The sequence below is a fragment of the Puntigrus tetrazona genome, chromosome 5, assembly GCF_018831695.1.
Source record: "Puntigrus tetrazona isolate hp1 chromosome 5, ASM1883169v1, whole genome shotgun sequence".
NCBI lineage: Eukaryota > Metazoa > Chordata > Actinopteri > Cypriniformes > Cyprinidae > Puntigrus > Puntigrus tetrazona.
This window is the reverse complement of record NC_056703.1, coordinates 1135201-1207289: the sequence shown is the minus strand read 5'-3', so window position 1 is coordinate 1207289 and position 72089 is coordinate 1135201. Positions and strand designations below refer to the sequence as shown.

General features: G+C 36.2%; 1 protein-coding gene across 1 annotated transcript; it reads left to right on the top strand.

Moving 5' to 3' along the window:
- The first annotated feature begins 32015 nt into the window (after window positions 1-32015).
- On the top strand, window positions 32016-61761 carry LOC122344672 (calcium-binding protein 7). Its single transcript, XM_043238201.1, has 5 exons — window positions 32016-33002; window positions 54029-54172; window positions 56335-56447; window positions 57283-57433; window positions 58664-61761. Exons 1-5 carry the CDS (start codon window positions 32894-32896, stop codon window positions 58792-58794), a joined length of 648 nt encoding a protein of 215 aa, XP_043094136.1. The 5' UTR covers window positions 32016-32893; the 3' UTR covers window positions 58795-61761.
- The last annotated feature ends 10328 nt before the right edge of the window (window positions 61762-72089 follow it).

The following is a 72089-nucleotide window of genomic DNA, read 5'->3' as shown; positions in this document are numbered from 1 at the left end:
TAATTTTGTCTTCCCTGTATATGCTTTTTTTGATTCTCAAGTGCTGTTAGCCATTGACTTGCATTTTATGAATAACCACAAACCATGCTTTCAGCAAAAAAAAAAATTTTAATAGTTATTTTAAAGAAAAAAGTTACTTTGAATGGCTCGAGGGTGAGTGAATTAACAAAATTTCCATTTGGGGCTAAATTGTGAGAATAAATAAATAAACCGTGCATTTCTATCGTGTCAAAATATTTGAAGGGGGTTGGATGAGAATAAACGGGATGGACCTGAGACGTGACAGACACTGCGGCACAATCACACGGACAACTAAATAAACATCAGGCCCCGGCCGTTTCTGGCAATTAAACACCAGGTTAAAGATGAAATCTGCAGCAGCGCCGCTAAAGGAACACTCACTGAATCTTAACGAGAGAACAGCGCAAGATCTGCTGGCGTATCACGTAACCGGTGGGCTTCGCTGATACGGGTTTGCTGAACTACCCGTTCGTAAATGTTAAATGCAAATGAACGCCGTCGGTTTGGGAAATCGTGTTTTTAATATGGATGTTAATTGGAAGGCTTTTTTGAAACCCAATGGCAACGTGATAAAGACTTTGGGGCGTGGATGTGATTGAAGTGATTGATGCGTGACAGGTTTGTGGTGTGGAGACCGAGAGGCCAGGTCTTAAACCGTGGTCACCCTTCACACTCGTTCTCGCTCATCACGTTGACGCGGGGAACCGGAAGGCCGCGTTGCTTCGCAGGGTCGCGTGGTCTGAAGTCGTTTAGCATGCTCGAATCCTCGCGTGACCGCAGCTTAAACCTTCTGCCACGAATCCGAGTCCAGGCCCAAATCCATTTTAGTGATGGTTTTCTTCATCCGCGGTCAGCAAAGAAGGTACTAGTAAAGACATTTATTTTGAAAGGCGATAATATTTCACAATTTTACTGTATTTGTGATCAAATACAGTCTCACAGCAGCTAAACTTTTGATGTAAGTTGGCATGGATAGGTGCGTTTTTATTGTTGTTCCGGTTAGTGTTGAGTGCTGTTTTTAAATTATCACAAGATAATAAGCTGCCGTCGATATAAAAGGCTTCACTCTTGTCTGTTTCCCATTTATTAGTGTTCTCGATAAAATAAAATAACAGTTGGATGATGAATAAATTACGACAGGTGGATTTTCCCTCAAACGTCTGGAAAGAAATGATAGAAGTCAGAAATATAATAAGCGCTGATTTCCTCGGAGACTTTAATATTTTACAAGACATTCTGAAGGTTAATGGAGGTCTCGCTCATGTTTTGCAAATTCTTCCCAAACGGTCCATACGCCCTTGAGAAATGCCATGGGTTGCAGTTCTCCAGCAAGTTATAAGACTCTTCAGTGAGATGTCTAGCGATTCTTCTTCTCGCCTCTGCGGAAGCACGCTGTTCAGACTGTCCCAAACAATGTGCTCGGGAGCCCTGGACCGCATTAAACGTGAGGCGGCTAAATTGTCTCGGTGCTACAGCAGTGCAGACTGTCAAAGCGATTCGGTGGGTGGATTTTGCAGGGTTGGCTTCAAAAATATTACTATTCAAATCACACTCCCCGGAGTCCCCCGTCGGAATATGGCTATGACTTGCGCTTTAAATTGAATTTCGCTTTCGTAGAAGCGCTTCCTCGGCACGGCCGGTGTGATTAGAAGCTTTAAGAATGAGACTGATAGGCCTATTGGGTATGAGACACTGAATTCATGCTTGTGGTCTTCAAATCAGGCTGCGCATGCATTGGTGGTGTGTGGTGTGATCTTGGTGGTAAATTGCTTTAGTGAGACGCTTTGATTTTAAAGCCAGTGACAGGCACAATTTCTCCATTGACAATTTTAAAATTGCAGCTCTCATTGTCCTCTCTCTCTCTCTCTCTCTCTCTCTGTCGCTAGATCTCTCTCTAGCTCATTTCCATCTAGATTTGGATGTTGATTCTCTCTGGCACACTGATAAATCGGGATATTTTGCCCTTTTATTATTTATTGTAGGTATCTTTAATGGCTTCCTTTTTAATGGGTCATATTTTTACACTTTTAGAATCCTTTCCAAAACTTAAGTTATATATGTTGTATGTATGTATATATATGTTTATGCCTGTGCTGCCCATAAGGCTATCAGTGCCAAATTGAGCTGATTCCCTTGAGTAAATCAAAACAGTATTGTTAATAGAGTAGTGTAGTCATTTCTAGTGAATAAACAACACATAAATCAATGTAGTTAATGACCGACACTTCTTAGTAAAAAAAAAAAGTGTGGTTAAAGATATTTTAGGATTCTTCTCATTTATATTTAGTATTGTTTGTGAATGGTAGTTCGTAATATGATCGTGATCATTTACGCACCTGTTTGTTTTCTCTTGGAACACAAAAGACAAAAAAAATATGTTGAAGGTAAGTACGCACAGTTTTGGAATGACATGAGGGTGAGGAAATGAAAGAACGTTCTTTTAATGGCCCTTTTAAGGCCAATTATCAAATTGAATCTATGCCACTTTTAAAGACTGGGATTCTTTAAATTAATGTAATTATTCGGCACTGGTATTATTTTATTTCATTTTATATATATATATATATATATATATATATATATATATATATATATATATATATAATTAAATCCTGACTTATGACCTCACAGTTTAAGTACTTATGACCTAAAGTTTAAGTTAAAATAAAGATAAGCAAAAATCATGCATACTTATTTTAAAAATTTGTCCACTAAAATTATCTTTTAGTTTTTTTTTTTTATGCCATCACTGCAAATAAATAACAACATTAAAAAAAGCTTTTAGAAAAAGATAATTTTTATTGACCATTTTCCCAGTTTAATTGCCATAATTAGTATGGACGTACTGTTTATGTCTTCTATTTTTAAACCGGCAAGTGCAATCTTTTTTATTTATTTTAATGACCTTTTTAAAGCAGCCTGGCCTCAGTGTCCATACAGTATCCTAATTACGCCTCTCTGTCTTCTCAAAGTCGCTGGGCATGAGCGTGTGAGCAGCTGTTAATGAGCACGCGCCGCACCTGTTGGGGGGCGTCACCGCATCACCCCGACACGGCTCTCATCAGGAGCGACACTGCGGCTGGCCTGTGAAGTGTCTCATTAGCGGCGGGTCAAAATGCCGTCTGTCGTTCGACCCGTCTCACCTGGCGATGCCCAATCCAATGCCCTCGTTGGCACGGTGCCTCTTCCCATGCAGCATCTGTCGCCCTCGGCTAATAAATACAGCTGCAGGCTTTGATGGGCTTTGTATCAGGCATCATGAAGATAACGGATCTGACTACACCTGGACAGCTGGGATTGCGTGACACCCTCGTTTCGCCCTTACGGGCAACCTGTTTGATAAGTCTATCTGGGCTCTCCGCGCTCAATGTGAAGGGTTTAGCAGACGGTTTGAGATCGAGCGAAGTGCTCATTCCTCTCTGAAGTCTCTTTATATTCCAGCTGTGTTCTGGAAAGGATAAAGACAGTCTTTTAATGAGGAATCCAGGTTGATGCATCAGGATTCTCCGCCGCTTACTGAAGAAAAAAGGCGGAGCTGATTACCGGTCACGCTAGAAAGCGAAGCTGAGAATTGCACCGTCTATATTCGATATCTTCTCATTACAGCGCTATAGGATTATGAAATAGCGTGGAAATGTTGAGCTGCAGTCTATAGATAGACGATCAAATGCGGCACACGCAGGTACAGTTCCCAAATTAACTACAGTCGAGCTCTTCTCTGTGTGTGCCCATAAGCTATTGATTTCAGATGGAAAGTGAAGGTTATGAGGGACGCTTTGCACTGGGGTCCAAACAAGTTGTGACATTCGCTTCAGAGAAAATAAGATGTTTGTGTCTTTTGTCCTTTAGTTCATAAATCAGAGTGGCCCCAGGTATATCTGGATTTGAAAGGATAGTTTAGCCACTCGATATTTGGATTCAGCATTCAGTGTCGTCTAATGCTACTTCATCAAACATACACCTTTGTTGCCTCGACTGTTTGAACGTCGGTGATAAGAGTTTTATTTTTTTTCAAACTGACTCCAATTGAAATCCTTCACCTGCTGTTAGTCAAACACACTCGAAGATATTTGGATGCTGGAGCATTCAAATAGATGATGAGATTTCGAGAGAATGTGTTGAGGAACAGCTTTTGTCGTACGAGACAGACCCGTGTGGTTTAAATAAGCCATTTATATACACTGCTGTTCAGAACCGTTGACTCAGGTTGTAAGAAATTAATATTCTTTTGTACAGGAACGCAATTTCTTTTGAACTGCATATTTATCAAAACATTCTAAGGGATAAGGATCACATTTTCTACAAAAATAATAAGCATTACAACTGTTTTGGAACTAAAGTGATGTTTAGTGCGACACTTAAGATTGGAGTAATGCTGAAAATTCAGCTTTGCATGACAGGAATGAATTATGTTTCAAAATATATTGCAACAGAAAGCAGTTATTTTTAATTGAAATAATATTATTGATGTTTATCTGATCAAACAAATTTAAGCCTTGGTTAACGCTAGAGACACGTGTGACCCTGGACCAAAAAAACCCAAAAAAACGTTAGGGTTTATTTTTCGAAATTGAGATTTATGATTTATTGAATAAATAAGCTTTCCATTCATGCATGGTTTGTTAAGACAGGAAAGTTCTTAGCAATGCATATTACTAATCAAAAATTAAGTTTTAATATATTTAATAATATGTAATAATATTTTATCACTGCTATATTTTATCATGTAATACGAAATGTACAAAATGTCTTCCTGGAACGCGCTCTTTACTTTACTTTTCAGATTTTTGGCATGAAAGAAAAACCCACGCGACTTAAGCAAACCAGGCTCATCAAAACCATTACTAGAGAAAATAGCACTGTTGTGACATTCAGTGCCACGTTATTTTTTATATTTCTAGAGGACAGCAGATTTAGCTTTCAATTATCTACACTCGGACGCTCGTGTTTTTGTGTGTCTGTGAGAGAAAATGGCACGTCAAAGGTTCTCCTTTGATGGTTTATTTTCTGCGCTTTTCTCCTTTTACAGTTCTCTCTAAACACAGTCATGACACCTTTACAAATTAACACAGCACTTTTGTTCCGGCTCCGGCTCCCTCTTCTATCTCCTTTAGCTCTGTTAGATGGATGTTTTTGCAGTCTTGCCGTTCTTTTCCCCCGTATATCGAGAACGAGGGGAAAAATAACCCGCAAAAGTTTCGAGACTTCCAAGAAACTCCAAGACAAGGTAACAGCTGAAGTGTTTGTCATACTGCTGTCTCTTTGGACCACGGTGGAATACAAAATACAGAATGTCCTGACCTCGGGGTCAAACATTCACGTTTACTGACTTCAAACGGGCTCGGAGGTACAGTAGTAGTATTGAATTATGTGGCTCTTCATTCCCACATGAATCTTTTGGTTTAAAACTAACACTAGCTCAGCATTATTTGATTTACGTTCATTTTTTCGGGTCACTGTGGTGTCGACAGAAACTAAAAGGGTTACAGTAGCATTGTGGATATGTTGTATAAATGTCTCGAACTTTTATCAGATGCAACTGCAAATTAATTGTAAATTTAAAAGCGCTTTCAAACGACTAATCGCACCCAATATACGTTTGTACTGTGTCTATTTATTATGTTTGTATAAATACACACACATGCATGTATATAAATTAAATATATCAAACTATTTTCGTAATGGATACTTTATGTGTTTGAATATATATTATGTGAACAAAAACTTTGACTTTGGTAACTGTGGCGTTTTATCTCACGTTTCATATCTCGCAAAACTGATACAATTTACATATGAAATGAAGATATGAAAGCAGAATCATCTTTTTTCACAATTGCTGTTCGGAAGGGAAAAAATGACAGTCGTGAGGTGTAAAATCAGAACCGCGAGGGAAGTCAACGAAAGTCATGTGGCAGATAAAAAACAAACTGAACAAACAAAATAATATGGCATTTTCTTAGGATGTGCTTTCAATCTTGATTAGCGACAGTAAAGGTTTTAGTCTGAATTGTCAGTTCCATCAAGAGGTTTAGCGCTTTTCCTTTCTTAGAGTGTTGCGTAACACAGATTGAGGTTGTTGAGTTAAGATTATTCATTAGCAATTTGTTCTGGAGAAATGAGACCATTACAAATTACATCTACAGATCTACAGTCACTCCGTATACGAGGATTAGAGTATCAGTGAATTTCTTTGTGGGTGTAACGACAGAGCCTTTTACCTTTGATAGGATCTCGCAGTGGGCGTTCAACTGCTAAGACATCAGTGAAAACGAGATGAGAGTTTTCCCTTTAAACGGTCATTGTTCCATTAGAAAACGTGTACGGCGGCAAACCTAAACATTTAGAGTCATTTATAGTAACAATTATATCTTTACGATACTGCTGGGAGAAAACTGTTGCCTAAAAATGAGGCTTTGCTCTCTCAGTTCAAGTTTTGGTGTGCTATCGTTGAAGTTTGGGGTTGGGAAAACGTTTTGAAAGAAGGCTCTCGCGACTCGCGACTTCGCTTTTACAGCTTAAATGTCAGGTTTGAGGGTTTTGTTAACATTTTGGATTGACCAAGAGCGCTGTAGTCGTACGCTAACAAAACGAATCCTCAAAAATACAACTGGCCTGATAATTGTGCACGCGTAGGATAAGCTCTGAAACAGAGGGAAACTGTGACACGAACTCAAATTAAATCAAATGAAACCCCAAAACTGAATTTCTCTTGTCAATAGCAGTAAAAAATCCATTAGACACTGACAAGAAAAGGTTACCTTGAGTCGGCTCTGAATGTGTGTCGCGGAGACAATCAATTGGCGTTAACCACGGAACACAGTGATCAATGTGAACGCAAACAAAGCCTGTGTCACCGCTTTGAAAAAGAGATCAAATTACGACAAATGCGCATCTGATCACGGTTCGGATAGCTCATTTGTTAACAAACCTGTTCGATGCATGCCGTTATTTGAATGCAATACAGTGCAGAGGAGTGAATAAGTGCTGGTGCTGTTGATGAAGCCACGGACGCTGTCTTCACTCGGCCCTCTTTAGACCCCAGATAACAATATTCCCTGTGTCTTGCATGCACATAGTTGCTCTCACTCTTTTCAGTAAATTTGTAAAAGTACAGTACCTGCTTTTGGGTTGAAGAGAGAGATCTTTCGACAATCTTGCTAGTTGACTTAATGGATGTGCAGTTAAGCATTCTGACCCACTGCAAGCCTCTGCCTGATGTCTGGTCTGATGATATCCATAACCAGTGACTTCTGTATCTAGTGAAACTGGGCGGAGGGCAGCTATCAGTGGCTGAAAAGCTTTTAGTTGCATGCGGTTGAAGAGGTCTTGCTGTTCTGATGCCACTGAGAGGTTGCTTAACGCCAGGACTGGAGTCTGTGCTATATGTCTTTCGACAGGCCAGACGAGTAAAGTTGCTGAGCTGTAATTGGCCGAGCGACTTTTCTGATAGCTTTCGTGCATCCTTCAGACATGTCCCTGTTGCCATGGGATTTTTGACGCCGAGATGCCTTCACCTGTTGCTTGCATTGTTGAGATGCAATAGACATTTTGAAATAACAAAAATAAAAAAAGGTAAAAAAATATATTTTTCTATATCTTATATAATGCTATTAAATGGAATTAAAATAAAAATAATTTTCTTCATTTGCTAGTTGAGTTGAATGGTTTATGCATGGATTGACTGATTATTTAATAAAGAAAAATATTTGTCAAATTGTGAAATTAGTCAAATTTGTCAATTATTAATTGATGCTAATTCATAAGTAATAATGCAAATAAATAAATCACTATTGAAGTAGAAAAACGAAATTGTTATAAATAAATAAATACTAATTTATTTTGTTTAATTTAATTTTACAAATTTTGGAATTATAAAAAAGGTAAAAATATGCATTTATTTATATCTTGTTTTATTGATTCATTTTTATTATTTGTTAGTTTGTTTAATGCTAACTGTGAAAAAAAAATGTAATTGTCAATTTAGTCTTAAATTCTTTTTTTTTTTTTTTTTTTTAGCAATTTAACCATTCCTTCTGCTTCAACAAACATAAAAAAATTCATAAAATGATCATCTTAAAATATGCCTATGCAATTTAAAATGTAATAATTGATTTACACATTAAGGCTTAAATTAACGCTTATTTTTCACTTTTGGCTTATTTTGATTCATATATTCACTGACCTACAAAAACGGACTATTGCAGACATTTAAGATAAAGCTTCAATTTTAAATAGAAATAATGTTTATTAGAACACGTCATTTAGTTGACAAGAATGGTTCCCCTTCGAACCACTTTTAAACAAAGAACGTCCTTATCCTAAAAATAGCCGTAATATACTTTACTGAGCCTTCTGGAAACATGATGATGTTTATGCACGCTTTCAAATGAACAGCAAATGACGATATTCGCCCAAATAATCAAATCCAGCAGGATGGTGAAATTATGATTCCTGCCTTCACGGTTCATGAAACATTTAAAGCTCATAAGACAACCTCAAACCATTACAGCATCATTAGTATCGTCAAACACAATACAGTGTCCGCCTTCAACTTTTGAGGTGATTAACAGAGCGTTTATGAGGTCAGCTGGAATTCTGAGCAGTAAATAAGTTAGTGAGACGGATTGCCGCTCGCTTTGGCTCGCTACCAAAGGCACTTCACGGCTCTTGAATCTGTGGCTCTCAGCCAGAGGCGGTGACTTTTGTCAGACAGGAGATGCCAGTCAGTTGTCAGGATTTTACTGCATTATCCATTCCTAGGGTTATTTATTTAGAAGCCAAAAAGGAGACGTAGCATAATACAAAAACTGAATATTACATCCGACTTGACACTAATCCACAATGCATTTTCAGCTTTCAACAAGTTCCTCTGGGTTAAATACGCATTTATCACACTTTAACACATTTATTCGTATGTACTGCTAATGGGTTACTTTTTTTGCTGTTCGTGGTGCTGATTGACAAAGAGTACAAGGAGAGTTCACCCAAAACAAAAAAAAGGCTGCCTTTATTTGCCCTCGTTTCATTCCAAATCCCTGTGCTGTTATTTTTCATGTGGAAAACAAAAATCATCACTCAGAGCTATTGAATGGCTTCAGAAGATTAGCCCACAAATCATATGGACTATACTTTTTTTTTGGAGGTGTTTTTGGATGGTTTGGGCTTTTTTAAAGCTTGACAGCCTGTGGTTGCTTTTTAAAGTTTTATTCCTAATCATTAGCAAAACCTTTAGTAGACCAGTGCTATCTTTTAGGTTGTTCTCTGCAGCACTATTACTGTAGTAGTATTTTCTATGCTATGACTTTGTTTTCATTTTAATTTTTTATTTGGCTGTGCTTTCTGTGTTATTGTCAGTTTGTTTGCTTGTGTCATTTTGTTTTTAAGTTGTAAATTAAATTGAGGACATTTTACAAAAAAGTACTATTTCTATATTGATTTATTTTGCTATTTAACAATTGCTTGTTAAAATAAATCTAGAACCTGCTGTTTGTTCGAAATTGTGAATTTATTAGCAATTTCAGAGTAAAACATTTTTCTATTCCATATTTTTTTTCCCCAGTGTATTTGCAAATAATAAGTACTTTCAAAATTTTTTTTATTGCCTTTTTTATTTCAGCTTTGTTTGAGGTATAGGTTTATTTTTCTCTTTTGTTTTTGGTTTTATACATTTTATATATATACAATTTTATTTCAGCTGTTAGGATTTTGTTCATTTTATTTTCCAATTCATCTTAGTTTACAGTAATATCCCCAAATATTTTTGTATCATTGCTACATAAAAGCAACAGTGTATTATTCCGAATCTTCTGAAATCATTTATGATGTTTATACAAATAAAGTAAAATATTCAGTATAAAACATGAGGGAAAATATTATTACATAGGGAGTGCCAAAAAACATTACAATTAAACTACATTTAGTCTCTTGATTGCTATTTTCACAAAATCATTCATATTACCGAAGCAATTGAATTGTTCATCATATCAAATAGGTAGTGGGAATAAGTTGTTATTGCAAAAACCCTTCTGGAATAGAACGATAACATTAGAAGATGCAGCAATTATTTCCCAGATTAGCAGACCCAAACACATTAACACCTTCATCAGATGCCTGTTGAGACAGGAGCCTGAATCTGTCCATCATGTAGTAACCTTGATTCTATCGGCTCGACTGTCTTCCTCTTATCTGCTGAGCTGAAGCAAAGCGGGCGAAGATAAGGCTCGGACTACAAGGACAACTTAACCCCGCTCCTCCATCTGAGACCGAGCAACTCTGAGTGTCTGTCCGACTGACAGCCGGCTCTTCCATCCATCACAGAGATCAACAGAGCAGATAAACTCCAGAGAGCATTCAAATCAGCCAAAGAGAGAGATCTAAAGGGAGCTTGGACAAGACTCTGAGCAGCACTTATGTTCTCTGCTTTCAGATTAATTCACTGTATTCTTCAAACACACATCTGGAACTGATCCTGCTGCAGATCTTATTGTTCAACATTTCATTGAAGAAAGGTATCTATCTATCTATCTATCTATCTATCTATCTGTCTGTCTGTCTGTCTGTCTGTCTATCTATCTATCTATCTATCTATCTATCTATCTATCTATCTATCTATCTGTCTGTCTGTCTGTCTGTCTGTCTATCTATCTATCTATGTATCTATCTATCTATCTATCTATCTGTCTGTCTGTCTGTCTGTCTGTCTGTCTGTCTATCTATCTATCTATCTATCTATGTATTTATCTATCTATCTATCTATCTATCTATCTGTCTGTCTGTCTGTCTGTCTGTCTGTCTATCTATCTGTCTGTCTGTCTGTCTGTCTGTCTATCTATCTATCTATCTATCTATCTATCTATCTATCTATCTATGTATCTATCTATCTATCTATCTATCTATGTATCTATCTATCTATCTGTCTGTCTGTCTGTCTGTCTGTCTATCTATCTATCTATCTATCTATCTATCTATCTATCTATCTATCTATCTATCTATCTATCTATCTATCTATCTATCTATCTATCTATCTATCTATCTGTCTGTCTGTCTGTCTGTCTGTCTGTTATTCTATCTACACTTTGTAGAAAATCCATCCATCCATTTTAATTTTAGTTCAGGTATTTTTAGTAATTCTCTTACGTGTTTGTCATTTTTATTTATTTCAATTTAAGTTCAATTTATTGTTTTAAATTTGAACTTTAACTTAAAAACATTTATTTTAGTTAGCTGACGATGCAACAAAAAAGTCTGTGTCAATATTAACTGTGTTCACAGAAAAAAATGTGAACGATAAACAATTTGAATGCTAAAAAACCCCCTGAAGTAAATAAAATAAGGTATGAAAATCTTGAAAAATAAGCTGTCCACTGGGGGCGTGTCCGCTCGAGGTGCTGAAACCACACCCACTAACGCCAAAGCTGCAGTCTCTCTCAGCCGGCTTTCTCAAACGTCTTGATTTAAATAAGGAAACTAAGCTCAGGCGTCACCGAGCTCCGATTTAGACCCGCCCCCAAAAAATCATGCTCACGTAAACGTAAAAAACTGCACTGAAAAATGTTTTTCAAGCAGCACTTCATCCAATTAATGATTTGTCTTTTGATTCAATTTACAGTTATTTGTTTTATTTTTCAAGTATTATTTGTTTGAGAATAGTCGTTTGTCTAAATTTTATAGCGGCGTACCCCCTGGAGCATTGAACCTTCTTCTGAGTACATCTATTTAGACCGCACTCGCACCTTTGCCATTAAGGGACAATATTTTCCACCTTAAACTGATTTAAAGGTGCATTTTTTTACATTAGGCAAAAGTTTGTCATGTAAAATTAATGATACTAGCAATAATTTTTCTTGACCAACATTTGCTAATTAAAAAATCAATTTCATATTATTTGAATTCCATTTCTACTTTCACACATTGAAATTTGAATTATAATTATGTGCCTTGTTTGGTACCTATATACAAATACTAATTACCATACAAACTCAAAAATTGTCATTAAATACACATCCTCAATTCTATATTAAATTCAGTACTGGGTAACCCAGGTGTGTGTTGTTTTTACCGTACATTCAGCCACGGTATTTCAGCTCTGATCTCTGATCCTTAAAAGTTTTATTTTTTAAGCATTGCAGCATATAGAGGTCAAATCAAAGTCAAAGACGCTCACTCAACCTCCAAAGCCTTTGGAATCAGCTGTATTGCTGTATTTTGTGCAGACATAAGGTTTGGTAATGCCCATGAAGGCATTTCTTCAGTAAACTATCTGCACCCCCCTGGGACCTCCGGCGGCTCAAGAGAAGGCTACCTGCAATTTGCTCATCCAGCCTGAAACACGGCCTGCTGTATTTCTTAGGATACTTGACCTGAGCCTGGTATCGCATCAAATCAAACCCAAGATCCCGGAGACGGAACATCATGTTTTTTTTCCCCGGCTCTGTCCTCCCTGAAGGCTCAGAACGGATCCGCTAAAAAACTTTACTGGGTCAAAAAAAAAAAAATGCCAGCAGGCAGGTCGGTTTAATGCATTAGAGAGAGAAACAGCAAGATCACGGCTCTTATTAATCAATGAATTTATGAGATAGCACCATCTGAGGGTGGAGAACCTGAAGAAGGAAGATGGAGCTGACGGCTGCAGATTGCAGCAGTCCTGTGACACCTGCGTACCCTTCACACACTCTTACTTCACTGCTTCCGTACACACACACACACACAGATTCATTTCCATCAAAAGTCAGTCAGTGGTTTGTCTCCTTTTATGACTTTCAGACTGTAAATTTCTCTGAGTTCATGCTGCAGTGCGTCTTGGACACCCTCCTTTTCATTTATCACATTTATTATCATATCATGTCTTTACTTTACTACTAAGCGTTTAATTTAGCATCTTAAAATTACTTTATATAATGAGTAGCAAAGAAAGCCAAATTTTAAATAAGCTTCTTTAAAACTGGTTTAATTCAACTCGGAAGCATCAAATTACAGGATGTCATGCTTAAAAAACCAAAAAGCGGTTTATGCCGTTTACAGTGTGGTAAAAGATCCCTGCCGATCAGAATACATCTAAATAAAACAAAGATAAAATACCCTACCGTTCAAATGTTTTATGTTTTTGAAGGAACTCAAAAAGGCCTCTTTTATTTGATTCAAAATATAGTAAAAGCAGAAATATTGTGAAATGTTATTGCAATTCTAAATAGCTGTGTTCTATATGAATATATATATATTTAAATAGAATTTATTTGTGTTACACTAAGCTAATTTTTCAGCATCATTACTCCAGTCTTCAGTGCCACATGATCCTTCAGAAATGGTGTTGATTTGCTGCTCAAACTACATTTATTATTATGGTCAATGTTGAATGCAGCTGTACTGCTTTTATTGTTATTTATATATCTATATTTTAAGAAAAACTGAGATACATTTTGTTTCAAAGGACTCTGATAAATCAGAAGTTCAGAAGAACAGAGTTTATTTGACATGCATTACTAGAATATTAGCCATTTATTAAGCACAATGCCTTATTCTACATCCCTAATTCTATCCAATACCTAAACCTAAACCTTACCATTAAAAAGTGGCAAATTAAGAATTAAAAGTCGTAGTTAATAGTTGTGTTACCTATTCTTAAAGTGTTACTGTTTTTGTTTGTAAAGCAGATGACATACCTCGGAAAACTTGACCATAAGTCATTTATTCGCGTTGGTCTGAATGAAAATGCAAATTAATACTTCTAATTAATGCTTTTGGAGCAGTAAAATAGCTGTTTCCCCGGTAACGTTGTAAACAAAGCAGCACTGCGCTCACAAACGCTGCTTTTATTTTGAAGTGGAATGAAACTGAATAATCTGACCAATCACCACAGATCACACAAAGGAGGAGTTTGAAAAAATGAACGGAGCGAACCGTTTTGGGAGTCGTTGAGCAAATATGCTGAAAATACATGCGTATTATAAGACAATGAAAGTATTTTTTGATCTTCCATGCATGTCAGCTTCTTGTTGGGGAATCCCAAAAACCAAAATATGTTTCTTTCATACAGCTTTGGATGGAATGCATCATTATCCTTCTTGACGTGAGTGACAGATTGTTTCTGATTTCAGTTCCTCATGGGAAGTTTCTGCTTAAGTCATAATTCAAATGATATGTCATTTTGGTTGTGAATAAGATGTATTAGAATATATTTGTATTTGTCTTTTCACCTGCAGACTAAGCCTAAGCAATAAAGTAAAGAACGAATCAAGCACATTAGGTGCTTTATTAATGTTTATTTTATTTGTTTTTTAATTTTAAGGTTGCTATTAAAATTTTTTGGTTTTCACATTAGACTGCCGTCTCATATTTTCTGCCAAGCTTTAGTGATATTTGTTGCAAATCAGCTCATTTATATACATTAAAATAATTTCTATAAATAATTACAATTAATTATGATTAATTACAATTATTTATATCAGTTGCCAAAAGTAACTGTAGCAGAATTACGTTGCCATCAGCGAATCTGTTTGTTCAGCAAACATTTAGCGTAAGTTCATATAAACTCTAAGAAAATATATTTTCGTGGCCATAGAACATATCTTCTTACAGTATCAATGCATTAGAGCATGTAGCAAGGGTCAAAATCGTAAAGGGACATTAAATTGCAGGGCAAAACCAGAAACTAATGTGATTTGTGCACAGATGTTTAATTAACTATATGCTAACTGAACACATAAGAATACACTCATACATGGGGAAAGTGCCGAGAAGGCTTGATGGTAAACCATCAGGAAAAGCAGAGAGTGAAGCTCTGTTATGAAAAGAGTCACTTATCCACCTGTAAACCATACTAAACCTCGGTTTTATGAAGTTAATGTATGATACTTGCATTGCCTCGTTGGTGAGGGTCCAGATGCAGTCTCAGATGAAAGTCTTGATGGTTCCAAGGTTTTGGACTTGCAATTAGGTTCTTCCAAGTTTAAAGAGTTTCTTCCCAGGCATAGAGTGAAAAGAGAGATCTGCTGAGATCTGTGGATCTTTGGCAGAATGGAAAGTCAAGGTTGCAACACATTTCTCAAGACTTAAGGGTTGCCTTATCTTTTCATTGTCTCTTAGAACCACAGACTGCACTGTTGCTGGAGATGCTGTTGACGAGGGACCAGTGTCCTGACAAAACGCTAGGCAGGTCATTGAAGTCCCTTTTGAGCTCTGTGGAGGTCACACCTTTTGATGCCAAGAGTGTTTTGAACTTTGGAGGGAAAGCTTTATGACTCTTTGTCTCTAGCATGGTAATTTGCGTATGCTCTGGATTGGAGGTTGATATGCAAATTCTTAGAACACTAAGAAAAGATCACATGACGATGAATTGATAGAGACCAAAAATGGGGCAAATGAGGTGATATTTATCATAGGCATGTATAGCACAATAAACAATACTCACGAACAGTAAGAACATGACCTGAAGATATACATTATAGGAAATTCATGGACAAATTGTGTAAGACTTAACAAAATGAGTAATTTCCTATTGCAGAATATGTCTGTTTTATAGAGAATTACGTAGGAAGGGAGATACATACTTTTAGGTCATAAAGTTTATCTGATCCGGCAGAGGTGTCTGGTTACCGTGGTAACTGGTGGCCTGGGTTCATCCACAGACATACTGGCTCCCAGTTCGTGTATTGGGTGAGGGGTCTGTGATTGTGTCTGATTGGTTCACATATTCTTCAGAATGCAGCTAAACCGGGCAGTCAATATTCACAATTACAGCTCAGTTATGATTAATACCAATTAACTTCTGCCATGATTTTGAAAGCGCGGGCTCAATAAAACTGTCTTGTATCCCACTTGTAATTTTGACATTGTTGTGCATTCATCTCTTAAATACCATCATTCTGACTTGCCTTGAATGCAGCATTAGTTCGAGAAGGGGAAAGTAATCTTGGATGTGTTTTTTTTCTCCTTACCATAAATCTTTCATACATAGATCATCATCTCCCACGCCGTCTCCCTCCCATCTGCTGGTGAATAACTATAAATCATATCCACAACTGCTTGGCTGCGTTGACTGCGTTTTACCTTCATTTAATGTACATCTCCATCCCACTGCCGTATCTCGGCTCGTGATAGATTAGCACCATTCACAGCACTCTTTTGCTGCAGATGCGGCATCAGCTGACTGCATTGAAAGCTGTGCTGACAGACACCTGTGCAATGTAGTTATGGAGTTATTACAGGAAGATGATGCTTTGAAAACTGCGGCAGTATCTTCTTGTATTAATATGATTTAATCATTAATATTTGTGATGAATTATAAATAGGAATATATAGGTAATCTAAATAATTAAATTAAATATCAGCCTTGGCTCAAGCACATTTGTACTTTTTCTTTTAATGTTTCAGTTTTATTAATTTTTAAAATTTTTGTCATTGACTTTGATCATAAAAATATTAACTACATAATTTCCTTAAATTAAGGACCAAAATGTATTAATAATTATTATTATTAATTGTGACAGTTATGTTTTTAAATATTATTAATAATATACTTTTAAATAAAATAAAATGTGATTATAAATACATCATCTTTTTAATATCAATCTCAAGTCAGAAAATGTTTAAATAAGTATTTTTTTTCATGTATCGACCTTTCAGTGCAATAGTTGAAAAGTAGAAACTTTTCCAATGTAATACTGACTTTCAGTCATAAGAGAATCCATTATAAAAATATTAATTAAATAATTTTCTTAAATTGAGCAATACATACATAAACACATTAATACATTTTTATTCAATTTAATAGATTTTTTGATATATATAATTTTTTTTATTTATAAATGTTGTGAAACTATTAATAATGATTAATTGCATCCAAAATATTTTTATACGTATAAATAAATAACATATGTATATGTATGTATGTGCTGTGTATTTTTATATATAAACACACACACACATGCATGTATATATTTCATATAAAAATAAACACATTACTGCTGCTTTTCAAATACCTTTTATGTATTGATTTTAGTGGTTTATTTGTTTTTACTTTCTTTAGATTGAACATTGAAACTTCATGTTATTTAGCAATTAAAGCTATTTGTATTAAACTGCATAATCTTAAATGATTAAATACGTACAAATCTCAGCAGTCAATTATTCACAGCAGAAAAATATCGAGGTCCTTGTTGCAGCAAGATTTGATTCATAATTCATGTTGTCTTAGTGCAGTTTTCTTGTACTTTTTGTGTGGTTCATGGTTTTTCAGGACGAGGGTGTATGTTGCATCAGTCCATCTAGAAATCTGTCAGTGTTTGATTTGATCGCAGTATTTGACATCAGTCAAATGTCAGTTTGAGTACAGTAAGTGGATGTACTGATGAAATGTTGAAGGAGCTACGACAGGCCGCTTTTACGGTGCTTCTGTGGCTCTTACTTCTTGATATAAGTCCGTATATTTTCATTTTATGCATCATGGTAATTTTTTATGTAGAACTGTAGAAAGGCACGGCTGCAAAAAGAGCCTTTTTAATTCAGGGTGTGTGAAATATCCCGAATTTGGTGGAATGCGAATTGGTAGAATATGATTCCTTTAATGCTTTGCAGTTTGAATGTTTATACTGACAAGTAATTCTTATTTGCGCATATAGTCTGGGCCGTCATAAATCACATGTTTAATATTCTTCAGCTTGCTCTTTCTTACAAGAAAACGAAACATTATAATTCACGCTTGAGTTTGAGAACTCTTTATAATGATGTCAATCTGCACAGACAATGATTTTATGATTAGTTTTCCACTTAAGTGCTTCTACACTTCAGGCAAATTTAAAATTGAAGTCTTCATCTCAAAAGTAATTCAAAAGTGGGTGTGCGTGCAAACGCGTACGCGCTTTTCAAAATGTGTGTGTGTGTGTGTACAGACAAATGTATTGTTACACATACCCACAGCCGGTAGAGAACATGGTGTGTTTAGGTCTATTTCCATGCAGCCACAGGCTGAGGCGTAAAGACTGTGGGTCTCTCTCTCTCTCTCTCTCTCTCTCTCTTTCAGCGATGCACGTCTTTCCTCTCTCTTTTCATGCTTCACTGATCTTAATTCAAGCCAAACTGCGCCCAAAAGCACAGCCACATCCTTTCGAGGGTGTTCCAGTGTGATGGGCAACTGATTGAAGAGCAAACCGAGTTGTGTATATACATGCATCATTTTCTGAAAACATCCCACCGCACTGCTGGAAAGGTGTAGAGGAGAGACGCACCGCAAAACACAAGCCTAATTAGAATATTTTTTGGAAAAAAGAAGAAAAAAAAATTATTTATAGTAAAAAATATAAAAAATATATAATCAAAGGAAAATATATAGATGGATATATATATATATATATATATATATATATATATATATATATATATATATATATATATATATATATATATATATAATAAAATGACATTGTTTAGATAACCATAACTCTAATTTTGATGGTTTTTCATGCTAAAATAATATTGATCTCAGGTGTCAATAAATCAGCATTGTTGGCGCAAACATTGTTTATATTTACTGCATATTGCTGACCCTTATTTAACATTGCCTTGGTGCTGTATTTTTGCCATATTTTTTTAGGCCATCTAAAATATGACATTGTTTGAATGGATCACAGCATTTGACAAATACCATTAAACAGACTACCGCAAATCTTAGTACATTATGTTGCAGAATTGGTTGAAATACTCTCCTCCCATAAATTTTGCGTCAAAAAAGTAAACTCTTGCAAATGCGTATATAATCAGATAATGCACAAATATACATGTCTATTTTTCACTGTCTTGATGATAGTTTCTTAAGCGCTGATGCAAGCTGGTAATAAATCTGTTTTGTAATTTATGTGATGAAGACGTATATTTTTTGGCAACGTCAGGCCGGATTGATGCAGAGAACGACAGCAGGTTCTCTGCAGCTGGCTGCATCATAGATCACTGGCTGAGGTCAGGGCCCAAAGGACTTCACATGCAAGCATAAACAGAGCATTGATAAGACAAACAAAGTCTCATCACATTCACTGAACACAAGTAAGAATGCTAATTAGACACAAACTCCAGTCTACACCACTTTAACCAGAACGTTTTTTTTATTAAAACAACAGACAGCTTTTTTTTGTTATATGAAAGTAGCTTTCTTTTTTGGGAACTCTTACCATGTCATAATCATTGATTGCTGATTTTCAGTTTTAGGTAAAATCTTTTCGTATCACTTTTAATGTTCTGCTCTTATGTTGACTTTCAACTAAAATAGTATGCCTTTACATTATAGTATTTCACAGTTTTGCTGTTTTTAACCAAATAAACACATCCTTGCTGAGCATAAGAGACTTTATTCAAAAACATTAATAAATGTTACTGACCCCAAACTTAATAACAGAGTAATAGCAATTAGTTTTGTTGCAGTTGTGTTAAGTTGTGTTTTGTTTTAAAGGGTTAGTTCACTTAGTTAGTTAGCCCATTTTATTCAACCTCGAGACATAGGTATATATGAATTTCTTCTTTCAGACGAATTCAATCAGATTCGTATTCAAAATTATCCTTGCTCTCCTACCTAAGATACCTTGGGGTGAGTAAATCATGGGCCAATTTAAATTTTTGGGTGATCTAACCCTTTAAGATGCCGCATTCCTCTGCTGAACCTGTTAAAATCCTCGTAAATATAGTAAATCATACAGTTTTTTTGTTTTGTGAAGAAGTGAAGAATAATATTAAGTTCCCGACCTGATTCCAGATATGATTCCCCTTACAGTGTATCATCATGTGCTATCATGTAATTATAGTTTATTTAAAAAAAAAAAAAAATTATATATATATTACATTTAGATTGAATTTGGAGCTAGTTATCTTTACGGTTAAGATCAGTGTTTGGAAGACCAGTTTAAAAGAACTTCATGGCAGTTAATTAAGTTTGGTAGAACGTTTTTATTTAATTTATTATGGTTTACATTGCCGTTGTTGATGCTGCTGATGAGCTCCATTCAAACCCTATTAAACCGAATCGTTCTTATCGCAATTCCAGACGTCCAGTTTCAGAGGATTTCGTTCCCTGATAATTCTTACTTAGAGCCGCTTGCTCCCTGTAGTGACAAATACGTCAAAAACCAAATGGATCTTGACCTGAAAATACTATTATGTGTTTTCCTCTGCTAGTTCCTGTAGTACACCTCATACTTATCACCATCAGGAGCACCAGCACACATCCCTGCCTGAACAGACATTCTTCAGATGTGAGTGTCCGGATGTGGCACAATAGGAGTCCATCACACTCTGTCATTGGCAGAGTGATGTGATATTAGATGGCATCGTGTCCTGGTGATTGAATGGTCTGGCTATATCCTAAAAACCCTTGCGGGTATAAACCTGAAACCAGCGGTGTGAATGTAAGGACCATACATGAGCTGCTTTAAAGGAGTAGTTCATCCCAAAAAGTCCGTTTGCTGAGAATGTATTCACCCTCGGGCCATCCAAGACGCAGACGTGTTTGTTTCTTCATGGAAACAGATTCGAGATAATTTACATTACATGACTTGCTCACCAATGGATCCTCTGCAGTGAATGGGTGCCGTAAGAATGAGAGTTCTAAGAACATCTAAATATTCTACAAGTCTTCTACATGGTCCTGTGAAAAGCTGTGTGCTTGTAATAAAGAAGTAATACATGCTTTATAGCCGTAGTGTTGCTTTCTCCAGCAAAAATGTTATTTCATCTAAATCAAATATGTACCGATCAAGCGCTGTTTACAAAGACTGAAAACAGTTAAAGCCAGGGGCATAAGACGGCGTAATATCATTGATATTAATAGAACGGCTGTTATTAGGTTGGTACAGTTTTATACTAAAAAAGCGCTGTTACCGTGGCTGAAAAAACAGGCCGAAGTATCTTCCTCTTGCTTTAATGAGACACCTGAGCTTGTTTGTCTGTCACACATCTTGACAGTTCTGGGTGCAATCATAGAGAAACTTTCTCTGAGAAAGGCCTAATGGTGAATTTATTCACAAATGAAATCCAGATGGGATTTGGTTAACAAAAGTAAAGTCATTTTCATTCTTTGTATGGCGGAATATAAATAAAGCAAACCCAACAAGCATGAAATGAGCCACGAACAACTTACGAAGAAGAAGTCACGAATTTAAGACACAAAGACTTACAGGTTGAACAGTAAATCAGAATCTAAAGCTAAGGAAAACATTGCCAGATACTTTCATAACCGGCCAATTGTAGAAATGCATTTGATCATGAGCTCCGCTGAATGAAAGAAGATTATTGGTTTTGTGTGTAGTTCAGTATTGTTTAATTTGTAATGAACTTCTATTATTTATCACGTTCGCGATGCTTATTGCAATGCTTAATCAAGGACGCAATGCTAGATCATATTTTCTTTATGAAACCATTGGGCACTGCTGTGCGATGCAACAGAATTGATCTTCTTACAGATGTTTGTCCGGAGCACACTAACTTTAACCTCTATGCGTAGATTGAAAGAAGGTCCAGTTATAACAGATTTGAATCAATGCAAGTTGCAAGGGTATGCAAGGCTCAAGTGATAAAAATGAAAAAACTGTTTTGTAGAGTTTTGTCTTTAGCAATAAAAGGTGCATTGTATTGATATTTTCATGGAAGCTATCATTTTTTCCCAAGAAAACCAGTTCTCAACACATGGCCTTTGATAGAATACAGTCATTTTATATTGGGTTCAGGTGGACTTAGCTCTTTATGGTATAACAACTTTTAACAACGTATGTTATATACACAAATGAAGACAAATGTGACCCTGGACCACAAAATCAGTCTTAAGTCACTGGAGTATGTTCATAGCAATAGTCAAAAACACATTGCATGGGTTAGGACATTCAGTAAAGATGTTCCATTAAGATATTTTGTAAATTTTCTACAAAATATAGATATATAGATATATCAAAACTTTTTTGATTAGTAATATGCTTGTTGTATTTTCAACCTTAAATTTTGGATATTCAAATATTAACAAATACCAACAAACCACATATCAATAGAAAGCTTATTTATTCAGCTTTCAGACAATATATAATCTCAACTTTGAAAAATTGACCCTTATGACTGGTTTTGTGGTCTAGGGTCTCAAATGTTTTTTTTTTTTTTTATACAAAATCAGTATATATTACAGTATCAGCTTAACAAAAATAAATAAATTAATTAAAAATGAGGAAAGAAGATAATTTTGCAGTTCCAAATAATCACATTCACTGACTAAAGGCTGAATCCTATACTGTAGTTTCCATTTTTTCATTAAAAGAGTCTATAAATAGTATTTCGCTCGAGTTGTTATGCTGATAATAACATTTCTGATGATGAATGCTAAATAAAGAAGGCAAATAGAAGCGTTTGCGCTGGCGCTCTCAGACTTTCTAACCCTACTGTACCTTGCATCCGTTTTTAAATAAAGACTTACTAAATAAATAAACAAATATAATGAATTTTATTTTCATTTCAGTGTACCGCTTGCCTTTACTTTTCCTGGATAAGAAAAAAATCGGTTTCCAAATTCGATGTGTCATAAGTGCTCGCACTAAAAACATCCAAAAACAGACCGAAGCGGGTGGATGGATGAAAGCCGAGATGCAGTGAGATGGAGAGAGAGTGAGGGTGTATGAGTGCATGACACAGCCATCCCGTCTTGTCCTTTTTTCTCCCACTTTGAAGTGAAGGAAGCCTTATTTTTTTTTTGTTCCTCGCTCGATTAATATTCTGGAACAAGTGCAGCTTTCTGCTGTCGATGCCCGGGAGTGCAGATACACAGGTTATATTTACAAACACACAGATTGCTCCGTGTTCGACGCTCTCTTGATCTTTCTCTACCCCTGTTGTATCTAAACAGCCGTCCTATTAATGCAGCCTGGCTCTCCATCCGAGCCTCGTGAGCCAGCTGCCGCGCATAACGGTCATTCTGATGTTCCCTGCCGGAGGGGTGAGATCCCCGGGGCAGATGGTTAATATATTTTTAAAAGCGCACAGCTTGTCTACATCATTACGCTGCGAGAACGCGGACGAACGTGAGGCGCGTATCATCTCGACGGTGGGCTGATAGATGCAGAGGCAGGGCTGGAAATGGCCCGCAGGTGAGAGGAGAGCGGAGAGCAGACACTTACCGCATTCCAAATGCGGGAAGATGAGCATTAATGAGCTGTGGGAAGAGAGAGAGATTGATCTCTAGTATCAGAATCCCATTAGAGCCGCAAAGCCTTGAGTTCGCTCTCAATTATTGGTCATTGGCTCGGTGACAAGTTTACGGCTTGATGGACTGTGCACAGATTTATGATGAGGATAAAATTCGGATTCAAAGCCAGTTGTTGCTAATGACGGTACTGCAAAGCATCGCATTCGCCCTGATTATTTGCTGCAAGTTTTAGAAGCACTTCACGGAGCCGTAAAAGTTATTATTTAGAACCGGAATTGGCTTGTATTTTTGTAATTTTTTCAGCGGATTATGTTGAAGGTTTGACTGATATAGTTAGTCACACCTTTAGGAGGTAAGGTTTTGTAGTTATTCATTATTAGTGTTGACATTAGTTGACCTAAAGTACAAAAAAAAAAAAATAAATAAATAAATAAATAAATATATATATATATATATATATATATATATATATATATATATATATATATATATATATATATATATATACATATTTGTCCAACATGTAGTAAAACGATAATAATAACAGAAACAATATTACATATATTATGTAAAATATGTTAAATAATAATTAATTCATATATATATTATGTAATACAATTTTATGTGATCTGATGTATAAATATAAATATTTTGAAAATATTATAAATGTGTTTACTGTCACTTTTATTAATTTAATGTGGCTTTCCTGAAGAAAAATATAAAAAAAGAAACTTATAAAAACTCCAAATGTAAATATAATTTTATAAACATTTTTTCCTGTGTTGTTTGACGAAAATAGTTCCATTAAATTCATTTTAATTTTAGTAATAGATTTTTGTATTTTTGTGTAACTTAGTATTTTTAGGTATATCGCTCATATAATACTGAATAGAATATTCAAATCTGTGTTTTTGAGTAAATGGAAAGACTTCTTAACTAAGAAATCTTTCCTTTTACAAAAAATCTGCGTAAAATAACGAATGTGTAGCAACTGTGTTGCTTTAACTCATTTTAATTAAATAGATTGTCCATAAAATCACTTTGCTGTATCTTAATACAGGTTTCATGAATCCCACTTTAAGGTTAACTTTTTTTTCAGAATGGCATTAATAGCTCACATGATTTGCTCAAAACATTCTGGTCCCATTAGCAAAGGTCCTGCCCCTGCCAAGCAACTGCCAGCGAGATAAATGCGAATGCTAATGCTTTCTCCAGGTATTATAGACCTCCTCGGTCGGCCCCCAGGAGGCCACCTACACCATGTAGGATAAAACCGCTTTTTCTAGGCCATTGATATGACTGGAATCATGTCTCAAGCGAGCTGACATCATATTAAACACACTTTTTACTATTAAAAAAACCATTCATTGCTTGTCTGAAACACGTTTAATGAGATAAACATTACTGAGAGCTTCTTTAATAATGTGTCAGTGACGTATAAGGATTTTCGACACGCAAATTTTAAAATACAAAAAATAGTAATATTTTTTGTAGTTGTTCAAACATTAAGAATGTTGTGTACACATAAATTCACATTTAAATTTAATATTAAGTGATTTTAGTGTTTTTCCATCTAGATTACTTGGTTGTAGCTTTAAAAATGTCATGTGGTGCGACCAGGATTTATATTAAAATTAATAAAAAAATGTATGATGTTCACAGTAATTCAATTGTTTTGAAACAAAATATTTCTTTTGAGTTTTCTTGTAAATAATGATCTCATATTTTTGTTCTATAATTTCAAAGTTGCCTTCTGAATAGTTATTTTTCCGTACATTGCATAAAACTGAATTACTGAAGCAGTGATTTATATTTAGGCCACAAAATTAGTTATTTATTTAAAATTTAATACAGTTTTTATTAATATTATTGGTTGCACCACGTGATGATTGGTCGCTCCAACTGACACACAAATATTATATAATTAAAAATCTATTTAAAGATTTATTTAATTTGCTTGGCAGTTGAATCTAGTAAAATAGATTACAATAGACATTAATAAATTACTAATAAATGCATAATTAGCTAACAAAAATTACATGCTCTAAACTACGGATATTTGCATTTTTCTCATATTGTACAAAGATTAAACTGTCTGAAATTACCCAAACTGCATAAAAAATGAATTCCAAATGATACTAAAATAAACCAGTGTTTGTAAAACAGTGGCCGTTAAACAATAGGAACAGATTTTATGTTAGTCTTAGTCTCTGTTTTATGGACTAAGCTGTGAAGAAGGACAAAACTGGCACACGGATTCCTGTTTGCTAAACGTAAATATCTCAAAGGTAGCTTTATCTTAGATGAGCAGCTGAAGTTTTCTTCATCAGGGAATATGCTTTTGATCATCGCCGTTTCTGTTCGTCTTACATCCTGAAAAGAGGCCATTCTGCTTCCGCACCAAGCCTCTCTCGTTTGTACGACCTTCTGCTCCCTTCCTCCCGTCTCTTACTTTCTTCCTCTCTCTGCGGAGGTCCCACAACAGCCGAGCAACACTTCAAAAAGAGCTTAACGCCAGCCAACAGCACACTCGTTCTCTCTGAGACAGGAGGACCGCGTTAAGATAAAAAAAGCGAAAGTTTGGAAGTGTTTGGGAGAAGATGCGTGGATGCCAGTGGATTGTGCAGGCTCTTTGGGTAGATTGGGCAGTTTGGCAGCTCCATGCGTCTTCGATAGGCTGTGCTTTCATGTGTTTTATCTCGCCGCGTCCCTCCCGAGCGCACAGGCCGTGTCGGCTGGTGGCGAGGCCGGGATGTAGGAAGCCGAGATGCTTACGAACAAGCTCGGCTGTTTTCAGAAAGTTTGCAAAGAAAGCCTCAAGGACACAGCCTCGACCCTGGACGTGCCTTGTTCTACTGGCTATTGATCTCAAAAAATAAAAAAGTCTGTTTCTTTCTCTCTGTAACACACACCGAGGGTACTTCTCTGAGTGCTTTGGCGCCGTAGTCTGAATCTTGTTGAGTAGGTCACTGCTGTCGGACCTCTGTCCGTTCAAACACATACATTTCTAAAAAAAAAGTTTTTGTAAATGATGCCTTTTTGTTGTTTTAAGAGATAGAATCTATCTATCTATCTATCTATCTATCTATCTATCTATCTATCTATCTATCTATCTATCTATCTATCTATCTATCTATCTATCTATCTATCTATCTATCTATCTATCTATCTATCTATCTATCTATCTAAATATATTGCAGAGAATAATCTGTCAGCTTCTGCTGAGATAAAGCCCTTTAACTTTTACTACTTTAGTGTGTTCATATACTGTATATAGAATATAAAGAATAACAGCTTTACGCTCCAAATTCTCCTATGTTTTTCCCAATTAATTGATGATGTCTACAAGGGCAGGACGCACGTAAACAAGACGGCAGCTTTGCCATTTAGTCCGTTCTCGTTCATCCAGTCCATTAGAAGAGCGGCCGGCAAACGCAGGAGAGGTTTTTTATTTACAGAGACATCAGTGATATTATTGACTTTGAACATTCCCTGGATCCCGCATGCAGCCTGCAGGCAGAAACAGCCCAGAGCATCACACCATCATCCGAGCGCAGCACTTCAAACAACCTTCTTACGTTTCTGAAGAAAATACGAGTGCTTCTTGCCTGTACTGCCTGGGTGCTAAGATGTGTTTTTTAGCCCGTTGCTATGTGGTTGCTAGGGCATTCCTAGACGATTGCAAAGATATGCTGCAATTCCAGATATTAAGGCCTAAGTTTAAAATGGATATATTTGAAATGCATATTACATTTTCATAGTTTTAACATAAACAAGCATATACACTTAATGCAATGCATCTTTGTCAGTCATACAGTATGTTAATGAAACAGATATGATTTCTGTATTAGTACAAACTGAAGGTGTTTTAAATGCACAATAACCAGGTGTTTATATTTGTTATCATAATGTAATGTGATTTCTGTTACTAGACGTATTTCAACCACGTTCATGCATTTTAATGAAATACATTTTATTGTTTTTTAATGAATACATTTATGCTGATTTTATGCAGTCTGAATAAATACATTTTAAAAATGTTGGCCAAAATAATCAGAAAAATAGTATTTGTGTAAAAATGCTGTAAAATGAGGATGCTGTCAAAAAAAGTATTTTCTGTATTAATTAACTAGTTAAACTGAATTAAATTAACATCTGGTGTAAGCATACTTTGTTTTTAAAGCAGCTTTGGGTAGATTTGCAGTTTCTTAAAGCATCTTGGAGACATTCTTCTGGATGTAGTCTGTAGTTTCTTTTTTCCCACCACTTGAATTTTTTAAGAATTATTTTTCTGTTAAGAATAATCGAGCAATAGACAAAGACACGATATTACACGTAAACATTTGTTATTATATTATTAATAATAAAAACAATATAAGAAGAAAATTATAATACCAAATAAAGAAAATTCTCGTTATAATTTTTTGTAATTATTATTAATACAATTTTTACAGTTCATGTACGGAGCGCAACCTAGAATACAATAAAATAAAACAATGGTGAGGAATCTGGTGAGCTCTCAAGTCAAGTATAAAAAAAAAAAATTCAGAGCTCACAATCTTTATTACTTTGAAGCGTTTTGGAAATCATTAGCATCGCGGTTGCCTCCGAGGAACTGACGGTGTCACTCACGCCGGCTTCTGACGAAAACCATCCACTAAATACGCTCTTTAACTAACTTGAGGTAATGAATAAAATATGTGATCAGCCGCTTCACGCTGTTTTTCTAATTTGTCTCAGTGTCCAAAGAAATGTTCAGAAACCAGGATCAAGCGAGCCCACCAGCAGACAGGAGCCACGGGCTCTCCACATTGCCCTCTAGAGACCGACATATAAACTAAGAGCAATGATGCACGGTCAGACCTTCCAGACGGTCCCTCTGGAGGGTCATTCGATTCTGTAAGCTATACGTGAATGAAACATGCCCTGTGAACAATAGACCCTTCGGTATGTGTTTGAGTAAAGTCCAGTGGAATCTATTGAGTGACCTTTTGGATGCTGCCCCGTGCTGTGGAGGTTTTGTGCTGTTGTCTGAATAGAGTTTACTAAGAGGTTCCGTTTGCTTTTTGTATTTAGTGGGCACTGCCGATACAGGGATCAATACGGACCGGAGTGAAAGAGAACCCATGCAGGGACTCGTCCGGCTCTCCCTGAAGGCTTTGTGTGCTTACTTGGACAAAAATTCATTATATGCTTATGCAACAAAGGTTTAATAGGGTAAATTTCCTGGTAGCCGTATGCACCCAGGTTACATTTTACTCTAAAATCAAAAGAAAAAAAACATTTCTAAAGTGATTTGTGACATTTTTTAAAATTAAAATTATTATGAATTAATTTCAAATTTTTATACATTCCAGTATTGTTTAAGCTTTAAGCTCATTTAAAAAAAATAATAGGAAAAAAATTATTTACACACCTTCATGACATTTTAAACTTGTATAGCTTGTTACTATACTATTACCATTTTTTTTTTTTTACAATTGAATAGAGTTAAACAGGGGCTGAGGATTAAAGCTTCAAAAAGAATACAAAAGCATGATAAAACCTTCATTAAAGCGTCCATACCACTTCAGCAAATAACATAACATGTCCAAATTCTGAATGCATCGAGCTGAATTTTATATTAGAGTGACTAATTTACAGATCGGACTGATCTGGTTCTCAAGTTTAGTTCACTGACTCCGCTTGAACTGAAATGGAAGATTAGCAGTGAATATTCAAAGCTGTTGTATGACTTCAGAAGGCTTAATGCATGATTTATGCGAATCATGTCCATGATATTTTGGAAACACTTTTAAAGCTTGAACACCCCATTGCAGTTCAGAATATGAATCGATTATTTTTCAATGAATTGATTCAGTCATGGACTCCATGCACTGACTCCAGTTGCGTTTACAGTACATTAATTACTTACATTTTCGATCTAAAAAGCTATTGTATGACTTCAGAAGAGTTATATATTTAATCAAACTCATTAAAATTATAAATCCACGATTTGTAAAGGTGTATTGGCTGATTTATTCATGAATGGGACCGATCTGGTTCAACTACTGACTCAGTTGCACTAGAGAAGAAAATAAGCAGTGAATAATTACTTACGTTTTCAATCTACAAAGCTTTCATACGACTTTAGATGGCTTAACTTTAACTATGCTGAAGCTTGAACGCTTTAGTCACCATTTATTGTAGAAATGATCAGCAACGAATTGATTGATTCAGAGCGATTCATTCATGTATCAGACCGATCTGATTCAACTTCCTAAAGCTGCACTGGATCGGAAGATGGACAATGAATAATCACTTCAATTTTAGTCTGATCTATGATTGTATGACTTTAATGATAACTTTCAAATTGCTTTTATGTAAAAACAAAAACAAAACTAGAATATCTATCGAAATGGTGCGTTTCACAGAAGAATATAAATCAAACAAACAGGTTTGGTCAAAATATTGAATACGAACTAATCCTTTAATTAAAAGAAAAGGTTGCATAACAGTCATGTTTGGTGAGACTCATCTTCTAAGGAACTCCTTTAAGAAGCCAGTCGGTTTTTTTTTATTAGTTGTTATTAGGTTTTCAAACCTGGCGTTTATGTTGTCAAGATAACATAATACATCATTTACACCAGGCTCATCGGCCTTAATCACTCTAAGAACGAGCAATGCATTATGGGTAGCTCTTAACCTCTGACATTAAGCTCACAGCTGATGCTTCCCGCCAATAAGACGGGTCTAAAAATGAAAATCTCCTGGAGGAGTGTTTCTCTGTCAAAGCAGGTGATGCACCCAGGAGAGCTTCAGGAGCAGTGAAGAGAGACAGAAAGAAGCCCCTTTCTCTTCTTGTCACTCAGCGTTAGACGTGGGTGACACCGTGAAAAGTTTACGCTCTCCCACTGAGATGTGTGAGTATGTGTGTGTGCAAAACACGGGACACCTGTCACTATGTGGAGGGGCTGGAAAACGCCTCAAAATCTGGACGTTGGAGTCTGAGAGTCCATCGGTCGTAATAGGCCATCAGGTCTTGATATGTGCACCTGGGTCTTGTCGCAGGAGCTCCGGTCCACAGCTGGAGGAGACAATGGTGTCATTACACCACCCAAATCCATCACAGCGCCAGATGACTCATAATAAAAGTTGCATGTCTCAGAAAGAATGCATATGTTTTTTTACTAAGTGCATTTGACGAAGGATGCATGAGGAAAATCCCTGCTAGGGATTCGAACACCTGTTTGCGAATGTGTCAGAAATCTGGGCAGAAAGGCAAAGATAACCCACCCACGCTGAGACAGATTAGTGTGCGGTGGATGACTTCCACCATGCCAAGCACCTTTTGATTAATACGTTTGCATTGCAAAGTGCTATGCATTTCCACCAGGATGCTAAAATAATAAGCATCTTTTTTTTCTGAGATGCTGGCATGCTGTCTAGAACTAGAGTTTGGGATGCTTTCAGTCTCCTTTTTTTTTTGGACAGATCTGACAAAGGCTTTGAGTTTAAGAACTGCAGCAACTCGCTGCTTATCAAACCGAGTGTGAATTTTTAAAGACGGGTTACCGAAAACGCCAAAGGGGATGGGATCCGTCCCAGCCCTGTGAAAACATTAGTCACATCTCTTCTTGTTTCAGGGGGGTCTCGGAGTCAAGTCTGTCGCGCTCGCCTGTAGAGAGATACATGCACTGAAATGAATGAGAATGAATGAGAGGTGTTTTGTGATATTGCTTGATAGCGAAAGGGGGCGTTCATATGGAGGATGTGTTTGTTTAGTGCTATTTTTCACTCAATATGTGTTCCTGTCTCCCTTCTGTGCATGTTTTTTAATTGTGTATTCATATCAGGGCCAGAAATTTCGAAAATGCCACTGAATTTTTCATATATCTGTAAGGGGTGAAACAATGATTCATTCATGAATTAAATAATTGTGATGGTCTTTATGAATCATTAGCGACTTAAACGATGAGTCATTGGCTTAAACGATTCTTTCCAAGATCTTCATTCAGGAAGTGTCTATTTCTGAATACCTGGTTGAAAAACCAGGCATGTTTCGAAGCATACAGTAGATGCTGGATTGATCTGGTTTAAGCTGGTCCTTAGCCGGTTTACAACAGGGTATGCCTACTTCTGAAGATTGACCTTTTGTGGCACCACCTCTTCTGTCTTCCGGTTGGATTTCCACAGTGATCTTACTGGCCTACTGACGTTCCTTAAAACATGTTCCTTAAAAATGACAGTGCAAACAATACATTTTGAAATATAAATCCACTTTATCGGCTAAATTTCTCTTGGATAGATATGCTACCCCTCAAGTTCAGTTTAAAGACCGTATTCTAAAGATGGCGACGGGATTGTTTTGCAGTGAAGTAAGGCAGCTGACCTTGATACATGACAATGTGTGATTTCCCAAACTTTTGCAGGATTGTCACTGATTCACTGAACCAAGTGATTCGGCTCGGTCTCATGAAATTGGATATAAATATTCCTCCAAATAAAAACGAACTCCTGGTATTGCTATGCAAAATAGACTTTGGCGTGCATATAATACGCGGTTGTTACGTAGATATTACTGTATTACCGAGTTATTACTCAGAAATTGCTTGTAAATTTCTCAAATAATTACATTTCTAGAAACAAGAAGAAATATAACATACTCCAACATGTTTGATTTAATGAGTAAATGTTTCATTTAGATGTTAAATAATTAAGTACGAGATTTGACATTGCGTTTCATGGTGTTACAAATAAATATGCTATAAATGTCGCGTTTTAAAAGGTTAAAACAGGCAGATCAACTTTTCGAAACGCGTCAAGAGCGTTCCAATCCGTTACGCTCCGTCTAGCTGCCGAACGCAAGAACGCGCCCTGTATAAACGCCTCCCAACACCTGCGGTGGGAAATACCTTGTGGAGAGCAGCAGCTCACACTCAGACTAAATATAGATCCATCGCGAGGGAACCCGGACACCGTGCCTCCCCACGCGCAGCACAGCTCGTTTATCTGCACGTTGTGATTAGCTGGAAAGTTTGATCATATCGGCGATACCTTCCTGTTTTTTTAAACATAAGATTTTTTGGACAACTGGATTTCTTTCTTACATTATCCTTCAACTACAACTAAAGCGCATTTTTAACTCGTTGTTTTTGGCAGCGCGCACACGCTGTCCAACAAGTGCGTGCTCGAGGCTCAACTGCTGCGTCTTAAGAAGCGATCGAGGAGAACACAGCCGTATGGAGATCACCGTCTAACGACCCGGAGATCGAATCGATCCACGCAACCCCCGCCAAACACGCACATACTTTGTCGCATTGATAAAAATGCGCGTTTGTTTGACGCGCGTCGTGTGAGCTGGTGGATTATGTGGATCCGCTAGTTTCCCCGCCGATGGAGCCGCCGTAATTCGCTGTCTTTCTCATTTTTACAACAAACTCAAGAGCTGGCGGTTTTCTTACATCGTGAAGATCCGAACCCGAAAGCCTTACATCTAGACCACCAGTGACCTGTGAAGACTTGTGAATTCCTGCACCTGGTTTCTTGGAGAGGGCTGCGCAATTGCGCACGCTGCGAGAGTACTATCGGACCTTTCCATGGAAATCCACTCCACGCGTGATCTCCAGTGAGGGTTTCAGTCCGATCTGATGTGGGGTAAAAAGTTGCCGTCTGGACAGTAAATCTCATATATGAGGATCCATACACACGTGCTGGTCAATATAAATCGCAAAAATGCCTATGCATCCGGTGACTTCCACTTTGATGTACCGGGGGATCTGCACCATCCCTGATATCCTGTCGTACCGAGCACCGGTCAACCTGCCTGAAGATGAGGTGGAAGGTGAGTGAGAGGGTCCTGGCGCTGTTTGAAGCCTATATTATCTTGCATTTGATATAAAAACGGATGCATTTTTAATAATTCTTGCATTTCTGTTTTTTATGCACCTGTTCCGTGATTTCTTTCTCCCTCTGTATCTGACCCAATTTCCACTTAACATATGTTATAAGTGAACAGTGAGGAGAAACACTTATTTTTTCTGTTTATTTAAAACAGTCTGATAGGATTCAGCACCACGAACAGCGCAGTTCACTTCAAACCCATGGAAATCCCGTTACCTGTGTTTCTCTATAAGGTGGATAAATCTGATTGTGTGATTTATGGAAAGTAGGTCTATCAGAAACCAGCAGAAAGACCTGTGAGTGCTTTGCTGCAGTTCTGCCTTCTCTTTAAACGTAGTTTTTCAGGATAAATTAGAAGTGTGTCCAAATATATTAGACACACCATTCTAATCCGTAAAGGAAATGGTAGTTTTGTTTTTAGTTTCTGAAGTATAATAAACTAAAGGTGCGTATTTAACTTGACAGAGTATTTCCAAAGCGTGGTTTGTCATTCGTGTCAGAAAGTTTACTCTGATGAGTATTTCGCCGAATATAATAATAATATAAAACAGAAGTGGGAGAGTAGGTCTCTTATAAGCTACCTGTTTGTGATCCGCAGCACTAATGTGGACCTTTCATATGCAGTGACACCTGTGTCAGTAACAGGGTTTTTGATACAATGTCATAAAACCCAATTTTTTTTGCATCATATGCAAACGGAGAGACCGGTTGAATCATACAAATCACATTACCTCAGTGATTTCAAATGCACGGAATATCTTTAACACATTTTGGATCCCTGCGTGTTTTGGATGACTCTCTCAATTAACGCACTTGGTTTATATCGTCAGCTCATAAAAAGTGGCATCGAGACCTGAACAGGTGCGTCAGACAGAGAGGCATCGGAAACGTGCAGTGCTGCGGACCTCCGGGATCAGTATCCAAAACCACTGGCTTACCTTGATGAATGTCCAATTAAAAATAAAAACATTAAAATGTCATTTGAACTCGACATATAAATGGCTTTTTTATTCGAAAAATACAAGTGAATGCTGTTTTTCAATTACCATGCAATGTGTCCGGATCAGGATAAAAAACACTGGTTTGCCTTGATAAGTATCCGATTGAATAAAATAATTAGCTCAGCATCAAAGTCCCGTGCTTTTCAATGCATGAAATCAGTCTATGAGTTTATTGCAAAAATATAAAAGTTTGTAATTTAGAATTTTCAAAATGTGCCGTCAAACGCTCATTCATTCAGATTAGTGTTCCATTAAACCTCATATTATTGACATCTGACTGGTGTGATCGTCAGCTCAGTTCAAAGTATCTTTCCATATCAATCTTTTGTCATTAAGCTTTAATTAAGTATCTCAGCACCTCCTTGCGGTTCCATTCATCAAGGGATGTTTTCTATCAGCGCATCTATTAAATAAAATATAGCCCAAAATCTCAAGGGTGATTCTCATGCTCTTAACCCTTGAAAACCTGCTGGCGTGAACTAACACAAGCTAAAGAGCGAGACCTTAGGGGCCGCATATGGATATCTTCTGTAGTGCATGATTGCGCGTGCTCTGTTCATACACAGATATCCAAGTGGGAATGTGACAATCAATCTATTTGCAAATGTGCCCGCATGTTCACAAAAGAACACCCCAGATCATACGGAGATGGAAAACCGAGAATAAATATGAGGAAACAAATCACTGGGTTTCATCCCCATAACAGTTTTGCTTTTATACAGATTTGTTCAGCAAATATAGCTCATGGACTTGTCGGCGCGCTTGTGCTCACACTTATGAAGTAGGCCATGTTCATTCTTGTCCTTAGGATATATAGTTGTTTATTTGTGAATGTTGAATTCGAGCCAGATTTTGATATTTTGCTTTGAACTTGTATGACTCGCTGGGGGCAGAAACTGAGATGTAATTTGTGAGCTAGATCCGTGCATCTTTATTTTAGTTAGCGATATTTCATCATAAACCCGACCTTATTCAAAATGAAGAATGAGGATAAGAGCCGCAGCTAAAGCTCGAAGAATTCATTATTATTCTCAGATGAAGATTGCTTTAAGTCTAGTTCATCTAAAAGACATTATCTCCTGACTGTATGCTCACACACACTGAGCATCTTAACCCACTGATAACGTCCTTTAAAGGATTACTTCACATAAGTATGAAAATTCTGACATCGTTTACTGGTATCAAGCCCTTGTGGCTTTTTTTTTGGTTGGAACACGAAAGGAGATGAATGGAGAAGGAAGCTTTCAAGCTCAATTCATCCAAATGGCTTGTTGTGTGCTATATTCAAAGTCTTCTAAGGCTGTACAAAAGCTTTGTGTGAAGAACAATTTGCAATATGAGTCATTATCCACTGATAATCCTCAGTTCCAGTGGGCTGTTAACCGCGGAGCCCGAATTGAGTTGAACACAAGAATCAAATGAGTCAGATTAGTGAATGAATCTTTTCTACTTGTTTAGTGAACTGGATCGATCGATTGATTGAAAAGATCTGAAAATGTACTCACCCTATGGCCATCCAAGATGTAGATGAGTTCGTTTCTTTATCACAACAGATTTAGAGAAATTTAGTATTACATCACTTGCTTGCCACTTGGATCCTGTGCAGTGAATGGGTGCCACCGGAACGAGAGTCCAAACATTATACAATTAATCCACGCCACTACAGTCCATCAGTTAATGTGTTGTGAAATGAAAAGTTGCACGTTTATAAGAAACAAATCCATTATTAAAGGGTAACTCCACCCAAAAATGAAATGATTTTGTCATTAATCATTTACCCCCATGTCGTTCCAAAGCCGTCAGAACACAAATTAAGATATTTTGGATGAAATCCGGGAGGCTTGTGGCTGTCCCGTAATGAACACTCTCAAGGTCCAGAAAAATATGAAAGATATCGTCTGAATACACCATCTGCCATCAGTGGGTCGACCATAACGTTACTGAGCTCCGAGAATACATTTTGTATGGAAAGAAAACAAAAATAATGACTTTATTCAACAATTCAGCGCTGTAATGTCACCATAACGTCATTTTGGAGAATATCTGCTGGGCAACTGCATACGCTCTTTTGTGTTAGCCGGGGGAAGATGTTTTTAACTTCAAACCACAAATACCAGTTATATCCATAATACTGATTTCGTCATTAAAAAGGCACTTCGTCTGAATCAAGAGAGAAGCATGCACAGAAGAAGCACCATAGAAAACAATAGAAAACAGTTCTAAACCAAAACAATGCTTTAAAAGTAAAACACCTAAATGATGGACTTACAAGTTTATCACATGTATCCTTTTCAATTTTTTTTATTCTGCTTAAGTGTGATTGTAGATTTTTTATAAACATTTTTATGCAAGTTACTAGTTGTTCATGAAACAATTTTTTTGCAAATTTCACATATAATTCTATTGTTACTTCCCCCGCAGTGACATATGGAAGACTTTCATTGGAAAACATCTTACGTTTCAGTTTTTCCTCATGAACATAAAAAAAACACATTTACGATGTCTTTTCTTCATTATGTCCAGAATGTTCTATAAAACTCACATTTAGTGTTCGGAGTTTTTATTTAAAAGATAAGTGCTTCTTTTACCCAGCATGATTCACGAGAAGTAGAATGCACTCTTTAGTTGGAGTTTATTCACTATGAACCAGTGACCCATATGATTCACATGAACTGAATAAACATCCATTACTGGTAAGGCTTTCTCTGAATGCGCAAACCACGGGCTTTGTGAGACTGAAATTCAGTTAATGTTCAGGGTCCTCGGTGCGCAGGGAATTACCCAGCTGTTAACCGCATCCCACGTCACGCGCCGCATGCTCTTTCTATGCTACCGCATGACAATCAGACATCAAGCTTGTTTGGAATTTCATTAAAAGAGGTTGGCAGCGGTGACGGAAGCAACTAAAGCTGTGATTAAATTTGGTGCTGTGGATGGATTTCAGAAAGCAATCTCAAAGCCCATTGTCACAGGGATGGTAAGGGTGTCGTTTGCCGCCTCAGAGCTCGCCAGCGCGTCTTGATCAAGCGCACGCTGACAGCATGGTGGACTGCCGCACTGATGTTTTACACACCAAGTCACTTTCAGCCTCGGGGTCCAAAAAACTGTTAAAGCCGCAGCTTCTCAGTCAAAAATTGATGAAACTAAAGAGGGCGTATCATAGAAAACGGGATTTACTGTGCTCTTCTTATACTCTGACATGATGGTCCTTAAATCCAGCATTTATTGAAACTAGAAGCTTTATGGAAGCTAGGCTGCAAAAACTAATTTCTCAGAAATCACCACGTTATCTATGATACCACAACGGCCACTCAGCAGCTTCACACGCCGCTCTGACGGACAGTGTGAACTATGCTGGCACGCAGAGGGTTAACCAGTCAGAACAGAGATCACGGTTTAGAAGTTTGTTTGAAAAGATTGTTAGTGAATAGTGAAAAACAATTTTTAGATAGAAATTAATACGGAATGGAATGGTAGCTAAAAAAAAAATTTTTGTCTATGGAAAAAAGGCATCAAATCATTTTATAAATTCTGGCTGGCTGAACTACATTTAGAGCATAGATAAGATCCGAAAAGTTGCAAAGATTAAAGTTTCAAAACCAAAGAGAAATTCTTTATAAAAGTAATGAGTATGTACTTTTTAGCAACATCATATGACCCCTCTAATGTTTTTGTATGTCACACACACACTGTATATATATATATATATATATATATATATATATATATATATATATATATATATATATATAATATTTTTATTTTTCTATGTTTAGTGATATATATATTTTTTGGCTTATATATCAAGACATTGAAAATGGTGTCAACTTTGAAGTTTCTACTCTTTGAATTCAGATGATGTATCTTTGAGGGAATGTATGCTGATGTGACATCCACTGATGGATGCAGATCTGTCTGATTTGGCTGACAGCAGCGTAACCAAGTGAATAATCTAACAGATGGTTTCAGTACTGGGGAAAATTCAACCAATTTTCCAGTGATCTACTACCATAACAGTATAGGAAATTGGTTTTTGCTCATAAAAATTGCTCACAGGGGTAACTAACATCATTCTCACTAATGAGAACTACTTATCGTTTGATTAATACTAGTACTGATTAATTTGCATACTAGGAAAATCATGTAAGCGTTACAGATGTGGCTATGCGTAGAAATAAAGCTATTAAAACACAATAGCTTTAAAATGGGTTCCAGAATGGTTTAAACCATTTTGTGTGTTCAGAAACGCAGTCAAAATATAAAATGGTCAACAACCCTAACCTAATTAAATGGAGTAAAACTTTTTCATGTAATTAAATTTAAGCATTTTATTCAAACATATTTGTTCTTGTTTTGTTGTACGATTTTAAGTTAATGTACTTATGCTCCTAGATACAATTAAAATGTCAAGGACATCTGATTAAATTTTTTTTTTGGCTTTTTACCAAACATCGATTATTGATTTTTCTTTCTGGTATAAATAAAGAAATAAGGTTATTTTAATTTAGTAGAGTGCTAAATTAAATGATCTTGAACAAATGATGTCAGGCTTACAGTACATTAAAAATTAACTTTCATAATTTTCCAATGTGTCTGTCTGGATTTACATAAATCCGTTAGGGCATTCAGTCCCAACACAAATGGAAGTACACTTCCATTTTATAAATGGATCGAAATAATAATAATAAAAGTTGTGACAACACTTGAGAATGAGGTGTATTAACTTTTGAAAGATTTTAAAGTTGCGCTAATAAACTTTAACTCCATATACACATACAAATGTTACAAACTAATAAAGACATTAAATATAAAGACGAAATATTAAATATTTGTAAGAATACATTAATTAATGGACTGGAGTGGTGTGGATTACTTGTGATTTATTATTTTTAACACCTGTTTGTATTCTCATTCTGACAGCACCCATTCACTGCAGAGGATCCATAGGTGAGCAAATGATACAATGCTAAATAATTTCCATTCCAAAGAGGAAACAAACTTGTCTATGTGCTGAATGGCCTGAGGGAAATTTCAAGCAAACTTTTATTGTTTTTGACCATTTTTTTGTTGCTTATTACTCCTAGAATATAATTTAATAGGGGTTTTTATTTTTTTGCCTTTTACATGGTTTATTTTGTGCCATTTGTCTCTCAAAGTTTGAAAGCAAGTGTAAAGATCCTTTTAAGTTGCAGATAATGGACTTACAAGGTTTAAATTTTATTAATGCTTGCACATAGTACTTGGTAACTCAATAATACATAATTGGAAACATGCTCTGGATATTAAGTAATACTTATATTCTAGTGACATCCTACTTAATGATTCTGGAAGCCTAGTGTTTTGTAATTTCATTAGAACACACTGATAAATGTTCTGACTGTTATACTTATATGTTATACTTATCTCTCTCTAAAAATGTAATGGCCACCGTAGGAGTAAAATCACGGTTTGGGTAAATTCAGCACACAGTGCAAAATTGGTTTCCTGTCAGAGTTCAAGTAAAGAAAGATCAAATAGCTGTTTGGCAGGTATACCGGTTTAGAAATAGGCACGCAAGCAGAAGAGTGATTCACTTGAACGTGTTTAACTGACAGACGAACACAAGCACACGAGAGCACACAGACCCTCCACCAGCCAAGGACTGCTTCCTGTTTCTTCCCCCCTCCCCCATCACATTTTTATTTGCACACGCTACCTGTTTTGCAGGATGGTAAAAGAGAGAAAGCAGATGGACAATGGCGTATCTCCTTTTTAGATCTTTCGTTTGATGCGAATGCAGAATAACTTCATTTTTCATCTCCCTTTTGTGATCTGATTTGTTTGCAGAGCAAGAAACATTGTTTCATTTTTGAGAAGTACAATAGCTCGAGGACACACACACACACACACACACACACACACACACAAAAGATGATGCAGGAAATATTCAATGTGCTAGAAATTGAAAAAATGCCCTTGTTTTTCCATAAAGGTGCGTTAGGGATTCAGAGAGTTAAAGTCAAATTAAATCCTCTGGCTAAGTTTACAGAATGCTTGCTTGATTTGGTGTGAAACTGCATAAAATATATCCTTTCTAAAAGTGCATGTACTATATTTGGAGAATGAGAGTGATTGAGAGAGAGAGACAGAGAGAATTTTCAACTAGTTGTACTTTATTCTGCTTACTTCGTATTTTAGTTTAATTCATTGTATTATGCAAGAATCCGATATGTCATGACTGACCAATCAGAATGAAGCATTTCTAAGAGCCATACAGTTATCATTATTTATATGTTTTAAGGCCAGCTTGTTTTGTGGCGCATGGACAGGAGGGGAAATTTACACACACTCTGATTTTCAATTACCAAAATATCCAACGGTGAGAAGTAGAGGAGGGTTCCGCTTCAGTGGTTTTCCAAAATGGTGCTCCAAATCTCTATTTTTTGAAATAGGATGCCATTTTGTTTTGTGGGGAAAGAAAATAAATTGCATTTTTAGACTACAATACACAATACTTCCGAGTAGACTCAGTGCACACGTGTGAATCTGAGTGCGATGCAGTTTTTAACAGAAAGTACATTCAATCAAATACAAAACCTGACACTGACCTATACCATTAATCCTCTATGATGTCCAACCTCAAAACAAGACGCTTGACATTTAAGCGAAGGCACTGCACTTTCAACAAATGGCCCTCTGGGATGGGCACCAAGTTGTTCTGTGGACACTTGGACCGTAATTTAAAGGTAAAGGGGCTCAAGAGACAATAGGCTGGTGTTGATAGATGAGGGGCTTTGTTTATTTGCGTTACGTTTCAGCTCTTTTGGGAGAGGATCACTATATAGCCTACATGTCCAGGCACCGTCAAGATCAAACTTGCTGTTTTAATTTTAGACTGAAGCTGTATGTGCTCGCAATTGATAATAAGCTGCTTATAAAAAGCAATAACGGAATTCAATTACAGCCTCGCTTTTGATAACATCCGGCACTATTACCAAAACAGATGTGGTTTGTTGGTTTATTTGAAATGGTAAGATTCATTTTATAGTGTTCGTTTTAGATGTACATTTCAGACTCTCTGTAGGTTAAATTTTCACACCGGTAGATAGCACCACGAAACTGATTCAAGGATTGCCACGATAAATGCCGTTGTATTTCTAAAACGCTGGTAACATTACATTTACCAGTTAAAACAGACACGCAATTTATGCACAATAGAAAATAAATAAAAATAAAAAAAATTTGTGTCCACTTACCTGGTTCATTTAAAACTTTCATTCATTTAAGAGTAAACAATGACCTTCTTGAATCAAAGCAATAGATTCCTATGGGGGTGCGATCAGCTGTGGCGTGATAAAGAAAGTGTTTTTTTTTGATTGTGTTGATTATCTCCATCACCCTATTATAAAATGAGCCATCCATTTAGATTTGAGCTTTAGATCATGCTCCTAGAGGTGCTTCTGTTGCACAAAACAATAGGTCTGTCCTCGACTAAGGAATTTCCTGGTCAACTAGTAGATGTTCAGTTTAAGCATTAGTTGACTAATTGCATTTAAATAATTAGAATCAGCCTTTATTTGCCTACATAAATAAGCACTCAAGCACATGCATAAAGCTTGACACAGCACACCAAAGAAGCTAATGATTATGTGTCAGGAAAAAACAGTAAGGAGTCTGCATGAGCATAGTAATAAATTACTGATGCACTACACTACTCTACAGTGCTTTCTTTGTTTTCAGTTTAAGAAATTAAGTTAGTGACACTGACTTGGTTGGTTCGCCTGTATGCATGTTTGGATTACATATTTTGAGAATATTTGTTTTCAATTTTAACTGGTTTATTTGAAAGTAGACATTTCGATATATACACTATATTGCCAAAAGTATTCGCTCACCTACCGTGACTCGCATATGAACTTAAGTGACATCCCATTCTTAATCCATAGGGTTCAATATGACGTCGGTCCACCCTTTGCAGCTATAGCAGCTTCGACTCTTCTGGGAAGGCTGTCCACAAGGTTTAGGAGTGTGTTTATGGGAATTTTTGACCATTCTTCTATATGCGCAAACTGAGGTTACTCACTGATGTTGGACGAGAATGCCTTACTCTCAGTCTCAGTGCTCTAATTCATCCCAAAGCTGTTCTATCGGATTGAAGCCAGTCAAGTTCATCCACACCAGACTCTGTCATCCATGTCTTTATGGACCTTGCTTCGTGCACTGGTGCACAGCCATGATAAAAGATAGATAGAAAGGGCAAGCTCCAAACTGTTCCCACAAAGTTGGGAGCATGGAGTTGTCCAAAATGTCTTGGTATGCTGAAGCATTCAGAGTTCCTTTCACTGGAACTAAGGGTCCTGAAAAACAACCCCACACCATAATTCTCCACTCCACCAAACTTTATACTTTGCACAATGCAGTCAGAAAAGTACCACTCTCCTGGCAACCGCCAAACCCGGACTCGTCCATCAGATTGCCACATGGAGAAACGTGATTCGTCACTCCACTGAATGCATCTCCACTGCTATAGAGTCCAGTGGTGGCGTGTTTTATACCACTGCATCCGACGCTTTGCATTGCACTTAGTGATGTATGGCTTGCATGCAGCTTCTCGGCCATGGAAACCCATTTCATGAAGCTCTCTGCGCACTGTTCTTGAGTTAATGTGAAAGCCACATGAAGTTTGGAGGTTTGTAGTGATTGACTCTGCAGAAAGTTGGCGACCTCTTCGCACTATGCGCCTCAGCATCCACTGACCCCGCTCCATCAGTTTACGTGACCTACCACTTGTGTTGCTGTCGTTCCAAAACACTTCCACGTTCTTATAATACAGCTGACAGTTGACCATGGAATATTTCACGACTGGATTTGTTGCACAGGTGGCATCCTATCACAGTTCCATGCTGGAATTCACTGAGCTCCTGAGAGCGACCCATTCACAAATGCATGCCTAGGTGCTAGATTTTACACACCTGTGTCCATGGAAGTGATCGGAACACCTGATTCTGATTATTTGGATGGGTAAGCGAATACTTTGAGCAATATACTGTATCTCTAATGAGTTTTGGCCTCAAGATCACAGACCGAGATGGCAGAAAATACATCCAGTTTGCTTTCATTATTTTACAAAAGTGCAATGTTTTGTTGTAATTGTGAGTGCACACAAATAAACAAGTCTTTACAGCTTTCAAAGATGTACTCTTAACCATATGACCTGCTGTCTATACTGGATGACAGAAAACCAATGCTGCATTCTATATATGATGTATTGACACAAGTTTAAATGATTTTCATCAGCCACTCTGTTGCACCCAGTGTAGACACACTTTAGCTGTTGTGGCACAGTCTAAGTAACAAAAAGAAATTTGGATAGTCGAATATTAGGGGGCAGCCCTACAAAAGACCCTGATTGGTTGTGCTATAGGATAGAAAGCTGTTTTGAAAGTCAGTATAAACACTAAAGAAAAGTAGTATATAACATTGTTGTATTAGTAACACCATTCAGAAAAATGCATTTTATTCTTTAAACACAACATGCTATTTTGTTTCTTTTTTTAACTAGGCAAATAGAACAACACACTCAGTGTCTTTATAAGGAATTGTCTACGCTCTTGTCTTTTCTCAAGAATACCGTGTAACCAATAATGCCATTGAACTCAGAACATTTTTTGGATTCGCTACTTTGATTTAAAAAGCTTTTGAGAAACACCAACAATCTGAGTAACGCATGAAGAGTTTATATTTTTGAGTATTTCAACGGAATGTTACCATGTCAGCTGAAATTCTGACTGGCAGCGTGATCGGTGCTTTAGGGGCTTATCAAGAGGAGTTTGTCTGCGTGAGCTTTGTGATTCACTTTGGCTCTTGTAATGTAGGGCTCATCTCAGAGGGTAGGCGTTATGGGGGCGTAAGTTCATATAGGTCAAATACGACTCTCTCAAATCACAGTAGGAGCGGAGACAAAGTTGTGATACAGTTTTGGCTCATGATTTACAGAGCCAGCTCTAAAATTGTAAGCAAGGCTGAGGGCTCAGAGTACACTGTATCAGAAGATGTCAAAGATGGGAAAGCAGCACATGAGATGTCTATGGACTCATGAAGCTTTTATCTTTCTCTCCCTCTCTTCTTTCTCAAATCTCGTGATAGATTTTTAGGAGCAGTTTTTCAGACAGCAGATCAGCGTTCCTTTGTGAATGTTTGACAATGACTGCAGACATCTGCCTTCCGCCTTGAGTCAAACTTCTGTCATCCTGCAATTATCAGGATGAGAACCAACAAAAGAGAATCTCATTTTATTGAAGTCAAATTTTTTCATTTTTCTATGAAACCTTGTGGCTCGAGTCATCTGGTTCTAGGAAATGGACAGTTCAAAAAATGTAATAGATATTACAAAAAAGCTTTTATTTAATTTCCCAATTATATATACATGCACCTTTTATGAGTAGGTCTACATTACATTGCTGTTATTAATTAATTAATTAATTTTTATTTATTTACTCTTTCCTTTTTAACTAATTGTGATGCCCGTTCAAATATGTCAGTTGGAAAACAGGGTAACAGGTGACAACATATATTTTAGTCTGTTCTCCATAGCTATTGTTCGTCTGTGAATATTAGTTTATGGAATTTGTATTTTATTTTATGACTGATACTATGTCCCTTTGAACTGTCACAGCTACTAATGATTTTTTCTTTCACCATTTTGCTATAATTTTGTTAATTTCTCATTCCACACATATTGAAGCTTGGTCAGAACCACTTGGCGTCGTTTTTTGGGCTATTTTCCCCTTTACTCGCATTTTTTGACTTCAAGACATTTCGTTACAAACAAGCCGTGTTGCATTCGAAGCTCTTCTGGAGCTATATGCGAAAAAGAGAGTAAAACACAAGGCTGAAAATGATCCTGCTCCATTGCGCACTCACATCTCATTCAAAAAGATACTCTTGACCCCTAGAATTACGTAATCGATCATGAGACATACAAGAACCAATAGCATTTCACAACAGCATGGCGAAATCGGTCACGAGACACACAAGAGCCAGTATCATTTCATAAAGAAGCTTTCTTCTGGTGGCATTTTTTGAATTTGCGCACAGAGACTACAGCACAGGGGTTAATAATCGTAGATGACTTTTTTGATTTAGTTTATTATAAAACACTTTAGAATCTAAAATAAAATGTAAACTGATTTAATATTTTCGTAAATTAAAGATATGTTGTGTGTGAATTTTCATGTGCTTCTGTCATTAGCGACCCCCTGTATCTAATAAATAAATAAATAAAGATTGATTGATTAGTAAAAATTAAAGAACAATTTAATAAAAAATGAGAATGATTAGTGTCTTTGACTAAAGGTACAGTAATGCATGATTTGTAGATTATAATTGTAATAGTTTGCACTTTGCAATTAATTTTTTAATATCACATTCTTAAGGACTCAGGAGCACTAGTGCTCCTACTTAAAAAAAAAAAAGATAGATATAGTAACGTTATTAAATGCATGTCATCTTTTGGGCCCAAATTTTTAATTAAGCAATAAATTCAATTAACATAATAAGATACAATCAGGAAGAATAAGTCACCAGTCAAATGAAATCAGCATCAACAGTGCGACTTTGCAAGGCACAGAAGTGCACAAATGTGCATAGAATATTTACAGAATTTTTGACAAGACTCATAACAGATTGTTATGCATCTCATAATAATCTTATGAGACATTTCAATATGAACATTTTAAACGACTTAATTTATACTTTAAAAATTAAACTGAAAACAACAATATCCAGTCTTTATTTACTGAATCATCCTTTCAATCGATTCGTTTAAACGGCTGACTCATTTGGTAATGAAGCAAGTGACTATACTGTATACTGCCTAATATTTTTTCAGGAATAGTGTGTGAAACAGTATACAATAAGCAACAAATGTTTCAGAGTAGTAGGCTATGCTTAACTGTTGCCCAATTGAACTAATTTCATAATTGATAAACTTGACACATTTGAAAGAACTGAATTAACACTGAGCTGTCTTGAACTGAACAATTATATTTTTGCAGTTACAGTAATTGGAAAAAGTGATATATTCTAGTTGCACTAAATGCAAATAATGCTAAATCCTGTTTACAAAGACATAATGCATGTAACGAAGTAACTGGGATTAATTTAAAAGTAATGTGTTCCTTACTAATTTGTAAATTGCTTTACTTATAATGTATTAACCTCCATCTTTAGATGATAGGGTGTTGTGAACAGTTGCCAGGGTATTGTTATACTGTTGCTTGGGGTTAATGCTGGACCACAACAAGTTTCAAATAAGTTTTATTTCTAGATATGACTGTGGTCTCTTCTTCAATGAAATTTTATGAGTTTTCCTTCCACTAAAAATACACTAAAACTTTTTTTTGGCTTTGTGACTTTTGCCTCTTTTTGTTCAAAATATATAGCAAAGGATGACAAGAAAATTTGGAGTGACTGATGAAGCATGTTAACCTCTGCACTCCGACTCCGACCGTAGATCTTTCATGTACAAACTGTTCCATGCAAATTGCGTTTGGCACAGATTTTGTGCCATGTAATGCTGTTACTTGATTTGCATAATTCCTTTAGCGAATCAGACAATAAAAAGATGCAGACAGTGCTTGCAAATAAACAAGAGCCATCAGCAGACGCAATTCATCCTCCGTGCATTCAACCCCTAATCGTTTTATCTGTATTTTACAGTTGAATCTGGAAAATTGCTTTGATTAGATACCTTTATCATCGCTGACCTTATGGTTTCAAAAACATGATGAACCGTACGAGTGAAGCATGATGAGAATAAGGATGAATTTCGCTGCTAAACTCTCATTTTTAGTTAGCTTTATTCAGGTGACCGGGAGCCAAATGCAATCGCTTTTTCCCCACAACCCCAAAACCGTGTGTGATTTAGCCTTCTCTGGAGGTTTACAGGATCAGAATGCAAAACGAGAGTAACCCCCTCCAACACAGCGCTCCGGCGCTGTATTTAATGCTTATGTGAATACTCTAGAGTCTTGTTAAAATATGGTTACTGTAATATTCAGATCTGCTGGGCCCTCTCACCACACAAGATGGATTAAGCCTGCCACAGATGTTTAAAAATAGTCCGGAGGACATGCACACACAGGCGTAGACGCACATAGACACTCTAGTACATAGACGCACTCTCATTGTCAACCCACAAAGTTCAAGATTGTCTCTGAAGAAATTGATTTTTAAGAGTTTTACATAAAGAGCTCGTTTGAGGGAAGCCTGTTGTGGAAGGAGGACGGACGCCGCTGATAGATCTCCACCGGGGAAATGAGAGATTATGGAATATAGCCGACGGGAATTGCCAAGTGTGGGAGTGGAGTCATTAAAAGTGTTGCTGGAATGAATGAAAGCATTTATACGCTTTTCTTAAAAAGTCAGTGCAGGCTGCGTTTTGAAAATGGACTAAATTAACTAGATAAAATCTATCTGTCCTTATCCGTCTGTCTGCAGTGGACCAGTAGTGCGTGACTCAATGAAAATCTCCAAAACGCCAAATAAGTAACACGACGGAAACAAACTACGACCCAACAAAATTAGCACTACGCAATGGAAAGTAGCCGCGGCACGAAAGAAGCAAGTCACAGCACAATGTGACCAAGCCACTGCACAACAGAATCGGCACAGCACAATGGAAACAAACCGCAGCGTAACTAAATTAGCACAACACAAAGGAAAGTAGCCGGAACACAAAAGAAGCAAGTCACAACACATTGCAAACAAGTCAAAACACAACGGAAACAAGCGGCGAAATTTGCGAAAGACGAAATTAGCACAACAAAGAAACAAGCTGCAAACAGAAGCAAGCCGCAACACTATGGGAACAATTTAAAACGGAAACAAGCTACAACACTGCAAACTTAGCAAAACAGAAAACAACTTGCAACACAACGGGAAAAAAAATCTGCATGTGATTTTCCAACACGTTCCCACTCCCATGTCATCAGGACCCTTTTTGACGCACAGGGTACCCCTTTAATTATATATAGTTTTTACCCCTTTAAAGCTGCAACACAATGGAAACAAATCCACAACACAAATGAATCCTATGCGTTGTTCTGCTTTCCTTGTGTTGTGGAAATTTTTTTATGTTTTGTGCACTACCAGACCACCGTAGTCTGTCTATCCCTCCGTCTGTCTATTCATAATAGATGAGTAACTTTAAATGAAAAACTAATGAGTGAGCCGTTGCATACATAATGGATTATATTCAAGTCTTCCTTGCATAATTTGTTTGCAAGTGTGTTTGAGAGAAAGAGAGCGGTTTGTGTTGAAGGCTTGACAGTTCTTTAACCCCACACATGCACTTTCATGTCTTTCTATTTCAATAGCATCTCTATATGAGAACTGTGAGAACACATTACAGCTTTGAAGTGCAACTGCACCTTCATACATCAAACAGGGCTTCAGCGTGTATTAGAAGCACCCTGCCTTCAGATGATAGAGATCCTGCGAGCCCTTTCAAGCTCCCAGGACTTTTAAAGGGAAGGTGCACAGGGATTAAGCAGAGGTTCAATATCAGTGAAAATCCCAGGACAACAAAGGGGCAGCAAAGGCTGTTTAAAGACGATGGCGGAATGTCATTCAAACACTTTATGGTTTATTGGTAGCGTGATGTCACGATTTCATTACACGCGCATTGACTCAGAACATCATGCACATGTCATATTTAAACATGTCATATTTAAACATGACGTTTTATGCAGAATATTCATGCTGCAGAGATACAGAAGATGATGAAGGTATACACATTTGGTCCATGTCCACGTTTACTAAAAATATACGGGAACGGGAAGAGTCAACATCTGCTTATCTTCGTAAATTTTACCGATTGGAATGACATATGTTCACTATTTCTGTAAATCATTTTGAAACAAAATGGCAGGCAGAATATTAATGAACAGATATTTAAGCTTTTTATGGAAAACCGAAAAGAAATCGATAAAATGAAACCCCGCAGTTTAGTTTCTGGCCTTTATAATGCATTGGCAGACCCCTGAGCGTATGGTCATCAGATACGATTGCCACGTGAGAGGGAGTTCAGCTCTTCTCTCTACATCCGTTATCTCACTGCAGGACAAAAAGAGAAGTATGGATATGTTATCTCTCTCTTTCGGAGCAGCGATTTGGACGGGCTGTCATGACTATGTTAGTTTAATCCCTCTATAAGAGGCTCACAAAGAGAAAGTTAACACTGGAAAGTGATTAATTAACTCTCTTTGAAGAAAACTTCATTCATCTCTGTTCTATAGTTACACTTTGTCCAGGACTATATATATCCATTTATAGCGTTTTGGCTAGTTCTGTGTAGGAATTGGACGACAGTTATACAATATCAGGCAAACGTTGACTGTTTTGTTTCTTTAATATTTTGTAATGAAGTCAGTAGACATATTCAGAAGTAAACAACATCAGAAAATGACACATATAGAGTAGAACTAGCCCTTAGGATGTCTGTGGTTTAAGACGAGAAGAAAGTGATCATAGCGAAATATAAATTATGTTATTGTTAAGTGGCGGTGGTGTTGGTGTTGGTGTTGTATCATATATATATATATATATATATATATATATATATATATATATGTGTATATATATATATATGTGTGTGTGTGTGTATATATATATATATATATATATGTGATTAAAAAAATTATAAAAGCACATGAAATTAAACTAAAATTAGTCTGCAAAGTACTGGTACTTTAAGTAAAGCAGCTCTTTATATAATTTTTTTTTTTTTATTAGGTTTGTGCCACAGTATTGTCAGTAGAACCTCCGGGAAACGCAGAGTCTTCTCCAGGAACCAAACTTAAAAATCCCAGAACATTTACAAACAAATACATATGGTAGGTCAGAATTTAATTGGCAAAGAACTGGGGTTTCGTAACATATCTAATCATTGCCAGCAGCACAGCATCTGGCAAGGCGTTGTGATCTGGCATGGACTTCCCCAATCGAAGTGTTTTTCACTCCAAGGAAACCTGTGGCAATCCTTTAATCGGATTGCTATCTGTTCCTCGCAAGAGATTTGAGTTCTTGTATTGTTGTTGTTGCCTCATGCCACTCAATTTGCAGAAAAACATCTTCTGTGTTATTTCAAAGACAAAAAAGTGTAATTCTATTTATGAACATTGCATGTGCGGTGGGCTGAAAGTTGTAATTATGTAAATTATACCGCAGGTGTGGGTCAAGGCACGGTGGTTCGCGGTTGATTTTGAGCAAAACGGTAAATAAAACATTAGCTGTTTAAATCTACTTGGTTGATGGAGTTGAATGATGAATATTGTGAAACCTAGTCATTTGAAAACAAAGTCATTGAGGCATCTTTGCAACGTGCACAGAAATTATAAAATTTTGATCCATTTATTTACCAAATTTCAATCTTTTTTTCTTCATAATCCCTCTTTTTCCTTTTCCAGAAAGGTTACAAAGCAACATTAAAACATAAAAGTAGGGCCCAATATAAGTCTTTTGAAGAAAAATAATAGCCTAAAGTAATTTTTGGCTGGCAATCTTTCTTAATAAAGCTTAATTATAAAAAAAAAACTCTCTTGTTTCCAGTTAAAAAAGGAAGTCAAAAGATTTTTGGAACAACATGAGGGTGAGTAAATGATAAAAGACATTTCCGCGTCCCAAAAAAATACAAAATTAGCTGAAAATATACTCACCATCAGGCTAACGAACTTGTAGATACGTTTGTTTCGTCATCAGAAAGGATTTTGGAGAAATGTAGCATTAAATCACTTAATCACCAATGAATCCTCAGCAGTGAATGGGTGCCGTCGGAATCCAAACATCACAATAAAACCGTAAATACCACATGCCTTAAATGATTAGTTCACCCAAGAATGAAAATTAGCCCATATTTTACTCACCCCGAAGCCATCCTAGGTGTATATGACTTTCTTCTTCCAAGCTTTGTAATGCTGGTGGATATTGGCTGTTATTTTGAAGCTGTTTAAATCGGATATATCTGCAAGTGCTGCAATGCAAAACGAACCTATACGCCTTCAGGGGGTTATCACTTGTCCTCTGAAGCATGTCGATGGGTTTTTGTAATATTTTTAGTTTTAAAATGATAACATAAATGACTGACTGAATGAGCTCTGAGTTCCGGCTTCTTTAAGTTGCGATCCAAAGACATATAGTTTAGTTTTACTTGCAAATATATCCGATTTACAGAGCTTCAAAATAATGGTCGCTATCCATCAGCATTACCAAGCTCGAAAGGGCTAGGATTTTTTTTTAAATACTCCGACTGTGTTCGTCTGAAAGAAGACATATACACTTCTTGTCTTCGGTTTCAGTAAAATATGAACTAGTCCTTTAAATTAACAAAAAAAAAGTGAAAAAAAAAAAAGTGACATATTTAACTTCAAACAACTGTTCCTTCATAATACGAATGACATAATTCATTATTGCTTTCTTCAGTGACCAAGTTGTATGAAGAGAACTACGCACAAATCAAGCACTGTTTCAAACATTTAAAAAAAAATATGTGTGAGGGCAACTCAGAATTTAATTTTTCACCGGAGGAAGCATAATTATAGATAATTGTAGATTAGATACTTGTATTTTGAACACTTGCTTCACCAGAAGTTAATTGATGGACCAGAGTGTTTTTTTTTATTATTGTGGTGTTTTTTATCAGCTGTTTGGATTCTCATTCTGACGGCACCCATTCACTGCAGAGGATCTATAGGTGAGCAAATGATGTAACGCTAAATTTCTTCAAATCTTTTAAAATGAAACAAAAAAAACGAACTCATCTCCATACTGCATGGCCTGAGGGTGAAAACATTTTCAGCAGTTTAACATTTTTGGGTGAACTATTCCTTTAAATATTCTGAAAAGCAAAAATTGCATTGTTAAAAACACATGCCACACTGGATCATTTTTAGGTGCATGCTTGACTTTCATAGATATGATTATTATTTTTATAGAAAGTGCTATTTTTATGAGTGGGTACAACTTTTTTGATATACTGTGACAAGCGTGCGCTATCATGCTGGAATGGCTGTGGTCTAATCACAACCCGTACAATAGTGGGTTGGAACAGTTGTGCAGTTGCCTAGCAACAGGCAGAGGTGGGTTTCCCAAAAGCTTTGTTGCACAATGAACATGGTTGAGTCCACTATAGAGCCTCGGTAGTTTCCCAAATTTCCCCACATTTCACACATCATTATGGTGTTTTTATAAACCGAGTTTGCGACAGAGAACAACTCCTACACAGCGTCATGTATTCTTTACTCAGTGACATTCCAAGGATACTCATCTCATTTCTTAAATTAAACTGAAGGCTAAAGGTTAAAGCAAATCAGTCAGACAAAAATAAACGCTGATACACTTTTCTAAAAAGGCTGGGTGAATGTCACTTTTCTGTTTGTCATGTATATTTGCAATCAGATGTGGGTTGAGTCCCTTAAAAAGTCTTAAATGATCACCTTTGCATAGCGGTAATTACATGCCTGTCAATCAGAATATATTGAGACAAGAGGCCTATTGTCTATTTCTGTACCCCGAAACATGATTATTTATCAGACTGAACAGTTCAAGCTTTACTTTTTTTTCTTAATTATAATTTTTTATGCTATGCTCAGTTGAGCTCAGTTCAGCTTGTCATTTCTATTAATTGTATTGAACAGCTTTAAATAAACTTAATGCACAATATTTATTAATGTTTTACTATACTATATGAAATGAATTATTTAGCATATTATAATAATAATAATAATAATAATAATTATTATTATTATTGTATTTTTTTCTCATAGTGCAGTTATTCTCTTTTATGGCTCTATTAAAACAATCAAATTTATTATAAAATTTCTCAAATTTACCACTAAGCATACATGCTTTCTGTTCAGATTGAAATTTTTTGGTTGACACGATTTTTTAGTCTATGAACTATTATTACACTAAATGACACTTTAGTGGATTGTTTTGTCGGTGGTATCATTCCATCATTTAAATACTGAAATAACCATTATTGGAACCAGAATGGTTAAATGCTTAATTCCTGTCTCTAATGTGTTTTCTGATCTACTTGTTGAGCTTCTTGAATAACGATTTTGTTAATAATCATTAAAATCAAATGCTAATGTCTCTGAATATTCTGTTTGAGCTTTCCCTCATCTGGTTGATAGGGCATCCTAGAACCATCTTATTTTTCTTTAAACAGTTTCTTTTTTCCGGCCTCCAAATGTGTTGCTTGCAGCTAAATTGTTTTGCTTTGAAATGAGCAAATTAGAGCCCACACTTCACTTCCGTTTGAAATCTGCTTACTTCCACCGTAATGCAGAGTAAAGTTGCTTTCACCATCTGTTGCTGTTGGCTTATTTGGACCGCAGTGGCGTCATTTCTTGTATTTTTTCTCACATTTCCTCTCTAATTTCCTTCACTCAGGGGAGAGATAGATTTAATGTGCTGTTTTTGTTTGGACCCCATGTCCAAATAGCCATTTATCAAACCTACAGCACAGTGAGCAAAGCACAGTAGCGAAAACTCCCGTTCACACTCCGTATTGAATATATTATCTGGATTTATAGTAATATCTCGCAGCCGGTGTGGCTCATATTTTATAATTATGAATATGGCAGCATGGCGTGACAAGTGGAAAATTGCAAATGACTTAATGATGATGTATAATGCATATGCGGTGAAACAAGTAGGCGCAACCGACCGTATGCATTTCTGCATTTTGACGTCTTTTGACAAGGGTGCGACGGAAATCATCCTGTTGCTTTGTTTTAAAGCAATCGATTCAAGAGCGACTGAAAGTTGAAAGTGAATTGTTGTGCGAAAAACCAACATACTGCAGTCATCCCTTTTCTTTGAGTCACTTAGGTGTGATGATTTGAATATCTATCTCTTACAACAATGCCGCAGAGTAATAGTTTTATTATTGGATGTATCGGTGTGCTCCTCTCTTCCTCAGAAATCCGGGAGGCGTTTAAGGTGTTTGATCGAGATGGGAACGGCTTCATCTCAAAGCAGGAGCTTGGCATGGCCATGCGCTCTCTAGGGTACATGCCCAATGAGGTCGAGCTGGAGGTCATCATTCAGAGACTCGACATGGATGGTGAGGAGACGCATACACGACGAGACTGTGAATGGAGTGCCATGCTGAAAAACGAAAAATAGATAGCTGCGATTTCAGCCGATGTGCTGAAAACAATGTAAAAAAAAAAGCCCTCGCAGCAGCTGTGGTTAAACGTAAATATATATTACATTAACTAATATAATTATAATATACTAGCTACATAAACAATCAAAACGGTTCTGAATTATGTATTTTGACAAAATTAAATGTCTGTTGTCTATTTAATGGCATTATGTTGCATCTTGCATCTTTAAAGACCATGCATCTTTCATTTTTGAGACCATGCTCTTCACCGTCTAATAAATGCTTGGAGATATGTGTGAGCTGTGTTTCCTATGCGAGAAGTTAATATTAGGGTATCTATTAGTTTTCTGTTTCAGGTATGATTATATATGTCCATATGTCCCAATGTGATGAGGCGCTCCGCTGCGAGTCAGTCTGTTTTAAAAGTAAAAGAAAGATGGATAACAGGCATTTTCTCATGCTAAGAGATAAGCAGATGCATGTGCGAGAGAAAAAATATATGGTGATGTTAAAAAATTCTACAGCGGATGATAAACTGTTCTTTGGTATTTTTGTTTGAGCTCCATTCGATAAGATGCACGTTCTTTTGCTGTTTTGTCAGGAACTATTTCTATCGTAAGAACTGCATTTAACATACTTGCTTCAAAAATACATATATTATTAGTTTGAATATTTTTTATTGTCTGGTAACGTTTTAGAAAAGCAATAAGGTACTCAAGGCAGTGCTGTATCGTGAATAAATCAGGGCTGAAGGGGTTACAGGCACTCCAAGAAACACATAAGGGTGAGCAAATATTTTCAGTGTTCAGATTTAGGATGTAGTATCCCTTTAAGGAAGCCCGCCAGACACCCATCGGATGCATTTCTCAGCTCTGATGGATCACAAGCACAATTGACAGATATTCAACAGATTAAAAAAAAGCTAAATAACCGTAACCTTTTATTGCTCCAAACTATCGTATTCCTCACAATGCACGGAGACGTAAGGATTATGCATGGGCTAATAATGAGAACACTGTTCACAGTAGGCGTTTTGAAGTTTGACAGTAATTGTCTTGAAATTAATTGAAGGTGAAAGCGGTCCTTTGATGGCTGTAGCAGCGGTGCTTTAAAGAACGTCTCGGAGAGGGTCTTTCAGCTCGACAAAACCCACTCCATGAGGTTACACTAATCTAACGCTAAAAATATTGAAGCTAGCAAAAACAGAGAGAAATTAATCAAACCAAGAATGGACTAATTAGCAAACCATTTCATGACCAGCAAACTCAGGCAAAGTTTAGGAGTTTAGCTAAATTTAAGAATTAAGCGGTGACTGCTAAATATTTGTGAACTGCAATTCAGAAAATCTGCATAAAATAGAACAGCATTATTAGTCTAATAATAATAGTCACTGTCTTCAATTAATATTATAATTATTAGCTATCAATGACATTACTGTTATTAAAATGTTATTAAGCATTTATTTGACTTCATTACAATTTACTCCCAGATATGTGAAATTCTTTTTTTTGTAATGATTTGATATTTATCTGTAAAGTCATTGCTATCAACATCAGTAATATCGTAATATTGACAGAATCACAAAATAAAAGCCATTTTGTTCAAAATAAATGAAATATGATTAATAAATCAAATCTATATGTGTTATCTAATATAGAAATACTCTTATTTCAAGGATTCCCAAACTTTTTTTCTCAGTCAAATCATTGTTACCCAAAAAAGTACTTATTTTTTACACCCAGAAATTTTTAAGAGTTAGTATTTCAGCAATATTCTATAATGTTGGTTATGTCATAACCAAATAAAACATATAAATAAAACATCTACTTATATTAAATTTGTAATAATATTTGTATGTATTTTATTCACATACTTTACAGCAATATGTTTTTTTTCCCATCCCATTTTGATTCTTTATTACATTTAAATTACAGTTCTACATCGCCTTGACACTTCACTGCAAATTCAATTCAGATGTAGCTGTTCTCTATTCAGTTGTTAATAGCGCACAGCCCTGACAGAAAACACATTTCTGTCCGTTTCATATCCCAGAGCCAGCACGCTGGAACTTGATGTGGTGCTAGAATGCATCTAATACTTCACGGTCTGTTTTTTAGGTGACGGCCAGGTGGATTTTGAGGAATTCGTTACCCTCCTGGGGCCCAAACTCTCAGCTGCTGGGATGCCTGACAAGTTCAACGGAACCAATTTTGATTCTGTGTTCTGGAAGGTGATTATTAGCCACTTCTCTCTTATTCCAAGTGACAACAGGCACAAAGTCTGCTGCTTCTGTCGGTCCCTGTCACACACAGAAACCAGATTAGATACGCCTTCAATGCTCTCTGTGAAATCCAACAAAACAGACATGAATCACCTTACGGGAATTGCTTCACGTATAGGCCCTCCTATCCTTTAAACATGAGCCGATTTTACTTATCTGAATAAATTTGAATGCAGTTACATGATGCCTTTAAGAGAGAATTATTCATAAATTTCGTTTGTCTCCGAGTGAGACGAGAAGAATATCATTTGTACGGGCCATATGGTGATTCCCCCAAAGGGTTTGCTTCTCTAATCGCAGCTCACTGCTGGTGTATTTTTTAGCAGCGCGTTTGACCCCAAATAGCTACGGGGTTCTCCCTCTTTAAACGTCTCTCTGTGTAATTACGGGTTCAGAGCTATGAATAAATGTGCACTGAAACCGAAATCAACCCCTTCCACTTTTTTACAAAACAGTCCTGGTCAGAAATTCATCAGTGCATTCAAAATGAATTTCTGAAAAGATGACAAACACCTGCACTTCAGTCCACTTTTTAATGATTAAGTGAATTCGTCCTTAACGACAAACACCATGGTGTATGAAATATGGCATATTATAGAAATGAAATGGGACGCGTGTGTTTCATTTTGACTTAATGTTTGATCAAATAGCTAGAATGCGCGAACTGATAAAAATGCATACCTTTAATGCTTTGCATAAAACATCTAAAAGCATGCATTTCGACTAATTGAAGAAACGCACAGAGAATTTCAGAATGAAATAACAGTCAGGTGTCTGTTTTTAGTGTGATATGCAGAAGCTGACTGTGGAAGAGCTGAAGAGACTCTTGTATGACACCTTCTGTGACCACCTGACTATGAAGGACATCGAGAATATCATCATGACAGAGGAGAATCACATCGAAAATCCGGAGGACTGCCAGGTTGACATTGACAGTAAGAAGGCTTCCTTTTTTTTTTCTCAGTGCACAACTCTAGATGAAATATAATAGCTTTAAAAAATAAGCATTTCATTTGATTAAATTGCGTGAGGCGTGCAGAGGGGCTAAAATAGGATTTTGTTGGATGAAGATCCTCCAAAATCTTAATATGTTAATCTACATAAGTTCAAATGCTTGGAGTTAGTATGACTTTTCCTTAAATTAATTCATGTTTTTTTATTTAGCAAGTTTGAACTAAAATTGACGGTAAAAATAAAGATTTCTGTTTAAAAATCTTTTTTACTCTGTATCATTAAAAAGTAGTTTTATAATGTATTATAATGAATGGATAATGCATTATAAAAAAAGTATAATGTGTTATGACATCTCATGAATAATCCTAAAAACAATTATAATGCTTTATATATATATGCATATATTTACGTACATGTGATTTTATCTGTTTTGATCAAATAATTGTAGCTTTAGTGAGCATAAGAAAACTCTCAAAAACCTTTTAAAAAATTGTACAAACCCAAACTTTTGAACGATAGTTTGTGACATCGTACAAATAGCAAATCATTTCATTTCACGTTCGTTCCCCTCAATTCATCACGGGCTAGTTAGTTGCAATACATTATGAAATGGTCTTATCTATGAAGGACATTTGTGATGCCTCCTTTAATTTAGCCCAAAATAAGATATATTAGAAGACGGCATTTGAAATATACCCAAAAAGCTCTCCAAAGCATGCATCTCACTAGGTTTTGACAAGGAGATGTGGTTTCTTGCAGCCCTACATATTCATAAACCTTTTCCACAAATCATCCAGCGATCATCCAGACTATCTTTCAAACACTTTTAGGTCACAATGTCCCGCATTTTTCATTTGATTTCAATGAGTCACCTCCAAAACTGAAACACCAAGGACGATAACTATAAAAATAACGATAAAGATGTCGTTTTTATAAATCTTTCTCGATATTAATGAATAGCAGAGTTCACATCACGACTATAACAATAAAGGTGCAGAGAAACAATATCATTGAAATCATCACAAACATCGATAGCCAATCATAATCCATTCTGCTGTAACGAGCTTAAGAATTTAAAGCAGCAGACACAGATGTGCTTAGAATAAACCGACGATATCAGACGCTAATATCATTATCTTTATAGTTATCGTTCTTGCTGCGAACAGGACCTTATTTCTCCCAATCTCATATATTTCTCTCTGTTTCTTCAGCGGAAAGTCCGACCCAGCAGGTGAAGCAAACATGCGTACGGAAGAGTCTGATCTGCGCCTTCGCGATCGCTTTCATCATCAGCGTCATGCTTATCGCAGCCAATCAGGTGCTCCGCAGTGGCATGAAGTAACCGAATGGACCATCCTCAGCTCAGATTCAGTTCAACACATAACAGTGACAAAAATTGCAAAAAAAAAAAAAAAAACTAACAAAACAAAAAAAAAAAAACATGCACACACAAACTGGAGCAGCTGAGTTCGTTTTATTAACCTGAAATCCAAATGTTATGACTGAAATATTTTTGAGACGAGCTATAGCTTCCACTGGAGATAATTATTCATATTTGACAGCAAATGTAATGCACTCAGATATATAAACGCACACATACTGTGTCTTACCCAGAAAAGGTCTGATAAAAGTACACGAAAAGAGAGAAAGAAGACGTTTATGCTGTAAAGGACTTTTAAAATGTCCCCTTCAACCGCTCTCTCTCCCTCTTCGGTATGTTTTGGGTGAGTTTAGCCGCATGGACATCTCCAACCGAGGATCCTACTCTTCAATGCATGACGATGCATGGATTTACAATAGCCTGGATGTACCAGTAGAGCTCAGCTGTGCATCCATTCACCTATATATTAGACCCCAAAACAAATTTTCCGAAGAAAGACCCATCTTACACGTACGAAGAGTTGGATATGCAGCGGAGGCCGTTTCTGACGTCTTTTACATCCAATATACTGATCCCTTTGCATGATAATAAGGGCTGTTTAGGGCATGCTCATGTCATGCAACGTTAGTCTTGTGTTTGTCGAGTAACTATTGTTGGTTTTTACCTTGTTGCACATGCCTGAGATGATTGTAGTAGTTCTCCATATGGCCAAAGGGGGCATGAAACAACCCAAAAGCGATACTATACCACTAGTGACATACCTGTAAAGTATTAAAGGAATAGATCACCCAAGATTGAAATCTGATCAACTTCAGGTTGATTGCAACACTTGCTCACCAAAAGATCTACTGCAGTGAATGGGTGCCGTCGGAATGAAACTCCAAGAAGCTGATTAAAACGTCACAGTGATCCACAAGTAATCCACACCACTCACGTCCAGTCCATCTATTAACATCTTGTAAAGCAAAAACCTGCTTCACAATCCGTAATATTATTTTCTCTCAAGTTGTCTTGTCTAAATCAGGAGAGCAGCATGCACGGATCGAGCACAGTGTATAAGTGAAGTCCAAAACTTATAAACAAATTTGATTTTGTAGTGAGAGGAAAACCAGGCATGGATTTTTCCCCGTATAAAGCACCTTTGAACTCATATTTTGGCCTGAAATTACAGTTTTCAAGTTAAAAGGTCTTAATTATGGGTTTGTTTCTTACAAACATGCAGCATTTCACTTCACGAAACATGAATGGATGGATCGGAGTCATTCAGGGGTTTTTTTGGTGGATATTGTGATCCTTTATCAGTTATTTGGACTCTTTTTCTGATGGCACCCATTCATTGACGAGCAAGTGATATAACACTACATTTCTCCGAAGAAGAAACAAGCGAATTTAGTTTTTGGGTGCGCTATTTCTTTAAGCGTTTTACAGTACACGGATTAAAGCGATTTTCTTTTCACCTGAAATACTCTATGCATTTTCAGGCTAACCGTTTGAACGATCAACAGCGCTCGACGGTGCAAATGCAACTGTTACATTTTGCGAACATTTGCACTGTAGTTATCACGCGGAGTTGATAATTAGGAGCTTTTGAATCGAAACGACGCGACCGGCATGAAATGATACCAAATGATTACGCTGACGACGCATTCTAAAAGGAGCATTTGTTTTCTGAACGCATCAGGAAACGATTCAGTGGTTGTTTTTGAACCAAATCGATGTCCATTTAAGCTTATCGCCAAACCTAAATGGATGATCATGATGTTTTTCTTCGTAGTAAGGAATATGTGTATTAATATAACCTGAGAGCAAACACTGTGGCATATCAGTGTTTCACTGCTGTTTTCGAAATATATTGTTCACATGTCCACATGAATGTGCCATTTGTGACATCCTTCAGTGTTTTCCTGGGAAATATAGTAGTTGTGTGCAGGTCGACATGATGATAGCGAAAAGAGTATCTTAGGTGCGAATAATGTTTCAAAAATGAATGTCAGGGTTTGAATATGTATCAGCTGTAAGTGTGTCATTCTGTTGAAGGGCATTTTCCAGGGTATAACATTAGTTTTCAACTCTGCCCAGGGCCTGAATTGATTTAGCCGTTAGTTACAGCACCATGAAACTCTTATATTTGGATGTCCAGGTATAAATGAAATATGCAATGGATGGAAACACCTGTCTCAGCGCGCACACACACGAGTACTACGATCGAGTGACGCTCAAAGAGGAGTCACAGGACAACAATGTACAGGTTTCCCCCATTACACAGGCACGATAACTCGTTCATTAATAGAAACGCGGAAAGCTAATAACGTTCCTGAGCCGCGAGCGAAATATTATCGCTTGAAATAGCATATTATCTTTGACCAGAGAATGGCTGTTATTCAAAACCCATCCAGAATAGGAATACCTGATAAGGAAATTCTCATTATATCATTACCGGATTGGCTGGTAACCCCGTCTGCCCCAGAGTTTTATTTGTGCTCGGTAAATCAGATCCAGCTGAATTAATTATTCACAATAGCTGCTTATTAAAAAAAAAAAAAAAAAAAATCAAGAAAAGCAAAGCCGTGTTGAAGGCTAAAGATCTATTTTTACTTGCTCTAACCCTTGAAAATGCTTTTGCTGGTATAACCAGTTATAATGAGATTTAATAGATCTTTAGTAATGAATTTAATGCAAAATGCAAGTTAATAATGTAAGGTTGGAGGTTTAATATATTATTAAATTAAAGTAAATTTTCACCATGAGTTAAGTTACTTCATGCATGTTACCAGTTACCTTAATTTTAACTTTCATTTTAATTTAATTGATAAATAAATTTTTTTAACCATGAATACATTTTTAGCTTAAAAAATGCCCAGTTTAACAAGGTTTATTATTATTATTATTTTTCACCCAGAATAAAACCTGATAATTTAAGGTTTAACATAATTACATTTAATATTATATTTTTATTAAAGTTTATTAAAGTTTTATTAAAATTTGACCTTTATTAAAAACAGTAAATTTAAGTTAAAATTGCATTTTCTTTACCCTTAATAAAACCATAATTTAAAGTTAAAAATAATTACATTTATAATTAAATTAAATAATGTTTTTTTGATGTAAAGAACAATTGCATTAAGGTTTAATTTTTTAACCCTAAATAAAAACAGTTAACATTTCAAATTATTCTATTTATTATTAAATCAAATTATAGCTTGGACATTAATAAAACAAATCAATTCAAGCTTTTAATTATTTTTTAATCTATATTTCGTGATGGAGAAAAGCAGTTAATCGGTGGTGTTCACACATTAAGCAAATTTCCAGGTTTCCTGACATATCTGTTGAATATGGCAAATGACCCAAGACATGAAATGTAGACCAATGCCTTATTTATGTTCCCAGCAGGACATATATTTTGACTAAACGCTTCTCTATAATAAAAGACACACCGCTTATTACTGGGGGACACCTGTATATGAATCTCATGTTCCATTTTTAACTGGAACTAAAATAAAAAAGTTTAATTGTAATGTACGCTAAATATTAAAGCATATATTATATATAAGTATTTCATGTCTACTTGGAATCATGAAAAAGGATATCTGCAAAAAGCATACATTTTTTATGAGGTTTGTTGTTTGCGTCATCTTTCCTGAGGAGGAAATATTGAGCATATATTTAAGCAATACATGAAAGCGAATAGGAAATGTGGGTTGACAAATGCTAAGTACATGTAAATGTGGATTTTAATGAGAACGTTGGTTTGTACAAGAGAGGATGGATCTGTTTTCTCATTAATCAGACCAGTAGTTTATTATCCGTAGAGCACTTTAGTATCCGAGATTTTTAGTAATTTCACATTGAAGTCATTTTTATTACAGCCAGATTTTTTTGTATTGCATAAATGAGCAAGACGTTTATGTTCGTATGACCGAACCGATACATGTAGAGCTTCATTATTTTTGTTAAAAAGATGGCAATATATGACTTTATTCGAGATGTGAGCCACATTCACAAAAATTCAGCTCACATTCGTTTATGTAAACAACTATTTTTCGTTTCCATGCCGGAGACGCCGAGCGTGTTGAATGTTGTCCTGTGACATTTCTTACTTTGCCTTATGCTGTTTTTTTTTTTTAAGATCATAAAGAATATTGTTTACAGTGATGACATTTCTATGATATTCCTACCAGGTCTGAATATACTTCTGTTCGGGATGAACTATTTTTTTGAATGTGGATAATCAACGCGCCATGCGTACGTTTATTAGTGCTACTTGCGCTCTCCGAGGAGGGTCGATGTAACCTTTTTCATCCATTTCACCTCGTGAACATGTGTTTAATGAGTGCACAAAATGTATGTATCCACCTGTGACATTGTACTGTATTCTAAATGAATAAAGATAATGCCAAACTACACTGGAAGAAGAAGCCTAAAAAAGTGATTTCACCGACACCGATGGTGCGTGCTAGCAACGTGGTATTAAAAAACACAACTAGAATTGGTTTTGTTGCATCATCTTTCCCATACAGTGCACACTGTGTGTAGGTTCAGTTTTTATAAACTCACCCGAAAAACAGAATCTGAAATTCTTTTTTACATGTCTCTAATTTTGTGATTAACCATCGACTGAATGGAGAATGAGTTTTATTTACAGTTCACTTTCATTCAAGTTAAATGTAACACTTTAAAGACCGTTTTAGGTAAATAACATTGATGGAATAAATTGAGGTACAGCATCCAAAGTTTGAAAATATAACAGATTTTATACCACTACTATATGGAAATAACTTTCACTTTATCTTCTGATATCTCTTAAGGGTGCTAAAAATACAGAGAGAAATACAAATGTATTGATTTTTCAGGAAGATATTGTTTATTTTGATAACACTTTACAATAAGGTTCATTAGATAACATGAACTAAGTACTTATTTAATGTTAATTTAAACACGAACAAACAATTAAAACTGTATTTTCATCAACTAACATTAATGAAGATTAACAGTGTATTAAATACAAAATAAATTGTTAAGACTTTAATTAAATAATAGTTCATACATTACCCAATGTTAAGAAATGACACCTTATTGTAAAGTGTTTCAGATTTTTTTAAGCAATATATATGCAACATTTAATGCCATGACTTTAATGCATGACTTTAAACCTTTTTAGGATTATACCCCATTCTTTTATTGGGCTCCGGTTTATACCTTATTCACGGGAGAGCGCCTAATGCAGTCGAAATTCGATTAGGAACTCACATTCTAATTATAATTGTCAGTTCATTAACAGAATTAGATTAACTTTGTCTTAATCCTTTGACATAATCACAATAATCACGATCACATGTTACTGCAGTGACAATAACTAATCCTGATCTCAAAGCAAATCTGACATATTCAATATTTTTTGTGAAAATCCCTTTATCTCTGTAAAGAACCCGCCTGTTTGCAGATCGCGGGTTCTAGATATATACGATCTATATCAGTTTCCTAATTCCGGTACGCCGTCATACCTTCAATCCAAAGCAGGAGTTGCAGACTCTATATCCTTTCCCTTTTACGCTCTTCGATTTCTTTCTCTTTTCTGAGCACACAGAGATTGATCAATTTCAGCCACAGGTGGCTAGGCCTTTCCTTAAAGCCAAGTTTTAATATTCGGAGAGTCAATGCCCGGTGAAAGTACAGAATAAGACGCTATCAGAACAGACAGCAAGCGATGAGCAGCAAGTAAAAGTATATATCTGAAATGTCACAGTATGAATATTCTCTCAAGTCATTATAAACAGTTGAATCGCAACTGAAAAAAATGGCATTGCAGACACCTGAATCAGTGATGAATTTAAAATTGATGGTGTTATAATGCCCAAAAATATCTACATTTGTGTTCCAAAGATGAACAAATGACTTACGGGGTTTGAAAATATAACAGAATTGCGTCTCTTTCGTGCAATTATTAAAAATACAAATTCAAGTCAATTGTTGTGCTATTTTAGACAAGCATGAACAGTGCAATCAAACACAATAAATGGTGATTGGTTGCTTCACATAATGGTCGGTCCATGGCGAAAATAAGCAAAAAAGTGCATTGCATAACTATTGAGCAAAGAGAGGGCAGAGACGAAGGACGGAAAGTCAAGAGGAAATGACTATCGATGATACACACAGTTAACATCCGACAAATAAGATGTTTACATAGCTGTGGAGCTTCATCCATTAATAAACTGAAAGAGCTTGGCTCTTTAAATAGTGCTTTAGTGCTTTATTGCAGCCGCTGGATCAATCTCATAATAGAGTCCATTGTGATGAACAAGAGACGAATCGAAGCAGAGCACTGATTCGATGTCTAACTCAATTCAAAGAGTAAAAATAAATCCTCTCAATCCCGATCTTCTCTTCCTCTCCTTCTTTCTTCGCTATTTTCTTGTTTTCAAGGACGAGACATTTATAAACAGATCCATTCCACTATGTGGTTTGCAAGGCACTCTGAGCGGACTCTATTAGTTATCTCTTCATATATACTGTACTTATGACAACACAATTTCCAAAATTTGGGAAAAACCAACAGACTAGATATTTTTGTGCAAAGTCAAAAAGTAATCTATAATATGGTAGCTATTACTTACAGTAATATTGTAAAAATATTGTGGCCATTTAAAATAACACTTTTCAGTTTTATCATGATAATGTACCATTATACATATACTTCCATTCAATTTTAATAATACTTTTATGTTCACCAACGCTGTATTTATCTGATAAGAAAATAAATTCATCGTCACTCCAGTCTAGACAGACAGATGGATAGATATTTTTTTTTTAAAAAAGTGAAATTTATTAATGAAATGTTTATCTGACTCCATACAGTCACCGGGAGCTTCAGTATGGATCTCCAATGAAAAAAGGTGGAATGGATCGACGCCGACCACAACAACTGGGACGTTATCTTCAGTATGGTCAGAATTTTAATGTGTCTCTCATTTCAGCGTCTCAAGAGAGAGCGCAGGGTCAGAAATGTGAAATTTTTACAAAAATCAATACCAATGGAACAACACCAACCGCTGTGCGAGATTGCCATTGATACAAATTTCATATCATGCAGTCTTTACAATGCTATGATATTTCATGGCAGATGTACTGGTACTTTGTAGGAAATATATATATATTTTTGCAAACCGAAATACACCCTACTGCATCCAGCACATACCAGACAGGTGCATGTTAATTTATACCTCTAGTAAACCATTAGCATTTCATCCATGAGCTATTGAACCTACGCTACTGTAAATAAATAACCCTGATGAGATTTGATATCATGGGTGCCTGCTATTACAACTCCGGGCTGTTAAGTGGCAGCGAAGATCCATCTATTTCTGGTGCTTTTTCCACACACAGTTAGATTCCAGATTGGAGACTGGGGCAAACTTGTGTACAAATGATAGCGCTCTCTATTAATCCTCGACGGGGGCCTGTTTCTCTTCTCATTTCTCTCCCGCAGGATGTAGAAAACACGTATTTTTAACCCCGTCACATAAATCAATGTTCTTGAATGGTTTGGGGGCTAAATAGTAATCAAAAGCCCCCGTGATGCTCATAATCCGTCTTCTCATACGCAATGCCCAAATGCTCCAATCTGAGCTGCGAGACAACAGATTACAGATAGGAAGGGATATCTAAAAAATGAACAAATATACGAGAGTGATGTTAATCTCACGGAAATGTCATTTTCACCATAAAATGTAGAGAAATGTCATATTTTGTGTAAAGAAAATGCTAATGTAACATGCACTAATGCACTAAAGTCACCAAGTATGCATTTATTTGCTACAAAAATACAATAAAAAGAGCAATATTGTGAAATAATATTCAATTGAAACAACTGTGTTGTATTATATTGTAAATGTAATTTATTCCTATAAAGGAAAGCTGAATTATCCCAGTCTTCAGTGTAATATCAGATTCGTATTATTATTATGAATATTATCATTGCTAAAAAAAAACATTGTGCCGCTTGTTAATATTATGTTGAAACAGTGATATATTTTTATATTTCTGAATATTTTGAATGTTACATGTTACATTCAAAGGCAACACAGACTGAAACCTAGAAAAATGTGGGACGAAAACATCAGGTGAAAGCTAGCCATGCAATATCATAGTGTATTTGACTAATTTGTGTCTTCTTATATGTCTGATTGGAACATTTCCGTTTGATTGTGTCTGTTTGCTTTCTCTCAGTGCCAGGTGTTTCTCCAGCAAAGCACCTGAGCTGCCACTTTATTTCTCCAGAATGTCAGAAACAAAAGCATCCAGAGAAATCAAATCAGAGAGCAGGAGGAATCTGGGAGACAAAGTCCTCTATCGTACGGGGTTTGTTTCCACGATTCAAAGATTTTTTTGTAGCATACAGGTTTGATCTTAATATCAAATAGGAGTTAGAAGTCAGGAGAGTTTTAGTGTTTGCCAAAAGAGTTGATATGTTATAAGTCTGTGCATACGCTGTTTAAAAAATCGTAATATCTACGCTTTGAAAATTGCTACACTATTTAAAGCGATTGATGTGTTTTAGAATGAGAAACATATTTAAACATTTTAAAGTAACGCTCTCAGTGAAACAAGTTTGTTTATGTATTCTAGGCCAGGGACCGCAAGACAAAAAAAGAACAAAGCAATCAAAAAAAATTATAATTTGAAATGAAATCATTCAAAAGGAAATAAATAAAATGCTAGTTGACTAAGTGTGAAGAATAAAAATGAGCTTCGCACAGGTCTCTGCGGAGGTGATATCTTATGTGGCACAGAGGAACAAATCTGACAAAAGCTGCAAAAGTTCATATTAAGAAATTATTCCATCAATCAGTACGGGTCAGCCTTAGTATAGTAAAGACAAAAAATAAGACATATCTCTGTAAATCATTTGTGATTTCACCAAGTAAACTGCATGCTTTGGAAATGAGCCGGAAGATACTTCAAAATATTTTTTTTTTCCAAGAATGAATTCTCATTAGGATTAGTCAAGGACACAGAGGAACTAGACCATTTCCCATCCTTCCAGGGTTATAGTATGTTCAAGAGGGAGAAGTCTTCTCTCCACTTCAAAACCGGTGGCAGTAAACAACAATCTCAAGGTCAGGTGTAGAGAAGTGGGAATACTTCAAATCCGCTTGGTAGGACCCGTGCGCGGAAGCTGGTGGGAATGAAAAACAGAGCAGCAAATCCCAGCTCTCGAGAGGAACGCTTGGCAAAGGAAGAAACGCAGACAGAATGAGACCTGTAATGGATGGATTACGGAACGAGGTAAAAACGGGAAAGGGGGAAAAGACAAAAGCTCAAAGGTAATCAGGAAAGGTGGAGCGACATCACAGTGCATGAGTACAAAGAGCTTCAACACAAACAAACGTATATCAGTGACAAATGGGAGACACAAGATCATTTTTTAAATGCTTGAAAAGAGACGTACTGTATGCCCTGCATCGCCAGGCTACAGATTCTACTTCCTGACAATATCCAAACAGAATACAGATAAACAGAAATTCAATTAGATTCTAGAGTCTCATAACCAAAGGCCTAATGCCAGTATGATCATTTGCTATATTACTATGTTATATAAGTCATTACAAAGACCTGGTCAATCAGAAACATCCTTTTTGACGATGTCAGTAAGGGACACATCAGTGGCCCGTTTCCACCACTGAGTAAAAAATAAAAAAAGGTTACTTTTTAAATACATCAGTGAAGAAAACGGTGGAAGAATGACTGCAGATTCCATCTGAACCTGAAGGCTTTGGCATGTAGCCCAAGGAAAATCTAATCTTAACATTGGAAGTACTGAATAAAAATGTACATTTATTATCATAATGGGCATCCAATTGACTATCAATGACAAAAGTAAGCCTTCTGGATATTTCTTGCTATTATGTTGTTTTCTGGTTGCGCATGATGGATCCGCTAACAGAAAAGTGGCTAAATTAGCTCATATAATCTTTAAATAACGTGATAAAAAGATCTGTATTGAACCAGATGTCTGCACCATTTAATCTTATGCTGAGATCTTAATCAAAACTATATAGGAATATGGAAAACTGTGGATGAATTGGGAATGGGTTGTGCAATGGCACATGTTCGTCAAAGATCTAATAGGCCTCAGAGGGAATAATTAGTGAAGATACATGTGAACGCTGTCCATATGCGTAAGAGCAAAGTTCAAAGGAAAAGTTCAGCGCAGAACACAAGAGCACCACATGTCATTTTTCATCAAGATTCTCGACCTGCACTGGAAAGACACTTCAGCGTCTTGAGCATGCTTGTCTATTCCCGTTTATACCGAGGCTCGTGTTTCCTTTAAAAAGTGAGCGATGATCCTGAACGCGAAGCCCTTCATGGATAATCTTCTGAACACTCAGCGTATGCTTGACTTCGGGGGTTGTTTGACCATGGTGCTCCTGTCGACAAGAACCTGAGCTGCTCTTGTCTTCAAAATTTGAGAGTCTGATGCTCAGGACTCAACAGGCTCGCGGCTCTCTCCGTACGGGTCTGTAAATGGTTATTTGCTCTAGTCCGCCGTTGAGCTAACATGTGTGAAGAAAGACCGTCTGGGGGTTAACACCTGATCCCGTATGAGCTTTGCAGTTGGATACGGCTCTTTTATTCTGGTGTACCGCTGCGTGAGGAGCATGTAGACAGTTCCTCGGTCCTGCGGTGGTGGAAAAACAAATCATATTTTATCTGTGCGTACTGCTTTTAGGATGCTGATAAATCACGTTCTGTTTGATTATTCTTGTTGTAATTCTCTGCCGGATTGCTCTTTCGTAGGTTATATTGTCACATTAAGTGTCTTGTAAAAATGACACTTTTTTGGCTGTAAAAGGGAGTTTACTGTGACTTTCAGCTCAGAAAGAACTCATTTGTTTTCACTGAGAGCTGGTGATTTGAGCAACATTATTGAAAGAGATAAGTATATGGCTTTGATTTATGTGAGTTAATAGTGAACGCCTCTTTAGAATTACAAAAACAGACGTTCTTGCTACTCTCTTAAAATGTAATTCAAATTATATTGTTTATAATTGGTTAATCTCTTGTATTAAGTAGAGAGGTTCTTTACTGTTTTTTAAAATTACTGTTTTCTTTTCATTTTAGCAGCATTTTAACAGTATTATATTATATATGTATTATAGAATTTAATAACCTTGTTTCAAAAACAATATAAATTTTTCACACACACATACATACACACACACACACATTTACATTATTTTTATATATTTTATATTTTATATATTACATTATTATATTACATATTATTTGGGACATTTGATCAATGTAGCTACAATGCTGCAAACAATTCCCAATTTTGATTAATGCTGTTATTTCTGAAAATATAATAATAATAATAATAATAATAATAATAATAATAATAATAATAATAATAATAATAATAATGCACAAAAAAGTTAAAGATATTAGGATGATTTCTGAAACATCATGCAGCTTTGCACCACAGGAATACATTACAATTTAATTTCTGTTCAAAAGGAATACAGTTATTTACTGTTTATTTACTGTTTTTACTATATGAACTAAATTTGCGATGCTTAAATTTACTTTTAGCAGTTAAAAGCATTGATTTTAGTTGAAAAAAAAATTATTCACTTAAAATAGTGTTTTTATTGGTTAATAAATAATTATGGTGCATTAGTAGAAATTAGTAACGAATAGTCATTGTCGTAGATAAAAAATAATAATCCTTATAGTTGACTACATTTTTTTTATGTGCAAAGAAATCCTCTTTTTTATGACACACGCTTTTAGAACATGAAAAATAAGAGAGTTCCCTTTATAAATGACCACTGATGTGTACTCAGAGTATTAGCTAGTTATAATGCGTTAACTAATAGTTAACTATTATTATGCATTTTAATTAGCACTGAACTTTTTGTTCGTTCACCACAGGTATGAATGGTGTCAGCCGGAATGCTCGTATCTAACATCTTCATAATTAGGTTTTAGTAAATGTATGAAGTGAGCTATGGAATTATAACAATGCATTGTTAACATTTATGACATCGTTATGTCATTGCAGTCTCACTACTGGCAATCTCAATTAGTTCCAATGATCATGCTGTATAAACACGCTGTCACCCTGTGTTAAACGTTTCTGCCGTATCAATGATGGATTCGGGTTTGATCTTTACAATGGCGCTTCGATTAACTGAGGTCCTGACTCCTTCTCGAACTGCGTCCGTTCTCCAATACTGACCTTTTCCCCCCTCGCCAAAACCACTCCACTGGTTTTTAATTATAAGAATAAAGCAGGGGACATTGTGACATTGTCTGCAAAAAAGCAGCAATCAGCACCTCATCACAAGCACGCGGTAAAACGACGAAGAATTATCATTTGCAGTCGAACAGCCTTCAACAAAGTTCACCTGATTTGAATGTAGATAACATTCGTGAAGGACAAGGTGAGATAAGATTAATATTTGATGTAGTTCTATTACGAAGTCTTCTTTTGCTCTCTCGTTCTCTCCTTTGGGCTACAAAGGAAGTGTGTGCAATAGAGGAGAAATGTTAAAGGAATAGTTCATCCACAAAATGAAGTTCTGACTAAAATGAAACTGCCACATGTTAATGTTGCTCCATATCTATCACGTCTTCAGACGAGGAGAAGACAGAAGTGATTCATTGACTAATAATTGTCCTCTAAAGCGAGCTGCTAATACTTTATTCAATGTGACTGGATCATTGCGTTAAACCCGAGAACAAGATCATACTGTTCGTGGAAAAGAATCGGATCTTTAATTCTAATTGACTCAATGATCCAGTTGTCAAGTCGACGGCTCACTGGAGGGAAAGATTATCCGTGGATAACAAATTTGGTTCTGTTTCTAACACAAAGCTGTCGTATGAGGACTTGAATTATAAAGCGCAAATTGTGCACTCAAGATATTTAGTCTTGCTTAAGGTTGATGTGTTTTAAATTCATATAAAGTAACACTTTTTACATGAGTTTGATAAATGTGAATATCTGTCAGTCATATGATACGGTTTAGGTATTTGTCAACACATTCAATTAAGCATTTGCAAACCATATTTTAACCCTATGAAACCAAATGTATTATATACTTTATTTATATTGTTTGTAATATTTTAATGTAAACATTTACTAGACTGTAGCTAGATTACAACAACAGAGCTTTTATCATAAAATTAAGCAGTTAAATATGACATATTAATTTTTTAACAGTAACAGCTTATTTTATACTTTTTTA

What these genes read in the sequence shown, in the direction of transcription:
- LOC122344672 (XM_043238201.1), top strand. Translation starts at nt 32,894, where the DNA reads ATGCCTATGCATCCGGTGACTTCCACTTTGATGTACCGGGGGATCTGC. An exon ending in GCCTGAAGATGAGGTGGAAG is followed by an intron (nt 33,003 to 54,028) that starts GTGAGTGAGAGG and finishes TCTCTTCCTCAG; the next exon opens with AAATCCGGGAGGCGTTTAAG. An exon ending in TCAGAGACTCGACATGGATG is followed by an intron (nt 54,173 to 56,334) that starts GTGAGGAGACGC and finishes TCTGTTTTTTAG; the next exon opens with GTGACGGCCAGGTGGATTTT.